Source organism: Triturus cristatus, chromosome 3_1 (assembly GCF_964204655.1).
Source record: "Triturus cristatus chromosome 3_1, aTriCri1.1, whole genome shotgun sequence".
In the NCBI taxonomy this organism is placed as follows: domain Eukaryota; kingdom Metazoa; phylum Chordata; class Amphibia; order Caudata; family Salamandridae; genus Triturus; species Triturus cristatus.
This window is the reverse complement of record NC_140583.1, coordinates 935,880,817-935,952,905: the sequence shown is the minus strand read 5'-3', so window position 1 is coordinate 935,952,905 and position 72,089 is coordinate 935,880,817.

Sequence of the window (72,089 nt, the reverse complement as noted above, 5' to 3'; positions counted from 1 at the left end):
AGGGCTGTTCGCCGGCGCAGCCAGAGCCGCGACCGCCTTCCTTGCGGAAGGCGGCGCCCCCAAGGGGTGCAGGCACGGGCCTTATTTGGGGAGGTGGAGTTGGCTGCACTAATTTTCTTTGTGCAGCGCCACCTCCCCTCAACCCTGGCAGCAGGTGGCAGGCCTGGGTCCGGGTACGGCCTCCGGGAGCGTCGGCAGTGGTGGGGGAAGGTGCGCCGGGCAGTGTCGCGCATCTCTGGGGTCCGGCGCACCCAGGCACAGCTGACGCACCGGTGGTCCGACATCCTGGACCGTGAGCAGGACCTGCTGGACCTGCTAGGAGTGGAGGTCCCGGGGCTTGGTGAGTACCTATTTAATTATTACAACTTTGTGTCTGTTCTTCTGCTCTATGTTATATATTGCGAATATCTTTTTTTCCTTCCAACCAGCTAGAATGTTGCTGCTTACAATACATTCCAGGTTAATAACGTTTAAAAGTCTTCTGTGATTATGACACAGGTGCTCTTCGGCGCTACTACTAATCTTACTTGTTTGCAGCTTTGCGTTTGCGCTTGCTTAGCGTGATTCTTTACAAGTTTATTTTAGAGAAATTAAGTTACGTAATGCTACAGTGACTCACGTCCACTCCTTACTTTGTCCTGTCACTAATAGATAGGGGCGGATTGATACTTAGGTTTAGGTACTTTGTATGAGCTTCTAATTGGTTAGTGGTATGCGTGATGCCCCCCCTCACTCAGTTACGTGACATGCTGCTAGTACGGCAGTCTTTAGAACCTTTTCTAGTTTGTTCAATGAGTGGAGGTAGGCTTAGCAGTTACTTAGCAGTAGCAGATCAGCATCAATCAAACCAAAATTTGGTGTATACAAAAAATGTAGTCATGTTCATGTGTCCTCCATGATTGGACCATACGCATTGTTGAGGAATACAGTGTAAATGCATACTTAATGTACAATTGGCATGCCTGGAAAAGGTGGGCTAGGTTGGGTGGTACGTTGTACTACTACTTAGGCTTAGTTGTAACTTAGTTTTCTGGAATCAGAATGGAAGACTGGATTACTGTTGATAAATAGTAACTTAAGTAGTCGAGCTGCGAATCCCCCGATATTACATGTTGACCAGATGAGATCGGTCAATGTAGTTATTGCAATTGTTGTTTACATAAGTGTTTTTTGACTGTTGTTGAAAAATATTGTATTTGTTTGACACCATCCATCAATGTTTGTCTCTTTCTTATATCTTTCCTGTTCATCAGCAATCAGCACCCAGGGGCAGACCGACAGGGACTGGGCAGTCGGCGGGACAGGAACACCACCAGGAGGACACCGCTGAGGGCTCCTCTGCTGGCCCCAGTAAGTCTTCTTGTTTTTAATAATATTTCTTATTCCATAACTTTTACTGCCCCATTTTTCCCGAACTATAGTGTGTTTCCAAATGCTATTTTTTTACCACCAATTATCCTTCGATCTGTACGGTTTCAAAAATCTTATCCCTGCCTCCGCTATGATGACTCTGAGTACTACTACTACTACTACATACTATCAGTCTGTCTGTACTGTAGTAGCTAGTCTTGCCCAGTTGGCCAGTGCCACTCTTTGTGAAAGGTTGTAATATAAAACTCATATTCACCAGTAGCTCGTACAATCCGTTGGGTCGTTGTCTTGTACTACTTTTACTCTTATTGATTTTGAGGCTTTGAAAATTCACAGCAACAACAGCCCTACCAGATTTCTTAATATTTTGATATGATACCCTATAGGACATACCACTGTTGTAGGGATCTTGCACATACATTTGCACCAGAAAATAGGATGTTGGTGATGGTAGGTTGGACCTTCCTTGCACACCTCAATCAGAAATTCCGCACCCACCACAATTCCACTGCTTGACTATAGTACTGTCTTGTCATACCTATTAGGTCTCGGAACCCTCCCCCCAAGATACCCAACAAGTACACAACCCAGAACATAACACACCCAACCTCTGTCGTGGAAGCTATTCACATGCACACCCTTACTTTAATTTGCTCACTCGTGTAAGTTAGTCCACACCAAATACCACCAAGTCTATGTAAGTTTATAATGTTTATTTCAATTTGAGAAGGTCTGTACACTGTTTTCTTAGCAGCACCAACCGGCAAATCAATAACATTAAAACAATATACATTGTTACACTTATACAGTTGGGAATTAAATCATGATAACTGAACGGTGGTGGAAGGCAGCACCACCATCCCATAGCAATTTAGTTTATATAAATTTATAAATGAAGATGTGAGTGAAGGGACCCCTCACCTCAGAAGAACCTAGTACTGGTAGTTGGTGCATCGTTCAGAAGCTCTGGTTCGTAGAAGGGAATCTTGCATCTGTAATGCGAAAAAAGAAATGGTGTGCGTTAGTATATTGCAACTTGCAAGCATTTCTCAGCCGTGCCAAAAAGTGTAGCATCTATGGATAAGCAATATGGACTAACAGTAACAGTAGTACACCAGTTCTTCCTAAAAAAGTGGCTTGTTAATGTTTGTTGACCGCTTGTACGCAGCGCGTAGACTAGACAGTAGCAGTGTGAGGCAGGTCATGTGGGCTCAAAGGTGTCTTAAGAAGCTGCAAGTTAAAGGTAACGTCACATGTGCATGGCTAGGGCTAATCAAGCAAAGGCTACAATGATCATATAACTATTAGTGTCTACTCTACTACTACCTGATTTGTACTAGTGATGTATGTTAGTATTAACTCATTTTTCAACCTTGCTACTGATCAATAGGGGGGAGGTGTATATGACGCCTAATAAATGTGTAATGTTTTCTAGGCGCACTACCGACCACCATTGCCGGGGCCAGCGAAGGCGACGCGGAGGGCGAGGATGCGGCAGTTGCAGATAGCAATGGAGCGGTAGGGGGAGTGGCAGCACCAGTGGCAGGCGGTGGTAAGTTAGATTCATAATCCTTAACTATTGTTGAACTTGACAGCACACTCACTGCAAGGGTGTAGTATGTATATGTATACTGTACAGTTGTGACTTAGGGCCCCATTAGGATGGTGGGCGTATTGCCCCCGCCGGGCCGGCTGGAATTCACTGCCGTCACCGCAGGGGCAAACCTCCCGCCATCCCTGTAGAAAATATTCAGACATGTCCAGGCGGAAAAGGGTTCAATATGGCGGTGGTGTCTCTCTCACCACACCGCCAGCCATATAATCTGCATTTTGGAATGCCTTTGCGTGGCGGCATTGCTGTCTGCCACGGAAAGGCATGCACACATTGCAGAGTATGCTTGGGGGCCCCCATGGAGGGTACCTACCTATGCTATGGTACCCCCCCCGACTTTCAAAGCAAAACGTGACAGGCTCCGTGCGGGGCCCGTCATGTTGAGGCAGTGCGAGGCGGGGCAGGCTCTGTATTTTAACACATCGTCGTTAAGCCGCTCCTGGCAGGTATGTTGTCCTACACACGGTCAGAGCTGCTGGCCATAGGGCAAATGTCCAAAGGAGGTGCGTGTAAGCCTGTGGACCCTTTAACTGGCCCATACAGCTGCGCTTGTAAAGGTTGGTCTCTTATGAGCCCTAAAAAAATACGCTCCTTGGACAATACCGCCCCAGTCACACGATTACATGCTGCATCGCGAGATCTTCGTATTTGGTGCCTTAATGTTAGATCACTTGTAAAGCATCATTTGTCTATCTACGACCTGATAGAGAAAGAGGATCCCGATGTTTTTTCAATGACAGAAACCTGGCTTCAGGACTCCGACTCTGCCATATTGAATCTTGCATTCCCCCAGAACTATACCATCTTCACTTCTAACAGGATCACAAGAGGTGGTGGTATTGCTATGGCAGTCAAATCCTGTTTTCCGGCGGAATGGAAGCCGTCAGAACTACCCGCATGTGAAAGCGCTATTTTTAAAGTCGCCTTTTCCCATCAATTTACTTTCAGTGGCCTACTTGTATACCGTCCCCCCGGCAATGATTCGGTTTTTAGGTCTGCGCTGGCCGATATGGTCAGTCCTATAGCACTCGGCTGTGCCAATTTTAATATTTTGGGTGACCTCAACATCCATTTCGATAATGGGTCTTCCACTATCGTGAGTTCCTTGTTGGCGGATTTGGAAGCTCTCCAACTGATTCAGCTCGTTACCCTTCCAACCCACTCGGGAGGCCATGTTCTTGACCCCTTCTTTTCCACACTAGAGGGGTTAAGGCTGTCAGAACCGAGGTTGATGGGGTGGACTGATCACTTGTTAGTAGAAGCTTTCTGTCCGGTCCTTGATAAGCCTTTTATCCCCATAGACAGGCCTATTCTTAAAAGGCCTTGGCATAAGCTTACGTTGGAAGAGTTCTACGGTATATTAGAGCGAAAACCTCTGAGTACCTTTATTAATGTGGATCAAGGATATCAACAGTTCTGCGCTTGGATTACACATGCCTTGGATTCTCTAATACCTCTGCGGTGGTCGAAAGGCCGGACAAAAACACCGAGCCCCTGGTATAATGAGTCTCTCGCAGAATTGAAGAAATCCTGCCGAAAAACAGAGAGGGAATGGAGACGTTCCTATGACCCTGTGCTGAAAACTCGGTATTTCACTGAGTTGAAGCTCTATCATAGAGCTATCTGCAGAGCAAGAGCTGCATTCTACGCTCATGAATTTGCTACCAGCCCCAATCCTTCTAAATTGATTTTCAAGGTACTGAAGCACCTTATGAAAAACAGATCCTCATCAGAGGTGATTTGCACAGATTCGCACTGTGATAAATTGGCCTCCTTTTTTGTGGAGAAAGTGGAAAAAATCTATCATGGGTTCGACACACTCCACCAGGATCGACTGACTCCTACCCCTGTCACGACAGATCTTGAGCCTTTGGCAATTCTACCTGAACTGTCTATTGAGGCCTTTAACAGGTTCAGCCTTAAGGTCAAGTCAGGCTCTCCTACGGACCCATTAAAGCCAGCCTTTATTAACACACTTTCCCCGCTGTGCCGTGACCCCATATTGAATCTCATCAATATGTCATTGTCTTGTGGAACGGTACCCGCGGCTTGGAAACAGGCAGTGGTCACTCCGATACTAAAAAAAACCAACTCTGACCCCCGATTGCCAGAAAACTATCGACCTATCTCCCTGTTGCCTTGGATCGCCAAAGTAACTGAAGCCCATGTCAACTCTGTTCTGTCCGAGCATCTGGTTCGTAACCAGATTCTGGATTCCAGTCAGAACGGCTTCCGGTCAGGACACAGTACCGAGACGGCATTACTTTACATCACGGAACATCTTCGCCAGGTACTTGACTCAGGTCATACTGCAGCGCTTATACTATTAGATCTAAGCGCTGCCTTCGATACTGTGTCCCACCGTATACTTATCCAACGCTTACAGGAGGCGGGAGTGACGGATGTCGCTCTCCAGTGGTTTCGGTCTTTTCTGGCAGACCGCTCCTTTAAAGTGGCTATACCACCTGGTCAATCTGCCACCTATCCTTTGGAGCTCGGGGTACCACAGGGATCTTCGTTGAGCCCGACAATGTTCAACCTCTATGTGAAACCGTTGGCTGGTGTCGTCAAACAGTGGGGTCTCACAATGGCCTCATATGCGGACGACACACAGCTAGCGGTGACACTTAGTGAAGACCCTGAGGTGGAGGCCCCCAGATTCCGTGCGGGTCTCTTGGCAGTAGCCGGTTGGCTTCGCACCAACTGCCTTCAGTTGAATGCCACCAAAACGGAGGTGTTGGTTTTAGGGAAGCACGCGGAGTTATGGGGAAATCAGTGGTGGCCATCGGAGCTTGGTGTCACTCCTATTCCAGCCGCTGGAGTGAGAAATTTAGGAGTATGGGTAGATTCTGCGCTGACCTTCAGAGATCACACCAAGAAGGTGGCTGCCACGTGCTACGGAATTTTGCGTGGTATTAGGCCGGTCTTAAAGTATTTTGATCCCCCTACCAGACAGCTTGTAGTCCAGGCCTCAATACTTTCTCGGCTGGACTACGGCAGCTCTTTGCTGTTAGGGGTGAATCAAGCGGAGGCCTCTAGGCTCCAAAGAGTACAAAACGCCGCGGCACGAGCCATTGTGGGCCTTCCCAGACATTGTTCAGTGTCTGATACCATCACGGCCTTGCACTGGCTTCCGGTCAGACAGCGAATTAAGTTCAAGGCGCTGTGCCTGGCCTTTAAAATTCTGAAATCTTTTTCGCCGCCGGCACTTGTCCCTCTTCTCACGCCCTATATGCCTTCGAGATCCTTGAGATCGGAGGGGCTTCATCTGGCCATCTGTCCACGCTTCAAGTTGAGCAAAATGGGTGGCCGCTCCTTTAGGGTGCTAGCGGCAGGCCTATGGAATTCGCTCCCTGTGCACATTCGAGCTCTTGAAGATCTGCTCACCTTCAGGCAGGCGATTAAAACCTTCCTGTTCCCGGTATCTAGTTAATTTCTTTTCTTTCACTGTGTGTTATGTTATAGCATCTGTCAAAGCGCCAGGACGCCCCTTTGCTGGGGCAGCTGTGCGCTATAAAAATACCAAATAACATAACATAACATAACATAACATAACATGTTGTGCTTGGAAAAGCAGCACAACATTTTAGCATTGCTTTCAGCAAAGCCAACCAGAATTTAAATTTTAAAAAGCAGGGTGCGCCCGCCACTGTGCCGGGCGCATCATCCTAATAATCGTCCCCACGGGACCCCCACCCTTTTTAGCAGTCGGATGGCGGGCGGACAAAGTCCGCCCGCTATCCGATGTCGTCAGTAAGTATGAGTTGTTGGGGACGTTTGAAGAGTGAACTAGAAGACTAGAATTCTCTTTAATTGGTATAGGACTAGGAGCCGGAGTATTGAGTAACCAATGGCCTCATCTATCTGATTTCAACTCCGCTTTGAAAGTTTTATGGAGAAGAGCAGCACCTGGTGCACTGTTCAACTAAAAAGTGTAAGACAGGTGGAAGGAAGAAGGACGGGCGACATTTAAAATGTTATGTACTACTGTGCTTTATTTTATAGTGCTACTCTACCATGCCACTATGTGTATAAATAATTACCTTGTCCTACTGTTTTATTAAGACTATATTTTACAATTGTCTTGTTTTTTTTTTTTGATACACAGCTACTCCGAAACTCAACCGGAAGGAGTTGGCCGCCAAGGCACGGTGCCGGAAGCTGGAGGCAATCCAGCAGGAATACCGGCGGCTGGTGGTCCTAGCCGAGGAGGAGGAGGAGACTGCAGCAGCAATTCAAGCCTCCTCCAGTGCCCCGGGCCCCAGCCACCGCCCTCCAGCGGTACGGCGCCACCGTCTGGCGGCTGCCCGCCACCACCGTGCCATCTCCGGTGCCCCCCCACTGTGGCTGCAACTGCCACGGCCTTAGACGCCGCGTCGCCCATTTAGAGGACGAGATGCGCCAGATGCGTGTCCTCCTCCAGTCCCGCCCCACCAGTTAGTCCCTGTCACTGCCCCTTTATTTAATTCCTGTTCTTGTTCTTTACTCGTTTGGCCGTTAAGACTTTTTTCTACTGTGGACAGTGGTTGGGGTTAGGGAGGGGGGTGGGTCAGCTTTTGTGGGTTTAGTTTATTTTTGTTAGGGTAAATTAAATATATTTTTCTATGTTACATGCAATGTTGTTAATGTTTTGTAGGTGGGGTAACTGTTTTACATCACACTGTTTCCTTGCTGGTGCATGGCCGCCCATAGCCTGTGTTTGATTTCAATAATTAGCAGACTGTATAAGACACAAACAGATAGATGCGACACACCTCACTCATTGACTGGTCCTTCTAGTACTTTCAGTCTGTCCTCTAGTCTATGCATTCTTTGGAGTGGTGTGTGAAAATGAAATCATTGACAACATGTCCATTATTAATTCTGCCTCCCCAAACTTCTCTCTTACCGGTGCTTGATGTTTATGTTCAACTGTGGCAAAGCACTGGCTGCATGGTGAAGATGGTTTCCTTTTTCATACATGCCATGATTGGGGTGGTGGTGGTGGTAGTATAGTAGTAGTAGTAGACACTGGCAGGGTGGCAGCATTTCCAAAAAAAGAAAAGGAGACAGTCAATTGCCTTTGAGAGACTGTTAGAGGAGTAGTTGAATGAAGTACATTACAGAACTTACCGAGCAACAATTATATGCTCAAATATTTGACAAAAAAACTGAATGGTGGTTATGAGGATAGCCTACTAGACAGAGTTACAAACTATAGTTGTGTCGACTCGAGTCACTTGACTATGCCTACAGTCTAACACTTAGTGCTGTATATGAGGAATGACAACAAACAAATCCAATCAATGCCAGCAATTCATGCTGAGGTATATGTTCCTTTGTTAAATAAAATAACCTCTGAAATATCCTACTCATGGGTGGGCAAGCAGAAGAAGATCATCGCTCTGCATTGAAATTGAAGTAGTGTTGCTTTCACCACATCCGCCCCAGCAAGTGTGTGATTAAGTATTGGTGTAAATTTAATTTAGTTACACCTCGACAATAAGTCACACAGCCCGGGGGAAGAGGGTTAGGGTTTGTTGAATGGATGGGAAGGGGGATTTTGGGAAAGGGTTGACATAGAAAAACAGTATGCATACATAGACAAACAAACGACAATCATTGAAGACTACCATATCCATATGTTAAGGGAGAAAAAGGCAATGCATGCATGATGATGAGAGACCCGGATTACATACACTTCTATTTCTTGTTCTGTTCCGGCCTTAATACTTTAACAGATAGCAAATAGAAATTTTAAATATTGGTAGTGAAGAATCGTAAACACAGAGCAAACCTAATGATGATTGATAATAACAACTCCAAGAAAACACTGTTGTAAAGATTGTATATAAGATATTAATCAAATTATTTAAAAGAAGTTAAAAGTGGATACTGTTACTGTCTTATCCTGGTCAAAAATGTGGACTGGATTTTTGCATCTCGGCATTCCTCTTGCTCCTCTCGTCCATCAATCTTGGGTGTGTCGCCTCGCCACTCGCCACTGCCCGGCTGGAAAAAAAGGTGATTGATTGGTAAGGTAATTAATTAATATGCATTGTAATGTTTTACAAAGTTTTGGCCAAGGCCCGGACTGTAATTTTAGATTGAAAACCAAAGGGGATATTGAGAAATCAAGTGAAAACAAATGCACAAGTGATGGTGTAGTGCAACAAGAACACTTTCCGTGGTGGCATGTATGCATATGCATCATCTCTACTCTAGTCTGTTTCCAGCATTGACCTTCAACAGTAACAGGAGAGATCAGGCCCACAGTGCTTACCATTAGCACATCCTACGTTAACACTTTAGAGTCCTTTTTTTTCTCTCAAAGAGTTGGACATACGCAAAGCACATTATCCATTCCAAACATAGCATTTTATAGTTTAAGTTAGTAAAATCAATGCACTGCAGTCATCCCACCGCTACACTCTATTCAACTTCTACACAGACATTTGGGTCTGCTGTGGTTGTTGTTGACGTGTTTACCTTTAGGCTTTTTCTTTTTATGCCACTCCTGAAACATCCTCCTCCTGACTTCATCATCATCTCTGATACTTTTACTGACTGAAGATCGGCCTGCAGTATAAGTATAATTTTTATGACACAACAAGAGTAGAAATATAAATATTACTGACTTGAATCCTTCTTTATTGTGTACAGAAAGATAGATTACTACTAGTACACTTTGACATCACTTTGTGCACAACAAACAAACAACGCAAACACAAAGACCAATAGCTCAGAGTCAGGTGTCCAATGCATGCCATTAATTGTCATCATTCATTACCCGTTCCTTCTCATCTTAAGTTAACGGGCCGTCTCTTTCGCCATCATCATGATGGACGGTGCTGTTAAGTCACAGTCATTTGCATTGCGCAGATTGAGTGAGTCCTCTTCCTGTATTGAATTAAAAGCAATGTATCACCAAGATGCAGGAGAAGTACACATTTCTTGTTTGCAAGAAGGGGAAAATTAGTGTGTTCTGTAGAAAGTTGATTAGTGGCAGTGCACAATTACATCAATTCATGTGCAACACACACAACAAAATCTACATCATTCAGTCTGCGATTCTGCGGCCAATGCATGGCATCAATCATTACCTGTTCCATCTCATCTTGTTAACGCTGATCATCATGATGGACGGTGCTGTTAAGTCACAGTCATTTGCATTGTGCAGATTGAGTGAGTCCCCTTCCTGTATTGAATTAAAAGCAATGTATCACCAAGATGCAGGAGAAGTACACATTTCTTGTTTTCAAGAAGGGGAAAATTAGTGTGTTCTGTAGAAAGTTGATTAGTGGCAGTGCACAATTACATCAATTCATGCGCAACACACACAACAAAATCTACATCATTCAGTCTGCGATTCTGCGGCCAATGCATGGCATCAATCATTACCTGTTCCATCTCATCTTGTTAACGCTGCAGGCCGTCTCTTTCGCCATCATCATGATGGACGGTGCTGTTAAGTCACAGTCATTTGCATTGCGCAGATTGAGTGAGTCCCCTTCCTGTATTGAATTAAAAGCAATGTATCACCAAGATGCAGGAGAAGTACACATTTCTTGTTTGCAAGAAGGGGAAAATTAGTGTGTTCTGTAGAAAGTTGATTAGTGGCAGTGCACAATTACATCAATTCATGCGCAACACACACCACAAAATCTACATCATTCAGTCTGCGATTCTGCGGCCAATGCATGGCATCAATCATTACCTGTTCCATCTCATCTTTTTAACGCTGCAGGCCGTCTCTTTCGCCATCATCATGATGGACGGTGCTGTTAAGTCACAGTCATGTGCATTGCGCAGATTGAGTGAGTCCCCTTCGTGTATTGAATTAAAAGCAATGTATCACCAAGATGCAGGAGAAGTACACATTTCTTGTTTGCAAGAAGGGGAAAATTAGTGTGTTCTGTAGAAAGTTGATTAGTGGCAGTGCACAATTACATCAATTCATGCGCAACACACACAACAAAATCTACATCATTCAGTCTGCGATTCTGCGGCCAATGCATGGCATCAATCATTACCTGTTCCATCTCATCTTGTTAACGCTGCAGGCCGTCTCTTTCGCCATCATCATGATGGACGGTGCTGTTAAGTCACAGTCATTTGCATTGCGCAGATTGAGTGAGTCCCCTTCCTGTATTGAATTAAAAGCAATGTATCACCAAGATGCAGGAGAAGTACACATTTCTTGTTTGCAAGAAGGGGAAAATTAGTGTGTTCTGTAGAAAGTTAATTAGTGGCAGTGCACAAGTACATCAATTCATGCGCAACACACACAACAAAATCTACATCATTCAGTCTGCGATTCTGCGGCCAATGCATGGCATCAATCATTACCTGTTGCATCTTATTTTCAGTTAATGGCCAGTCTCTCTCGGCTCTGAAAGGAGGATAGCTATAGTAGTCATCTGATTCATGGTCCACTTGTTTTGGAAGGACGAGGAAAGTTTGAATTTGTTGTTACCATCATCCAATCATCATTCATGAGGGAAATGAATTGAGCAGGAGATTCAGTATGATCAAGCGGAGGAGCTGGATTCTGAGGACTGTAGTGTCAAATGGCAGACACCTGAAACTTGTATCTTAAATTAGAAGAGTAGAAGACGGTGAGAATGGATTTGTTGCGATTCACAAGTTTATAACCGGAACAACAGACACATAAACAAAGGGGGAAAAAAGGGAGGAAGACAGTAAGGGCGAGCCTAATTGTCAGGGAAGTATAGCTCATCCTCAAACTCTGGGGGTTCTTCCAGTAGTAGGTAATCATCTGACTCAATACTTCCGTCACCTGAGCCGCTGTCCTCATCTTCCTCAGTTGATTCATGCATTGTGTAATTCGGTGGTATGAAGTGCTGATTCATTTTGATCATTGTTAACCTCTCCACATTTTTTGGAGATAGACTGGTCCTTCTCAAGGTTACAATGGAACCAGCAGCACTGAAAACACGTTCGGAAGAGACACTTGCGACAGGGCAAGCCAGGTAGCTTATCGCCAGCCTGCTGAGATAGGCCAGGACCATCCGCTCAATGTTCAGGGTTGCTGCCGGTAAGCTTTTGTGCTGTTTTTTCTGTGCATCAGCACTGTGCTTACAATAGCCCATCTTTACATACCAATCTGATAATGATTGTACTAGGCCTAATGATCCAGTTATTGTTTCTGTAGTCGATGGTGATGGTGAGTGTTGTGATTGTGAGCCAACCGCACTGCCCTCAGCCGACGAAGTTGCACTTGATTCTGCATGGCCTGCTTCAGAATCAGTACTTGTTGTGGGTTGATGTGGCGGGCTTTTAATTAGCAGCCCTTCCTTTTCAAACTTAATGGCTGCTTCAGCTCTACAACTTTTTTAGCGGGCAACATCATTGTCGGAAAAAGCAAGGAATGTCTTCACTAGTCCTAATTTTGCACGTGGATCCAGAATTGTGGCAAAAATGTAATGTTTTTGTGACAAAATTTTATTTTGTATCCTTACATTTTCAGTTAAGCACCTGGATAAGCTCTCAACCAAGTCATGGGCTTGCCTTCTGTCCTCTACACCTTTGTAGGATTCAGACACATTATTCAGCTCATGCTCTAGCATTTGCAACAATGGGATAGCTTGGCCCATTGTACAGTCCTCCTTGCTGACTTCACGTGTGAAGACCTCAAAAGGAGACAGCATCTCAGTCAGGCATTTAATTAGGGTCCATTGCTCCCTGTCAAGGGCCATGCCTTTAACACTAGCATCACTGCTTCTGTACCAGACATATTCATGGAGTGACCTGTGCTGTTCGTACAGACGATCAAGCATGTAATACGTTGAGTTCCAACGTGTTGCCACCTCCTGGATGAGTGCCTTGACTGGCATCCTACATTCACGTTGGATGATCCTCAGCTGCTTCCGAGCTTTAAAAGAATGGCTGAAATGAGTGCATATTCTTCGGCAGATGGCCAGTAAATTGCTGGCTTTTTTCAGAAAGTCTTGCACTATAATGTTTATGCAGTGTGCCAAACATGGAACCCTGAAATAGGAACCAAGTTCCATGGCCTTAAGTACATTACTGCCATTGTCTGTGGCAACAAAACCAATACCAAGCCCTCTGGGCCGCAGCCATTCCAAAACCTTGGTGCGAAACTCTTCTAAAATGTTTTCAGCCGTATGAGATTTCTCCATGGCGAACATGGCTACAGTTGCATGTTTCCGAGTACCTTCAAAAATCGCAGCTGTGTCAACAACACCTCGTGCAGATAGTTGATCTCTAACCCCCACAAAAGAGATCCAGTGTGCAGTGATGCACATGTAATCTGTGGCTTGGCAACTGCTCCACATGTCTGTTGTCAGGTGGCTATTGTGCACAGCACTCTGCTGCAAACCTTGACCAACCAATTTCAGCACATCATGATGTAGTGCCGGAACAGCAAATTCATGCAAAATAGGACCGGCTGGGAACCTTCCATTTAGGGCAGATGGCAGACACAAATTCAAGGAAACCCACCCCTTCCACAAATAAAAAAGGAAGAAGGTCCAGCGCTAATATTTTAGCCAGCTTCGCATTGTACAATCGTGCCGTTGGGTGGTTGCGTTGGAACTGCCCCTCCAACCTAAACATGCTCTCAATGGTAGGCTGGCTTACTTTCCTTAGTGGTGCTGTTTTCATTAACCCACTAAGGCTCAACGACACAGATTGTCTCATTGAGGTAGTCGCCGGTCGCCTTGGTGTCTCAGCCTGACTCTGAGTATGGCTCTTACTGCGGTGCCACTCTGATGTTACTGAGGAGGATGTGGGCGTTACCACTGCAGTACTGGGGACAGGGCTAGAAATGCCTCCCTCTTCTTCACCTTCCACCACAATAATATCGCTCCCTGATTCACCTTGACCAACTTCAATGGGTTGAGTTTTTCTACTTTCTTTTAACTTAAGTAGGTGAGCCTCCCACACGATATTGTGGTGTATTCTGAGATGACTTGCTTGTCCTCCGGTACCATAGTTTGTACCAAGCTTACCACGCCGAACACCTTGGCGACAAATTGAGCATATAGCAACGTTCTCCTCCTTGGCGCTAACAGAAAAGAAGTCCCAAACTGGGGAGGAGAACTTTCTGGCACTGCTGGATGTGCCACTTTCAACACCAAATGAACTTGAGGGGGTGCTTGAAAATATGTGACCTTGTCCACCTACACTGTGACTTTTACTACCACTACCTACTGAGATGGTTTTGCTGGATGTAGGTCCCTGCCGGGCCTTGGAAAATATGGCAGCTGGAAGTAGTGGTGGTGTAACCTGTGTTGGTGAGATCCGTGCTACATCCCGCTCAGTAGCAGCCTTTCTGGATAGGGTGAGAATGTCGGTCTCCAATCCCTTTGGGGCGGGAGTAATGTGCGTGATGACTGGCTCGTCTTCATCCACATCATCACCCCGTCTTCTACATCTACCTCCATAACTCTAAGTTTTTCTGGGACCTTCCTTTTCAGAAGCAATGTCTTGTGGCGTACATCACTCTCAGACCGAGCTGGTGGGACCCAAGTGTCATCACGATCATCAGAAGCGGGGCTTGATGAAGAAGAAGATGATGGACTAAGCCTCCTTTTCCTTGCTGGTGGTCTGGAAGACAATTGATCTTCTGAAACAGTGGTTTGACTTTGCTCCACTTTGTCTGCAGGAAGCTCGATTTCCTGAAATGCCCCTACGTCAGTAGCAACAACTACTATGGTGGGCTGTTGTGGCGGCTGCTGCTGTTCTGGTTGCGGCGGCTGCTGCTGTTCTGGTTGCGGCGGCTGCTGCTGTTCTGGTTGCAGCGGCTTGACACTGATCTGCTGAGTTTGCGCCTGCGTTGAACTTGATTGTGTACTAGTTTGCGGTAATGATATTTCTTGAACATCGCTGCTCGTTAGTAGACTGGCTACCTTTGCGACACTAAAGCCCTTGGGCCTAGGTTGGTGGGTTTGGACCGCTGTGCTGCTCCCAGCTTGGTACCCGGACAATGCTTTGGTGCCAAAAAAAACATTGGCCGGCACACCACCAGTCATGGTTAATGGCACTTCCTTTTTCTGTTCCTTCTTCTCACCGGCAACTTTCTTGGTACTAGACCTGGTACCTTTCTTTGGGGCCATCTTCTTCAGATGTCAGCCAGGAGGCAGATGCACAACAAGTTCTGGTCACACGTGGGCGTGATGCGCAGCAGGACTTCTGTCTGGCTGGCAGTACAACGGGTAGCCAGGTGATGCCGATGACACCTCCTACTCTGTCTTTTGTGCACCTAAAAGCAAAGAAGACAGGAGAAGAACATCAGTGAAATGTTGCATTTGTTTTTGTGGTTCAGTTACTTAGTACTGTACTAGTGCAAACAAAAGATAGTCTAGCCATTTATGACTATTTTTTTTAACTAGAGCTATGTTATACTACTAGTACTGTGTACAGCCACACACTACACTCTCAGGAAGGATAGGAAAGTTAATAATAAACAACAAAATAAAAATCTAATGGAAGTGGGGTGGACCGTTGCATTATTTGAGCATCTCAGCATCCATGGAGCTGCTGCTGGCAAAGGGGGTGGATGGATGGAAGCAGTAAGCCAAAGAGCCAATAGGATAACCATGCAGGCCTATGGCAAAAGCAGGACACTAATACTCACAGTCCAAACACCCAAGAAGGCCACCACCCACATGGACACACACAAATCAAAAAGAAGCCGGGGGCCTGGGAAACACCAGGAGCTGACAAAAGGCCTATAAAAGCCAGGTAAAGGATGCCTGCTAAAGCACACTGCTCTGACATTTTAATGCAACAAAATGTAGGAACATTCACAGGCCCCAAAAAGCTCTGCAGGGTGCATGCATTGCACACCAACACACCAGTGACCAGACACATAAAAAAAGCATGGATTGTCTTTAAGACAACCAACATCAGCAAGGCCACCCCCCAAAAAGCACACTTCCCCAACTCAATCCAATGCCATCCATGCCCTAAATGAAGTCTAAATTCAACAGATCGCATAGAAAACACTTGATCAATAAAGCTGTGGCTACCTGCTCTGATCCTAGTGGATGAAAAAGCAGGCCTGTTGGCAGACAAGGCCAGGCAAGCTTGCAGGCCTAGGCCTCAAAATGGCCACCAGCCACATGGCCAGGTCCAACAACATCAGCAAGGCCACCCCCAAAAACACACTTCCCCAACTCAATCCAATGCCATCCATGCCCTAAATGATGTCTAAATTCAACAGATCGCATAGAAAACACTTCATCAATAAATCTGTGGCTACCTGCTCTGATCCTAGTGGATGAAAAAGCAGGCCTGTTGGCAGACAAGGCCAGGCAAGCTTGCAGGCCTAGGCCTCAAAATGGCCACCAGCCACATGGCCAGGCCCAACAACATCAGCAAGGCCACCCCCAAAAACACACTTCCCCAACTCAATCCAATGCCATCCATGCCCTAAATGATGTCTAAATTCAACAGATCGCATAGAAAACACTTGATCAATAAAGCTGTGGCTACCTGCTCTGATCCTAGTGGATGAAAAAGCAGGCCTGTTGGCAGACAAGGCCAGGCAAGCTTGCAGGCCTAGGCCTCAAAATGGCCACCAGCCACATGGCCAGGCCCAACAACATCAGCAAGGCCACCCCCAAAAACACACTTCCCCAACTCAATTCAATGCCATCCATGCCCTAAATGATGTCTAAATTCAACAGATCACATAGAAAACAGTAGATTAATTAAGCTGTGGCTACCTGCTCTGGTCCTAGTGGATGAAAGCAGGCCTGTTGGCAGACAAGGCCAGGCAAGCTTGCAGGCCTAGGCCTCAAAATGGCCACCAGCCACATGGCCAGGCCCAACAACATCAGCAAGGCCACCCCCAAAAACACACTTCCCCAACTCAATCCAATGCCATCCATGCCCTAAATGATATCTAAATTCAACAGATCACATAGAAAACACTTAATCAATAAAGCTGTGGCTACCTGCTCTGATCCTAGTGGATGAAAAAGCAGACCCGTTGGCAGACAAGGCCAGGCAAGCTTGCAGGCCTAGGCCTCAAAATGGCCACCAGCCACATGGCCAGGCCCAACAACATCAGCAAGGCCACCCCCAAAAACACACTTCCCCAACTCAATTCAATGCCATCCATGCCCTAAATGATGTCTAAATTCAACAGATCACATAGAAAACAGTAGATTAATTAAGCTGTGGCTACCTGCTCTGGTCCTAGTGGATGAAAGCAGGCCTGTTGGCAGACAAGGCCAGGCAAGCTTGCAGGCCTAGGCCTCAAAATGGCCACCAGCCACATGGCCAGGCCCAACAACATCAGCAAGGCCACCCCCAAAAACACACTTCCCCAACTCAATCCAATGCCATCCATGCCCTAAATGATGTCTAAATTCAACAGATCACATAGAAAACACTTGATCAATAAAGCTGTGGCTACCTGCTCTGATCCTAGTGGATGAAAAAGCAGGCCTGTTGGCAGACAAGGCCAGGCAAGCTTGCAGGCCTAGGCCTCAAAATGGCCACCAGCCACATGGCCAGGCCCAACAACATCAGCAAGGCCACCCCCAAAAACACACTTCCCCAACTCAATCCAATGCCATCCATGCCCTAAATAATGTCTAAATTCAACAGATCACATAGAAAACACTTGATCAATAAAGCTGTGGCTACCTGCTCTGATCCTAGTGGATGAAAAAGCAGGCCTGTTGGCAGACAAGGCCAGGCAAGCTTGCAGGCCTAGGCCTCAAAATGGCCACCAGCCACATGGCCAGGCCCAACAACATCAGCAAGGCCACCCCCAAAAACCACACTTCCCCAACTCAATCCAATGCCATCCAAGCCCTAAATGAAGTCGAAATTCAACAAAGCACACAGAAAACAGTAGATTAATAAAGCTGTGGCTACCTGCTCTGGTCCTAGTGGATGAAAGCAGGCCTGTTGGCAGACAAGGCCAGGCAAGCTTGCAGGCCTAGGCCTCAAAATGGCCACCAGCCACATGGCCAGGCCCAACAACATCACAAAGGCCACCCCAAAAAGCACACTTCCCCAACTCAATCCTATGCCATCCATGCCCTAAATGTGCTTGAAAATGAAAAACATTCAAAAAACAAAAGGAACAGTTGCTTCATCATGCACACACACCCATGAGGCCATGCCCATGGCTAGCTCGGGCCTACTACTACAACCCACAAAATTAAAAAAAAAAAAAAAGGAATGATGATAATTAATTAATTATCAAAAATAAATTGTAGTTACAACAACTGCAATGCCCACAATCAAACACAACAACCACTTACTTGTAAAATATCCTATTCCAAAAATCCTGAAATCCAATTGCAATGATGCAGCAGACAAAAAGAGTGATCTTTCCAGCTCCAAATCCAAAGGCAGAATGAGCAGGAGATGGACAAAGCACTGGGAGGAGCCTGCTGGACAGGAACAGGAAGTTGGAGATTCTGTGTCACTTCCACCCTCTCTCCACCTTTTAAAAAAATGACTGCTTGCACAAAAAAGGAAAGCCAAATGTCAATGTAAGGAGTTCTTTTCATCCAAAATCAGCATTTGCAGATGGTTTCATGCTGCTAGAGCCGATATTCCTCTCCAAATTGTAAATTTTCCGTTGTTGAGTTCTCGAGCTTCACATTCCTTCCGCCGGCGTGTCGAAAACGATATGCTCGCGTTCTCTTCTTTGTCCCTGTCGCGTTGGATATGACGTGTTCGCGGTCTCTTTCTCCTGTTCGCGTTCGATTACACGTGCCCGCGTCCTCATCCTCTGGCTCGCGATGTAGAATGACATGTTCGAGATGTCAATCTTCTCATACTCGCGGGTGCATGATCGCGAGAAGAAAGACGTGATCGCGCGACAAATGACGTGATCGCGTGACAAATGACGTTAATGCGGCTGCGAACTCTCGCGAGACAGCGCAAAATGGCTACCAAAATCCAACATCTCGTGGAGAACACGACCGGGTCAAGAAAACTTGTCGGAGAACGCAGGGATTCAGGTAAGGCGATCGCGCGCGCGCGAGAATGTATTATTTTACTGCACGAGCAAGAAACAAATTATCGCTAAGCTGCGGAATGCGGAATTTTTTTTACATTTTCGTGCTTTCCGCGGAACGCGAAAATGCCAAAATATCGCAATTTCCGCGAACGGAACGGAATTTTGGCCCAGGCCTAGTTTTTTTAAACAATCTTTTTGATTGTTTGATTGTTTTTTTATTGCCCGCTGTTAAGTGATGAGTACGATTGAAATCACTATTTCTAGTGAAATTCAATATATTCTGAGAACAGCAAAAAAGGAAAACAAATTACTTTGTTGAAATTATGCTGTGTTGTAAAAAATATATTATTACATGTTATAACTATTTTTTCTTTTCTTTACAGATCCTAATTCTAAAATAAGCAGTTTACATCAATTTACATTGCAAAAAAAATCTGAAAAAAAATGTATACCATTTTTAATTTCTATTACTGTGAGAGGTAAGTTTAACTAAGTATTAATATGCTGAATGGGCAGATCTACAAGAACCTACAAAGATTGAACAAGTTTTTAAAAACACTCTGTTTATACCGATGTAGTTTTGAAACCTCTCAGTTACCGGATATTATGTGACCTCCAATAAAACAGATTTGAGTGGTTCATAATATTTCCCATTGTACCTATTGAAGGACCGCAATCATTTCAATCATTCTTGTTTGAGCATCTTTGCAGAAAAAACTCTGTGCTTACCTTCTATCATTCAGAAGCAATTGTAAAACAGAAATATGTCACTTTTTGTAACATAGTTATTGCACAAGACACTCTTTCATATTTACAAAGAGAGGAAAAGGCGCTCTGTGTACTATTTCCACTCCATGAAAATACAACCTCATCATACACACCACTTTGCGTTGAAAGGTTGTTCTATAAGTGCTGTTGTGCATGATGCACTGAATACTCATAGAACAAGACACATCTCCAGATTCATCATAAATCATAAATCTCAATATGTGTGTGAATGCTGCACCATTCTCTAATTGGTGTACGAAAGCACAACAAGGAGAATTGTTTTCTTTTCTCCTCATTTTTAAATCTTCAATGCATTCTAAAATGTTCAGCATACATTGAAGGAGAAAAATGAGTTTACTGATTGTTTTTGTGCAGGAAGGTGTGTCTTTCTGCACAAAATCCTTCCACTGTGGTGCAAGGGTTCCTGTGTCACCACATGGCTGCAATTTAAGCAGCCGTGCAGAGAGACACATAGATGTGCAACATATTTATGTACATATGTTGCATCCCTGTGCTTCGGAAGTACTACAGCACACTGCAGTTAAAGAGGTTACTGTGTGATGCTGCAGCACTTCCTCATAGTTCTGCACTTATACATTCACCATACGCTATTAATGCATTCATTCAGTCAATTACGTTCTACACATACATTCATCTAAACTTTCACACACCAACAAACAAATATATAGCTCTTTTTTTAAACCAGGAAAGTCAGTTCTTAGAAGAACTTTTTTTTTCTTCTTTTTTCTTTTATATTTTTTTTTGTTTTTTTGAATAATTTTTAAATTTTGGGGGATTTTCTTGAAAAAAAAGGAAAAAACAGAACTGGAGGAACAAAACAATGAACTTAAGGGAAAAAACTAAAAAAACTAGCAATGGTGACTCTCTTGCTTGCGGCAGATCAGAACAATAGATTGCTCCCCGTAGCATAAAGTAGCATTGCATTTTATGCAGTGCACTTTCAAAAATTGGAACTGCGGACGGATGTCCAAATTTTGTGCAGAAGGATGCACTCTTGAAGTGCATGGTTGTGATGAATCTGAAGGAGCAGGAATGACTCTCATCCTTCAGAATTCCTCCCGAGCAAGGTGTACAGGATGAAGGGTCCTTAGATGTTTCATCATGCTCGCAGTTCCGCATGAATATTTTTTGTTTGGATCCCCACGGGACAGCAGTCTCTGGCAGATCTTGCAGGTCACCAAGGTGGCATTGGTCTTTGTTTGCCCCTCAGGATATGTGAAACATTTCCACACCACAGATGAAAAACTATAGGTTTCAGAGGTGTTATAGTTATCTGGACATTTCCCTCGTACAAAACCCTAGAAATTCCCCTGTTATAGTTAGTTCAGCTAACTATAAATCGTGCGCCCCCGCCATGCACTGCTGATGATGTCACATATGACGTCACATATTATATCACTCATGACATGGTCAGTGACATCACTGATGACATCACTGATGACATCTCAAATGACATCACTGATGAGGTCATCCATGTAATAAATTAGTGCATCTTCTCACACCCTAATCTAACCTTTGATACACCGACTCAAAATTTCAGACGGTCATTCTCAAAACCATAGATACTCCAATACCAATAACTACATACCCACTCTTTGACACTTACGTCTACACACACCTCCACTCACTCACCTGTAGAGTCCCTCATACTTACAGTCACTAAGTACAGGACTATCATAAGCATTTATATACCTATATAGACACTCAGACACCACCAATCATCCATAGACATACTCACACACCTAGTCAATCATGCAAATAATTAATCACACTCCAATTTACTCACCTATACAGTTATACACACACAAGTTCACTTACTCATAAAAATACTACCACATTCTTACGCTCTTATACAATTACTGATACAAGCACACACTCATCCATACAATCACTCTCACAATTACACACTCTCACATATACTCAGTTAAATACTCTTACACACATATACCCTGCCTTTCACATATGTAGTTACTCACACATGTACCACTGAGATATACATTCAGTCACTAACACACCCATACATACCCTCAATCCAACCATACAGTCCATCACGGATGCACTCTAAAACCATGCACCCATAGAATCACCCACTCACACATCTATGCACAGAGTCACACACACCCTACCCACACAAACACTCAGGCACCCATACAGATACTCAGACAATCAATCAATAACCCATATAGACACTCATACAGCTATTCACAAAACCATGCAGCCACTTATACACCAACAGACAGACAGATACAGACATTCACACAGTTAGTCACTAGTCTGCAGTAAGACACATTTAATGACTCACTTATAGAGTCAGGCACGCACCTAGAAAATCATCCATTCACACACTTATACACCCACTCATTCTTCCATAGGCCTTTCCCTATATACATTAAACATATTAAAACTTTACAGAAACACAGACTCACTGGAGGATGTCATTAGTGATGTCATCAGTGATGTCACTGACCATGTCATGAGTGATGTAATATGTGACATCATCAATAGTGCATTGCGGGGGCGTGCTAGTTATAGTTAGCTGAACTAACTATAACAGGGGAATTTCTAGGGTTTTGTACGAGGGAAATGTCCAGCTAACTATAACACCCCTGAAACCTATGGTTTTTTCAGTGAATATATATATATATATATATATATATATATATATATATATATATATATATATATATATATATATATATATATATATGTATATGCAGCAACTCGTCTTCTCTTTCTTTTACGATGAAACAAACGAGCGCAGACCCAGTAATTCTTGTGCTATATTTTATTTAGCCAATTCCGCCATTACGCGTTTCGGGCGATCCTGTCCCTTGATCACATGACAACTCATTAGCTAATAACCACACTATTTAAAGTGCAAGTGCAAGTGGCTCAATTAATGGACAAAGACAAAACATTGCAATGTAGCGAAGAGGTACTGTAGACGGTACAATAATTACATAAATGTAAACATTACAATTTGCCCTTCTTTTCATTTTTTCATAAATGCTGACATAATTATACATATGCACCCCAACATTGCCTCAAGGATACTATTTTCCTAGATATCCTGAGGTACTGATATTGGCATAAATGCTTATATTCATTCCATGTTTCATTGTGTCCAAAATTAACATTTGACTGAAGTGCTTGCCAGAATAAAATTAAAATAAAGTGCAAATAACCCTACACCAATATAATAAACATTACAAAATTTCAGGTTGTCAAACGGTGACCAATCCAGATCTTAATGCCTTACCAATCCCACATATAGCATCATATCAGCTCTATTGTGGGTCGGAAGGATGTGCAAACAGCAAAAGTATTTTTAAAGTGCAAATAGACTCAGGATGACAATAAATAAATATTTAAATATATTAGGTAAACCCTGCCAGAAATCGTTCAAAAAGGGTGGAAGCATAAAATATACTTTCCTTTACCAATTTCTAAAATCAATCCTAAAACATTATAAATATATAAATATATAAATATCATCCTAAAATTTGCCTTAAAATATCTTTTTTTGTATCTTTTTTTGTAATGAAAATTAATAGTGTACACCTTTTTAGGAAGAACCAATAATAAAGAACAATATTATCCTAATTTTGTCCTATGTATTATGTTTTGATTCCCCATAGAGTAATATTTGTCCTTCGCCCTACTGTTATAGAAATGTATATAAATCTTCACTGTTATTCAGACCCCTGGGGTATTTGGAATCAAACTGCAGGATATACGTTGTTTCCCGCCTTCTCAGTTTTGATTCCCTATCCCCTCCTCTTCTTTGTGGGGTAACAGTGTCAATAACATAATATTTCAAATATTTTGCGTCACTGTTATAGTTAATCTTAAAATGTCTTGCAACCGGATAATTCTCATCATTTTTGCATATTGCTCGTATGTGCTGAAGGATTCTTTTATGTAAAGGCAGCTTTGTGCTGTCTACATATCTTAAATTGCAGCTGCAAGTGAGCACATAAACTGCATATTCTGACTTGCATGTAAGGTAATGCTCAATGTCATATAATTTGGACCCAAATGCTGTAATATAGGTTGTGTGTTGACTGCATATTTGCATGCCTTGCATGATGCACATTTAAAGAATCCCTTTCTCATCGTCAGCAATGAGCTTTTACTGCCCATCTCCAGGTTGCTTTTGACTAGTGCCATACCCATATATATATATATATATTTAGATAGATAGATAGATAGATAGATAGATAGATAGATAGATAGATAGATAGATAGATAGATAGATAGATAGATAGATAGATAGATAGATAGATAGATAGATAGATAGATAGATAGATAGATAGATAGATAGATAGATAGATAGATAGATAGATAGATAGATAGATAGATAGATAGATAGATAGATAGATAGATAGATAGATAGATAGATAGATAGATAGATATTTCTCTCTCCTTTCTCCAACTGATTCCCTGCTCTCCTTGGAATCAAAAAGGCATGAACTCCACTTTGTGAGTGCAATTTTCTATTTATTTTAGTGCATAGCCGCCATGATGCGTTTCGAACCTCCTGGGTCCTTGATCTCATGACATACCATTGTTTTCTCCCGGTTTTTAAAGTGACAAGTGCTCATTTTTACAAGATGAAGATGGAAAACAGACTTCCCGACTATTTTCCATACTTGCACATTCAAAGAATCACATCTGTTCATACAAAACCATTCTGCATAATTAATTTTAAAAAACATAATGTGCGAGTTTACAATTTCTCAACTCATATATGCGCAATTGTGTACTTTTATATCTGTATAAATACTTATATATGCTCATTGTTTGATCTATACACGCTGGTGTTTTAGGCACAGTTCATACTATATGCATAATACTTAAAATCATGATTGAAAAAAGCCAAACATCACTAACCATGTGCAAAATATGCATTTGGTTCTAAAACTGTATAAATACATTGTTTTTATAATGATTGCTTAAAATAATAAATCATGATTTCGTATGAGTTCTGTGCAAATTGGGCAGTTATTTGTAAACATCACTAGATTTGTTTTGCAGCTGGCTGGTTTGTTCTGCGGATAACCTATATGTGCAAATAATGCGTTAAAAGTGCTAGTGCCTGCTGATGACCACCCATATAAAGTGCTACTAGTGCAAAAGAAGTTTTGTGCTGTTATATGAGCCCATGTATTACAAGTAAAAATAGAAGAAAAATATTTTAATTTTGGGGGAGGATTCAGCTTCATTAAAATCATAATGATTAAAATTGTAATCATGGTGTTTCTTATTGTGTCTCAGCTGATACTTAAAACTACTGCTACAAACTAATGTTGCTGCGTTCAAAGCCAGGTAGGTAAATCATCTGTCGTGTTCAGTTCATGTGGTCTCTTGCTATCTAATTCAAGGATATATTTTGTTTCCAGACGCCTTAAAATAGCCTTCTTATTTCCTCCTCTCCTTGGTGGAGAGACGCTATCTATTACATAATACTACTAGCTACTAGCATGGACCTCTCCAAAGTGGCCGCCCACCGGATAATTCATATCTTTGTTAGTGATGGCCCGCATGTGCTGGAGTATTCTCTTGTGGACCTGCAGTTTAGTGCAACCCACATACGGCAGTCCACAAGAGCACTCCAGCACATACACGGCGAACTCTGACTTACAAGTCAAACATTTATTTATGACTGTTGGTTGGTCCTTGAATGCTGTTAAAAATGATGTTTTGCTTTCTCCACATTTGCATGCCCTGCATACTGAACAACAAACAAAACCCTTGTGGTTAGACAGCCAGTTAGTGCTTCTTGTTATTTCAGGACTACTGCTGACTATGTAGTCACCTGCGCTTGGCGCCTTCCTGTATGTAATTAAGGGGGCAGCCGGCATTTTATCTCCTATTACTGGATAGTTTTGCACTAGATGGCAATTATTTTTGCCAATTTTTCTCAAACTATCTTTCTGTTTGTTATATGTGAGAATTAGGCGTGGGTTGCTTTCTGTGCTATGCTGTTTACTTTTTTAGTTCTACTAGCAGATGGTTTAAAGAGTAGATCTTCCCGGGATTTAACTTGAGTTCTACGTATTGCATCACTTCTCGTTTTTTCTTTATACCCTCTTGCTAGGAAGCGAGATTTGCAATTCATTCTGAGCTGTTATTAAATCTGACTCATTACTGCATATTCTCTGAATTCTTAGCATTTCCCCATAGGGTGTGCTAAGAATGGTGTGTTTCGGAAGAAAACTACTTGAGTGCAGAATGGTGTTTCCGGATGTTGGTTTGCAATGCAAGCGTGTTTCTAAAATATTGTTTAAAACATACACTTCCACATCCAGGAAACACATTGTGCTCTCACTGATGGAATATGTGAGTTGGATGTTAACATTATTTGTGTTCAAATCATTAATGAATTCTTCTGCACTTAATTTATCCCCCTGCCAAATCATAAAAAGATCATTAATAAACCAAACCCATTTGATTACTCTCTTGGACCATATTTCTGCATATTTGTTTTTCACTCTCACCTCCCCCCACCATCCCATATAGAGGCAGGTGTAGCAAGGCGAAAAGCTTGTGCCCATGGCTACAACACTCACTTGATGGTAGACCTGCTGTTGGAATAAAAAGTAATTGTTATACAAACAAAACTTAGTTAGGTCAATTAGCATTTTGTTATGGGTGTGGAATTCAATTTGTCTCTTTCCTAAAAAATGTTCCAGTGCTCTCATCCCATCTTGATGGTGTATTGATGTATATAAATTGCAAACATCCATGAAGATCAATAGATAATCTTCTTGCCACTGAAATCCATGTAATTGCCTCAGAAAATCTGTGGTGTCCTATATGTATGATGGTAGTATTTTTACTTGTTCTTATAAAAATGAGTCTATGTACACTGAAACATTTTCTGTTAAACTTTTTATAGCAGAAATTATTGGTCGACCCGGGGGGTTGGTACTGTTCTTATGTATTTTGGGGATAAAATATAATACTGGCAATATTGGGTTGTCATTTTTCAAAAATCTTAATTCATAATGGTTGATTAATCCACTGCTTTTCCATGCCAGTAATTTTGAATGCAGTTCATATTGTGCTGTTTTCACGGTCAGTTTGTTGCCTATTTTATAACAGCTGCGATCTCCTAGTTGTTTTAAAGCTTCGTCCATATATTGGTTTTTTGGCCAGATAACCACGTTATTGCCCTTGTCCGAGTTGCGCACTACCACTGTTTCATTGTCACACAGTTTTTTTAATTTATTGCTGATATTTCAATTGATACACATTCTGTTTTCTTCTTGTTGCTTGGGTCTTATAGTGTAAGGTCCTTACTTCTTTTGATAAGATTTAATTAAATGTATCAATGGAATCTCTCATTAAGACTGGGATGAATTTAGATTTTGGTTTGAATTTTGTACACGGCGCTGTGTTGATATTGACCCCTTGTTGTAGCATTACGTGTTGTGTTGAATCCGTTTGAGTTGGTTCATCATTTTCCCTCTTTCTTGGAGATCACATATCAAGCTGACATCTGAGGCCGTTAGTGAGCTCATCATTTTGTGCGATGGTTCTAACGATGTACCCGCTCTGTTCTTATCTTGCCTGAGACAATGATATTTTTGTAACTTTAGTTTTCTAATAAATTTATATATATCCACACGAGTTTGGGGATAATCAAAGTTACTCTCCAAGCAATATGTGAGCCCTAACACCAGCAGCTGTTGCTCTGCTGTGTCCAAGTTGATGGTGAATAAGTTGATGACTGTGTTAGCTTTTTCCGATGTTGGGATTACTGGCGGCGCCAACCCCTGTTGTTCTTCTTTTTGTTTGTGTTTATTTTGGCGTCTCCTTCTCCTTCTCTCTCATTGTTTTGTGTTTTTCCTTTGTCTACTTTGGATCTTTCTTGCCTGGGGCGTAGGGTTTGTCTTCTTGCCTCTCTTAAAAAATCCAATTCTTCCCCTATTGAGATTTTTCTCATTTGTTGTCCTGCCCCTTGTATGGATCCCATGTTATGCTCTGTTTTTGACTCTGTCTCCGCGGAGGAGCTTAAGTCTGATACTGAAGGCGTAGTTGGTAATTCCATACTTGAACCTTCTACGGGTGCATGGGCATTTCTCCTTGTATCTCCTTTTTGTGCTGCCTTCACTGCATCATACTTTGGTGAGAAGGTAAATATCTGACCTAGATCGTAGTCATTTTTATCCCTTTTGAATTTAAAGGTTTTTCTTTTTTTGATTGTTTCCTCCTCTTTTTTTAACTTTGCCAACATGTCATCTCTCATCCTTGATGTCATTTCATTTGTTTCCACTTGACTTATTTGCTGATTCAATTCATCAATTTGCCCCAATAGAATTTTTCTGTCTATATCAGTGTACTTTACCAGAATCTCCACCAGCCTTCGTGAGGACTCTAAATTGCACTCACCCCACTCTGTAGCATACTGGGGTTAGGTTTATCATAGCTCGGGGCTAACATAATGCACAAACTGCGGGGGATCCTGCCTCCTTCCAGATACCTGGAAAGAGACCTATGCTAACACCATTTCACGCGCATTAGTTTCTCCAATTTTGTATACATTTCTTTTAAACTGGTGTTGCCTCCGCTACCCATAATACCACTCCTGCTTGTTAAAGATTGCAGTGGTGCATTTGCCGTATCGGAAATATTTCTTCTGCTGCCTCCTCCCTTCCACATAATATGTCGGCAGCCATTATTTTTCGCACTTTGTCAATATTAGTATGATACGCCCGCCGTAACTTTGGCAGAAGATCGTTTTTGCACACCTCTCACCGGTTTATCTTTGGTTGTTCCTCCCACGGAGCTTCCGCTCATGTTCCCAGCGTCGTCTGACACCAGTCCACCGCTCAGCCTCGATCGGTAGGTTGCGTCCCTCTGTCCGGGGGCTTGCTCGGCCTTCTCCTCCAGGATATTTTTTCTTCCGGTTTACACCAGACTTGGCTTCCTGCCGTGCTGCCCTGAGTGGGAGGGGTTTGTGTGTTCCAATGAAGCTGTTTTGGACCAAATCTTTCTCTCTCCTTTCTCCAACCGATTCCCTGCTCTCCTTGGAATCACAAAGCACAAACTCCACTTTGTGAGTGCAATTTCCTATTTATTTTAGTGCATAGCCGCCATGACTCATTTCGAACCTCCTGGGTCCTTGATCACATGACATACCATTGTTTTCCCCCAGTTTTTAAAGTGACAAGTGCTCATTTTTACAAGATTAAGCTGGAAAACAGACTACCCGACTATTTTCCATACTTGCACATTCAAAGAATCACATCTGTTTATACAACACCATTCTGCATAATTAATTTAAAAAAACCATAATGTGCGAGTTTACAGTTTCTCAACTCATATATGCACAATTGTTTACTTTTATATATATATATATATATATATATATATATATATATATATATATATATATATATATATATATTACCTACTGGCGGTCGCCAGTAGGTAGTTATAGTTAGGACCACGTTTCCATAGGAAATCCGCAACATTCTATTTTGAATAACTTTGGCGCCGGTCGACGAGTCCTCGCGAATTTTTCAAAATAGGTGGGGTGCTACGCTCCGCTCCTACCCTGAAAGTTTCGGGGGGATTCGTCAAGCGGGGGCTGAGATAAAAGGGGGGTCCTAAAACGCGTTTTTCCCATGCATTTTTCCATAGGACCTTTAGACAGGGCTACAGCCCGAACGGCTGAACAGAATTACTAGAAATTTGGCAGAGAGGTAGTCCTCAGGTCAAGGAAGTGCCTTTTGTAGGTTTGGTGTAAATCTGTTCAGTAGATTCTGAGAAAATAGCCTTTAAATCAATATATATATCTGAGCCAGCTTACGGTGCGCTTACGGTACGCTTACCGTACGCGTACGGTGGCGTGCGCGAGCGCGATTCTGATTGGCTCTTAGATCTAAGTAAACATTCAAATCGGCCGAAACCAGGAAGCGGCGGCCGCCATTTTCTCTCTCGCACTGAGAGTGATTTTTAAAATATAAAGCCCAAAAACATGTAAAGGGGCTGTTTAGACAGCTCCCACACACATAGCCATGTTGAGGGAGTCCCCAAAGATCCCCCAAGGCCAAAAACGGAATTTTTATTTTTTCGGTAATTTCGCCGATTACGCTTACCGTACGCGTACGGTAAAAAATTTAAAAAAAAAAAAATTATCCACACTCTCTCCACCCCGTGTGCAATTGGTGCCCGAAGGGCACCAATTGTGCATGACTTATTACACATGAGATAAACTAAAATATTAAAAAAAAAATAATAAAAAAAAAAATTATCCACACTCTCTCCACCCCGTGTGCAAATGGTGCCCGAAGAGCACCATTTGTGCATGGCTTATAAAATATACGAAAAATTACAATATTACCTTTCAAAACGAAGTGCATCATATGTCCTCCATGTGCGCACGGTGCGCGAAGCGCATCGTGCGTACATGGCCCATCTAGCGTAACGTGGGCACGCGGTGCGCGTAGCGCACCGCGTGCCCACCGTGCGTGCACGGCACTAACTGCGTAAAGTGGGCGCGCGGTGCGCGAAGCGCACCGCGTGCTCACTGTGCGCGCACGGTGCGCGAAGCGCACCGTGCGCGCACGGAACGAACTGCGTTAAGTGGGCGCGCACGCCACGAATGGCGTAAAGTTACTTAGCATTTAAAAAACCGTACAAATTCACTGAAAAAACCATAGGTTTCACACACGTTATAATTAGGAATTAGCATTTAAAAAACCTTGCAAATTCACTGAAAAAACCATAGGTTTCACACATGTTATAGTTAGCGGAAATTTTACTGATAAAAAACCAATGAAATTCCCCCGTTATAGTTAGTGCAGGCAACTATAACTCACGCGACCGCACTCTTCTGCTGATGACATATGTATCTTTATGAAAAAATAATATTTGTAATATATGTATAGCTAAAAATGTATGGAAGAAGACATGGGCAAATAAGTGTCTAAATACAGTATTAGCATCAGCAGAGGATTGCGGTCGCGTGAGTTATAGTTGCCTGCACTAACTATAACGGGGGAATTTCATTGGTTTTTTATGAGTAAAATTTCCGCTAACTATAACATGTGTGAAACCTATGGTTTTTTCAGTGAATTTATATATATATATATATATTACCTACTGGCGGTCGCCAGTAGGTAGTTATAGTTAGGACCCTGTTTCCATAGGAAAACCGCAACATTCTATTTTGAATAACTTTGGCGCCGGTCGACGAATCCTAGCGAAATTTTCAAAATAGGTGGGGCGCTGCGCTCCACTCCTACCCTGAAAGTCTCGGGGGGATTCGTCAAGCAGGGGCTGAGATAAAAGGGGGGTGCCAAAACGCGTTTTTCCCATGCATTTTTCCATAGGACCTTTAGACACAGCTACAGCCCGAACGGCTGAACAGAGTTCCTTGAAATTTGGCAGAGAGGTAGTCTACAGGTCAAGGAAGTGCCTTTTGTAGGTTTGGTGTAAATCTGTTCAGTAGATTCTGAGAAAATAGCCTTTAAATCAATATATATATCTGAGCCAGCTTACGGTGCGCTTACGGTGCGCTTACCGTACGCGTACGGTGACGTGCGCGAGCGCGATTCTGATTGGCTGTTCGATCAAAGTAAACATTCGAATCGGTCGAAACCAGGAAGCGGCGGCCGCCATTTTCTCTCTCGCACTCTGAGGGGGGCAGCATAAACAAAGTCAAAAAACATCTAAAGGGGTAGTATATTTAGTTCTTAACCACCCAGCATCGATATAGGTGTCCCCCAAAAACCCCCAAGGCCAAAAAAACAATTTTAATTTTTTTTGAAAAATCGCCGATTACGCTTACCGTACGCGTACGGTTAAAATTATTAAAAAAAAAAAAATTATCCACACTTTCCCCACCCCGTGTGCAAATGGTGCCCGAAGGGCACCATTTGTGCATGGCATAAAATATTCAAGGAAACTAAAAATGAATACCTTTTACAACGAAGCACATAATATGTCCCCCATGTGCGCAGGGTGCGTGAAGCGCAACATGCGTACATGGCCCATCCCGCGTAACGCGGGCACGCGGTGCATGAAGCGCACCGCATGACCACCGTGCGTGCACGGCACTAACTGCGTAAAATCGCCGATTACGCTTACCGTACGCGTACGGTTAAAATTATTTTAAAAAAAAAAATTATCCACACTTTCCCCACCCCGGATTTGTGCATGGCATATATATAACAAGGAAACTAAAAATGAATACCTTTCACAACGAAGCACATAATATGTCCCCCATGTGCGCACGGTGCGCGAAGCGCATCGTGCGTACATGGCCCATCCCGCGTAACGTGGGCACACGGTGCACGCAGCGCACCGCGTGACCACCGTGCGTGCACGGCACTAACTGCGTAAAGTGGGCGCGCGGTGCGCGAAGCGCACCGTGTGCGCACGGAACGAACTGCGTTAACTGGGCGCGCACGCCACGAATGGCGTAAAGTAACTTAGCATTTAAAAAAAACGTACAAATTCACTGAAAAAACCATAGGTTTCACACACGTTATAGTTAGGAATTAGCATTTAAAAAACCTTGCAAATTCACTGAAAAAACCATAGGTTTCACACAAGTTATAGTTAGCTGTACATTTCACTCATAAAAAACCAATGAAATTCCCCCGTTATAGTTAGTGCAGGCAACTATAACTCACGCGACCGCAATCCTCTGCTGATGACATATGTGTCTTTATGAAAAAAAAATATTTGTAATATATGTATAGCTAAAATTTAATGGAAGAAGACATGGGCAAATAAGTGTCTAAATACAGTATTAGCATCAGCAGAGGATTGCGGTCGCGTGAGTTATAGTTGCCTGCACTAACTATAACGGGGGAATTTCATTGGTTTTTTATGAGTGAAATGTACAGCTAACTATAACTTGTGTGAAACCTATGGTTTTTTCAGTGAATTTGCAAGGTTTTTTAAATGCTAATTCCTAACTATAACGTGTGTGAAACCTATGGTTTTTGCAGTGAATATATATATGCACAAATACCTCTCACCTCGTTCCTCCACTACGGATGCAGATTTACCGTTAATCCAATTTATTTGGGCACAAAAACAGACGAGTTTCGACTCCTCTCGGGGTCTTGGTCACATGACCATTGGTAGGGTTTACATAATTAAATAAACATAGCGTCCTACGCGATGCGTGGTAAACAATAATGAAAATAAACAAAAGACTGCCAACATGACATTGTTATAGCAGTTGCCCATATTCATAGTATCTTCTTCAGAATCTGACAGTGAGGAATACACTAGAGAAATAGAACCCACATCTCCACTACTCATTGAAGACATAGACACACTTAGACTCCTACATGATCTCCAAGATCATCCCCACGAGGTCCTAGCTCAAACCTTAACAGATCCTTTCGACCCAACACACATCGACACTGTGGCAGAATCATTCTCCCTTGATCCCGGCATATCTAGTGAAACCAAGATTAGAGCCAACTCTAAGTTTACACCACAAATAGCCAAAGACAACATTGATGTCTTCCATGAGGCAGTAAACTAAGACATTTTAAAACTGACAAAGAATGCACCCAAGAGAAAGAATGTAGCTAGGAGCCAGTGGGATGCAATCACAGCACTACAGAAAGATGATAGTGTTATCATCAAACCCTCAGACATGGGTGGAACCATCGTCCTTATGGCAAGAGACAAATATACACAGGAAGCATTGAGACAGTTAGGTGACACTGTATGCTATGAGAGAGTAGGCAAGTCATACACAAGCAACCTACAAGGCAGTTTTTTAAAACATATTTAAAGGCTGGTTTCAGACCAAATTATTAAATTGGGATGAATACCACTTTCTCAGAAATGAGAACCCAACCATACCGACACTCTACTTACTTCCGAAAGTACATAAAAAGATAGTGAATCCCCCTGGACGCACCATAGTATCCTCCTAGGGAAGTTTATTTGAAAACACCTCTATCTATGTGGATTATTTTTTATGCACCTTTGCAAAAGACCTTAGCTCATATGTAAGAGATACAAAGGATTTCTTACAAAAAATACAAAACATACACGGGGCAGGAGCATTGGCTAGTTTGTCTGGATGTGGAGAGTCTCTATACAAATATAAAAAATGCGATGGTTTGACAGCCTATAAATATTTCCTGAAGTCAAGGAGTATACACTTATTAGAGCACACACACATGCTGTTACAAATGATTGAATTGTATCTAACAGAAAATGTCTTCCTGTTCAAAAATGTACTGTACAAACAAATGCAGGGCACATCGATGGGCACCTGCTTCGCTCCAAGTTACACCAATCTTTTGGTGGGATGGTGGGAGGAGCAGGTGCTTTAGGGTGGCACCCTTGCCAAATGGACAGCTAAAGTCAACCTATGGCTATGTTATATAGACGATATTTTCTTCATATGGGAAGGCAATGAGATTGATCTGATTAATTTTGTTAGAGAATTGAATTGCAATAATGTAAAATTGAAATTTTCAATGCAACACAGTCCAAAAACAGTGGACTTTCTTGATCTGAGAATAAGTGTAGATGAAGGAGCACTTTCAACCAATCTGTTCCGAAAAGCAACAGTAGGGAACTCAGTTCCACATGCAGCCAGTTGCCATCCATCCAGCTGTAGATGGAGCATCCCATTCAGTGAATTCTTGCGAGCAAAGAGAAACTGTAGCTCTAGTAAAGATTATGAGAGAAACAAGAATAAAATGATACAAAGATTTCAGGCAAGAGGGGATACACACAAGACATTGTAAAAGGGGGCTATCAGAGCAGATGCCATTGTGAAAAATGAAGCACTTTTCCACCACCAAAACCTAAAAAATATTGTCAGGATCAGGAGGGGTCCATAAGATTCATAACAAACTTTGGCCCCCAGTCAAATGACCTTAGAAGGATCATACAGAATCGATGGGACATTTCAACTCAAGACCCCATCTTAAGCACAAAATTAGGTCAGGCACCTAACAGAAAATCTGCATCCTTGAAAGACAAACTTGTCAACAGCCATTTGACACCACAAAAAATAAATTGGTTGGGCCGGGGCGGAGGCTTCCACAAATGTGGCCAGTGCAAGGCGTGGTGCCACAGTGAGAATGTGAAGGAGGCTAAACTCATGAGAACCAACAGCCAGTGGAAGATCTCCAAAAACATAAACTGCATAACTGAATTTGTAGTTTATGTCATCATTTGCCCTTGTGACAAGTAGTATATTGGATCGACAATTTTTCCAGTGAAAAAACGTATCTTAGAACATTGGAGGGAAATTACCAACAAAGACTTCACCTACAGCACTGCCAAACACTTTTACGAGGCACATGATGGGGACTGGACCAAGGCCAAGTTTTTTGGCCTAGATTCCGTCCCCAAGAATCCCAGGGGCGGAAACCGCACTCAAGCTCAACGTAGCTTAGAGTCGAGATTTATCGTGCAAGCCGGTAGCATTTTTACCAATTGCATGAATAACGATGAGGAATTACATGTACACTTATAGCACGCTGAGAAATCCCATAGAACCTTACTCCCTGAAAGGAGTTTCCGGAATTTTGTTTGTAATAGAACTTAATTTAAAATTTTCTGTATCCCTGGTGTCAGTTGCTTTTTTGTAAATAGTTTTATTCCTTAACTTAGATAACCCTTATTGACACTGTTACTAATGCCTTGATATTTGCCTTCTCTTTGGAACTGGTACTCAGATGCCGAGACTATATACAATGCTAACTTTTTGGTTAACTCTCTTACAGAATGGTACCCAGAGAGCAACCATCTACAAAGAGTAGTCACCATACAGGAAGTTAAGAGCACGGAGATCCAGCCTTGTTTCCACAACAGCCGTCTCTTCTTTACAGTCTGTATACATCAGTAACTTTGATGGTATACAGTGTTCTCTGCTGGGGGTAAAACTAGTAGAACCAAGTGTGTTATATTTAAATGTTCAGGTACCACACTGTTCTATTTTTGCACTGGAGGGTTGAAGAATCGGTTACTTGTAGAATGTGCGGCAACAATGTCAAGATATTACATGTTTCATGATTGTTGTTGTTAAATCAATGGTACTATACCCATAAATGTAGCCCATCGATTATAGATACTCACCTCCATCTCCTTGGCTAGAGGCAAGTACACATTGAACCAAGCAAGTTATTTTTGAATGTCTCGGCACTACACTGATCCAATTATGTACTAACAGGTTGAAGAACCAGCTGCGCGCATTTAAATATTTACCACAATTGAGTTTAGATACTATATCCTAAAGCAAGACAATGTGTTTATCTTAGTTTTGGTTGTTGAATCAAGGGTACTATGCCCATAATGACGTGCACTAAAACCAACATTTTAAACGTTGCTTCTACTGAGGCATTTGACCTAATTTAGTAGACATTCAAGATGGAATAGGCATCACGCTAGAGGACAATATGTTAATTAATGAACTGCATGGTTTACAGTCTCTTAATTCACTGTATGTTAATCACGTTTAAATATGAGCTTTATCAGGTTTACAAACATTATTATACTATGAATATGGGCAACTGCTATAACGATGTCATGTTGGCAGTCTTTTGTTTATTTTCATTCTTGTTTAGCATGCGTCGCGTAGGACGCTACGTTTATTTAATGACAGGAACTCTACCAATGGTCATGTGACCAAGACCCCGAGAGGAGTCGAAACACGTCTGCTTTTGTGTCAAATAAATATGATTAAAGGTAAATCTGCAACCGGAGTGGCATGTTTTTCACGAGGAACGTGGTGAGAGGTGTTTCTGCATTTACAGGTGCGGTGGTGTCTGAACATTCGAGCACCTACCCTCTTGGAAGGGTGTTCCTTTGGCACCATTCCCCATCACAATATATTTCTCTACATACACACACACACATATATATGTTTTTATAGTTTCACAGTAATACATTTTAAATAATAAAACATTAATGTAGTGTCAAATAAATAATTGTATTAATTATGTTACACAATGCACAATCTCAAAACATCTCAGGACCGTGAAAGTAAGGAATATGATTTGATAATATGCTGTTCAATAATATGAATAGGAAATATACACCCGTTGCCAGGTAGGTCGCTCCCCCCGCTGCAGCTCCACCTGCGTTCCTACTGTCACCGCCAAAGTCGAGGCCCTCCTCCACCCCCAGGCTACCACCTGTGCCTCATCCCTGGTGGCCAGTGGTGGCCTTAGGTTTGTTGTTTCTCTGAGTGCCCTTGTTGCCCCATTGCTGTTTTATTCTGCTCTGTGTGCCCTTTTGTTCCTTCTGTGCCCCGCTGCCCATTATTGCCTTCTGTTCCCCGTGCTCTTGTGTGCCTTTTTGCTCCTTCTGTGCCCCGCTGCCCATTTTTGCCTTCTGTACCCTGTTGTACCTGCTCACCCCACTCGCCGCTCCCGTTCCTGCCACTGAATCCCCTGCGGCCCCGCCACCCTCCGTCCCCATTCGCTGCCCCCTGCCAAATGCCTCTCGCCTGCTCCTCCCTCCCACCTCAACTCAAATGGTGGCCGCCGCACAGCCACGCAGCGGACGCGCGCAACGGGCGCGCCACTGGTGTCTGCGCTTGTCCGTGCCTAGACCGTGCCCAGTGCCAGAACCCCTGGCATCTGCACCAGCCATGAAGACCGCCTCCGATACGATGCCAGCACCCTCAATGCTCTCAACTCAGGACGGACCCTCACCTGCTGCAGGGCTGCCCCAAAGCGTACCCACAGTCCGTTTGCCTGCCGGAACTGCAGCTTCCCCTGCATCGAAGATGCCGAGACACCCGCCACGACAGAACACAACCAGCTCCGATGCATCCTGATCAACACCCGCTCCGCACGCAAACATACCGTCAAGCTCTGGGACCTACTCGACACCGCATCACCAGACGTCGCCTTCCTGACCGAGACCTGGATGAACGAAGCCTCCTCTCCAGACATCGCCATAGCCATCCCCGACGGATACAAGATCGTCTGCAGAGACCGCACCAACGGAGTCGGAGGAGGAATCGCCATCGTCCACAAGAAGACCATCAGGGTCTCAACAAACACCGACGACACTCTCAGCACCACCGAAAGCATGCACTTCCAGATCCCCACGGACCCCAAGACCACCCTAAGAGGCACCCTCGTCTACAGACCACCCGGACCCCGACCACAATTCTGCGACGCCATCGCCGACTTCATCAGCACGCACGCACTGACCTCCACCGACTACATCCTCCTCAGAGACCTGAACTTCCATCTGGAGAACAACAACGACAGCAACTCCTCCACCCTGATAGACAACCTCGCCAACCTCGGACTGGAACAGCTCGTCACGACGCCGACCCACATCGTCGGACACATGCTCGACGCCATCTTCTCCTCAAGCCCCACGTCTCCTTCAGCCATGTCTCCGAACCCACCTGGACCGACCACCACTGCATCCACTTCAGCTTCCGGAAACCCGTCGAACATCACCGCACCTTACAGATCCCCCGTCACTGCTGGGGCAAAATCACCGATGTACAACTGCAGACAAACCTCGCGCTCAACCCACCGACCGACCCCTCCAACCTCAACGATGGTGCGCGCACCCTCAGACGATGGATGGACGACTGCGCCAACACCTTAGCCCCGCTGAAAAAACAAACCCTCAAAGACACCTGCAAGAGAGCCAACTGGTTCAACCCAGAACTCCTAGCGTCAAAGCGCACCTGCCGGAAGTTGGAGAACATATGGCAGAGCGAGAAGTTACCGGGCAGCTGCGCAGCCCACAAAGACGCCATCCACAACCACCACCACCTCATCAGGACCGCCAAGAGGACCTCCTTCAAAGACCGCCTCGACAACAACGCACACAACAGCAAGGAGCTCTTCAACATCGTGAAGGAACTCTCCAACCCCAGCTCCAATGCCAACGACATCCCACCGCCGCAAGCCCTGTGTGACTCCCTCACCACCTTCTTCCACAGCAAGATCGCCGACATCCACGACAGCTTCAACCCCCGGATGACCCTAACAGGCCCCAACATGCCAGACCCACCACACCCCACGACCACGACCCCCTGACAACCTGGGCCAACGTGAGCATTGAAGACACAATCAAGACCATGATCACAATCCACTCAGGCTGGCCATCTGACCCTTTTCCTCACCGCATCTTCAACAAAGTCAGCAGCTCCATCGCACCCCACCTGTGCAACATCATCAACCTCTCCTTCGAGACTGCAACCTTCCCTGAGAGCTGGAAACACGCCAAGATCAACGCCCTACTGAAGAAACCCAAGGTGGACCCAAGCGAACTCAAAAACTTCCGGCCCATCTCCCTGCTTCCGTTCCCAGCTAAGGTCATCGAGAAGATAGTCAACATCCAGCTCACCCGCTACCTCAAAGACAACAGCATCCTGGACCCCTCCCAGTCAGGATTCCGCAGCAACCACAGCACAGAGACCGCCCTTATCGCCGCCACAGACGACATCAGGATCCTACTGGACAACGGCGAGATGGTGGCCCTCATCCTTCTGGACCTCACTGCCGCCTTCGACACTGTCTGCCACCGCACAATATGCACACGACTCCACGACGCAGGGATCCGAGACAAGGCCCTGGACTGGACCTCCTCCTTCCTCTCCAGCAGAACCCATAGAGTCCGCCTCCCCCGTTCCGATCCGAAGCCTCCGAGAACATCTGCGGCGTCCCGCAGGGATCCTCCCTCAGCCTGACGCTGTTCAACGTCTACATGGCGCCTCTCGCATGCATCGCCCGACATCACGACCTCAACATAATCTCCTACGCCGACGACACAAAACTGATCCTCTCCCTCACCAAGGACTCCGCTCCGCAGACCTCTCCCTGGCTACCAACCCATGCATCCGTAGAACCACAGCCGGAGGCAGATCCTTCACTCCCACTGCGCCGCCAAGACCTGGACCACCCTCCCCCTCAACCTACGACTAACTGAAGACCTTCTAACCTTCAGGACCCAACTCAAGACCTGCCTATTCGACCAGTAGCAACAGCAACCCCCCACTCACCACCCTCAGTGCCTTGAAACCCTTGCGGGTAAGTAGTGCACTTTACAAATTATTTGATTGATTGATTGATTGATTGATTGATTGATTGATTGATTGACCCATTCCTCCTTCTTGAATCTTCTTTTCCAGAAATGTATTGTGAGAAGGTGGTAGATTTTGGCTTTAGACCTTTTTGGGACTCATGTGGGATGACGTTCATGTTATATCATCCTAAAACTTATCATAGAAAACATCTCCAACTGCTGATAAAGCAGAGGGAAGCTGTAGGTCCATCTACATCAGTGACATCAGCAACAATTCCTAGCCAATAATTATCTTCCAAGGTACAGACTACTACAACAGATATGGCTCCTGAGTTTTCAGGAATGGGCACACATTGTATGGACTGTAGTGTTGCTATCACAGCTGATGAGCAGTTTGTTACAGCTATTCACAATGCTGCTAAAAATCATTCATGGTATTAATTCCCCTTTTATATTTTTTCACATTTCATAAGAGTAGAACAGTCAGTCAGTCAAAATCTTTATTCGGCTGTGTACCAGCCATAAAAGAGTGCATCATAAAAACATTTCAGAGAGAATAGTACAATAAAATGAATAAAGTACAAACAATGATGATGATTCCATGACAGTAACATTTACAGATATCCAAGTATCAGTCTCTTAAAGCAATTTGGCCACAGGCAGGAAGCCATAGTGCCTAGGTGCAAAAATTAATAGATGGATAAAGGGAGGAACATTTATATACAGATTCCCTATAGATAATTATCACTTTCGATTGTCAGGATTAATCATTATAATGTAGTAAGTCAAGCTAAGAAAGTCTTGAGGCCTAAGCACATAATCACAATAATCATTTTCCAACAATATTCCAGAGCCAAACAGCGGAAGAAATATACTTATAGACCATAAGGCAAATTAATTCATCTTTTAAAAGCAAAGGATAATGTAACGCAGCTCGACACTTTCTAATATTTAATACTCTTAAGAGTGGTTTTAAAAAAACACATCTTGGGTTAATATAAAGTTTACCAAAAAACATAAAATGCAAGGTGCTCTGAACTGACTCTGGATCACATGGGCACAAATCCAATTTGGCATCACAGTACACATCACAAAGATATGAAACCAGTAAGTGGGAAATGCCCATCCTGAACCTTATAAGATAAAACATTTTGACATGGGTAAAATAAAAGGAAAGATAGGGCTCAGTGACTGGAGAGCAAACTAGCAATGAATGGTCAACAACCCTTTTCTGTACCAACTCTTGATTGTCTCTACTCAAATAGGAGTGTGTTAAAAATTCTCTTTTCAGCTTCGCTCTTGATATTTTAGCTATGTTTCTGGGGCTGTCAAGACAATCCAACAGCCCCAGTTTCTCCAGCTGATCATTTATATAGGGAATCCATTGGATTTTTTTTGCACAGTCCAATTTTAAACAATCTAGAATGACAGCGCGATTCGGAACTGCTTCTTCTTTTGCCCAAATGTTGTGCCATAGTAATAAAGGTGCAAATTGTATATGAAAAGACAGCGGGATAACACCGAGTTCACTATGACAAATGGTGGTAGCAGTGCTTTAAGGGACTGTCAGCACTCGTTTCATAAACGTGTTCTCAGCTCTCTGTAAGCCTATGATGTTGCACGAGCCCCAGACTCCAGCACCATATAAAGTGACAGCACACGTGCGGGTTTTATAAATATCTGTAATGGCTTTTATGTGCCGGGAGCCTAATTTTTTAGTGAATCTGAAGATAGCCTCCACCTTTTGATTAACTCCCCTGGTCCTTGCCCCTACTAAATGGGACCAAGAACTATTTTGGTCAAAGAGAATTCCTAAATAAGAAAAGGTGGGCACATAGGACAGTTTTTCATTATTTACAAAACATGTCTTTAAAATCTTGGGGGATTTACCCACCACCATAATGTGAGATTTCGCTACATTAGTTTTTTAGCCAAGATCGTTCATAAAATGATTAAAACTGGTTAAAAGCCTCTGCAACCTCACCCACCCCTGTTCTGGACATTAAACACAATCATCAGCATATAATAATGCTGGTAGGGGCCTGCGATCTAACAGTAGAGCATCCACATTCCTGTTTTTACTGTGACTATCTAAACCATTTTATATAAACAAAATAAGAAAGGGGCAAAAACGTAGCCCTGTCGGACCCCACGATCCATCTTTATTGGAGCAGTGAGATCACCGCCTGCGCCATATTGGACTCTCCCTGCCACTCCCTGATGCATTGCTGCTAAAAAATGCGCTGTAGGTCAACATCTTCTCCCAGAGTCTTCCTCTCTGCACCCAGTCAAAAGCGGACATCAAGTCCATGAACCCGAGCGAGAGGGATCCAGACTTGGCTAAAGTGTACTTGCCTATGACCAGGTGCAGATTAATGCACTGTTCTACCGTGCCCAGGCCTCTCATGAAGCAATATTGGATATCAGAAAATTTCCCATTTTCTGCCACCCAGGTCTCCAACCTCTCTAATATCACACGGCCCATAACCTTACATGTATAATCAATTAAAGATATGGGCCGGTAGCATTTTGGATCCACCCTGTCTTCCTTTTTGAATATAGGGACTATTGTAACCATTCTCCAAGAATCAGGGGGACCCTGGACCACATAGCATCGCAAAATGTTAGTTAGTAGCGGGAGACACAGGGGAATATTAGCTAAAAACAAGTCCGCGGGTATACCGTCAGGGCCAGAGGCCTTGTTCTTCACAGTCTGGGACAAGGCCCTGTCCAGATCATCTAATTTCGGGGTGTTAAAGTTGATGCTCCATATTGAAAATTTATCTTAACATGAGGATCACCAACACTTTTGTAAAGACCAGTGAAATGATCTACCCAAATCTCTGGCATAATGGTTACATCGATGTTACCATTATTAGTGCCATTAAAATACTCCGGATTGACAATTTGCCAAAAGAGCCTAGAGTCTTTGCTCTGACATGCAGCATGGAGTTGTTCCCAGGCTTCTTGCCTTATTTGTAGTTTGCGCTTCTGTAGAGCCGGTTTGTATTCAAGGCGTGACTGCTTTACCTCCAGTATATTTCGGAGTTTAACTTTTAATGTCTTAATTAATGTATTATGGAGGTGAGTACATTGACAATTAAACCACCTTTTAGTACTCTGTGGTCTGGCATTTTGCTTCTTCATTAATAGCAACTTTATTGTCTCAGTTATTGCCTCAAAAGATGTTATCATAATTTGAGAGTTTATATTATCGTCCAGGCAGGCCAGAACTTGGCTTAAATTAGTTTTTATGATTTGATATAAAGCAAAATCAGAATTTAAAGTATACCACTTCCGTAATGGCCCCTTATTTTTAACTTAAGTTAAGGGGGTTGATCTTGGGGGTGCAGTTAGATCATCAGGTTGACTCTTCAACTCCAAAGACAGGGGCTAATGATCATTAAAACACATTTTATGTATAGTAAAAATTACAGAATGTGAATTAAAATAATCAGACAAAGCAGTAAAATCAATTAGAGTGCCTTGGCCTCTCCCAACATATGTTACTAAGTCATAACCTTCTATTTCAGTAAAATCAACAGTTAAGAAAAGAGAACATTTTGACAACAGTGAATTAAAAATATTCCCGCGAGGATTATGATAAAAATGACAACCACCGTCCATGTTCCCAGCTAATAAATGACATACAGACTGTTTTGAGAGGGGGCATAGTCTGCCATTAAAACCACCTCCCCAAAGCACTATGAAACCCATATTTAGCTGGATTTTTCCTATTCTACCATTTAGTGTGGTTGAAACCAGAGTTAATAATCCTCATAAGAGTATTACATAGTGAGGAGCAAGAAGGCAACGCAAAGCTGAAGGACCCTCAACTTCAATAGCAGCACAATAATGCCAAAGCAGAAAGTCCATGCAAAAGTCCAATCTCAACTTCAAGATTTGGCTCCACAGGTTTCCCCTGATGGCATCATACTACATGGATTATGGAGTTGCAGTAAGTTCTGGAGAGCATTCCATAACAGCCCTTAGCAATGCTGGTAAAAATAAGAAATATTGATGTTTTTTATTTTTGGCTCTTCAAATTTTTGCTACATTAGCAGGCATTTTATTATCTTACAAAATGGATGTCTAATATCTATGTGTTGTTCATTTTATTATCTTTCAATTTATTGTAACACTACTAGGATGCTTGTTTCCAGTCCAGGGAGGACCTCGCTTGGCAGTTCTGGCTGGACTGTTCCCATGAGGCACAGAGTCAAGACTGATTTGCATATGGCTGGGTTCAAACTGGAATGGCATGGTGAGCAAAAAAGCGATGGATTTAGGCCCAGATCTCTGTACTGGGGTGAATGTATGACATTGTTCTGTATTCTGTCCATCAATTGTTATTTTTGTATAGAGAAGTCAAACTATCCCTCAACAAATAAATACACAGTCATTTTTGCCATTTATTATAATTTACTTTTTCACGTTTTAAATACAATTAAAGTCTGCTTGCAGGTCAGGCCGCTCCCCTCGCTGCACAGCACCTTCGCTGTGTCCGTGCCTCTCCCCCGGTGCTGCCATAAGTTCGCCGCTTCTCCAGTGTATCCTGTGCCTGTTGTCTCTGTAAATTTGTAATTTGTTGCCCACTTTTTCCTCTGTTCCCCTTTGCCATTGTTGCCCACTTTTTCTTCTGTGCCCCTTTGCCATTGTTGCCCACTTTTTCTTCTGTGCCCCTTCTAGTGCTTTTACTTGCTCTGTGTTGTTGCTGACCCCCCCCTTTTTTCCCGGCAGTATCCCGCTCTTCCCTCCGTTGCCGCCGCTGCTTCCCTGAGGCCCCGCCCCCTCGCTCACCCACTCGCCACCCCACTCCCACCTCCCAGCTGCTCCTCCCTCCCAACCCCCTCATATGGAGGCCGCGCAAGCCCGTCTGTGCCCATCCGCCCCTGGACCGCGCGCAGCACCAGGACCCCTGGCCCCCGTGCCTGCCACGACACCCGCCTCTGCTACGACCCCGGTCTGTTTGTAGAGTGAGCGATGGAGCACAGAAGTCATTGAAGAGTTTTTTTTTAAAGTAATGGTGCAGACTAATGGTGCTGTCTTCGTTATTCAGTGCTTTATTGACAGAAGGACGCTGTAATTGAGAACAGGTCCTAAATATCTAACGTCCTTACGAATTCATGGTGCAACATATGTCCTGAGGATGGTCTTGGGGATTTGATTTTCCAAGTTTGAGAACGAAACGTCAACGAAACTACACTTCTTTTGTATATACAATTATCAGTGGATGTTCTTTTGAATCATATTTGTATGAACTAATTGATTTTAATATTTGGCTGATTGTCCACATTGTCCATATGTTTGTATGCAAAAATGTGTCATACACTACTGTATATATGATACGTAAGGAGACAGTAGTTATCTAGTTGCCATACATGATATGATTTATGGACCAATATTCAATGTTCTATCAAAGGAATTTATTGAACATGTCAAATGATTAATTCTAATATAAAAAAATTATTTTGATAAAAAACCTATTTGAGTTCTGTGGAATTGTGTTCACTACGGTGACTATTTAAATAATGAATGAAAGGTGAATGAATCCTCAAGGATTATTTATGCTTTGTTATCTGCTACGACCCCAGCATCCTCCACACGCTCAACACCAGACAATCACGCACCTGCTGCCTGGTTACCCCGAAGCGCACCCAAGGACCCTTCTCCTGCCGGAACTGCAGCTTCACCAGCATCCAGCCTGCCAACCCTCCCACCGAAGAACCCAACTTCCTCAGATGCATCCTGCTCAACACCCGCTCCGCCCGCAAGCACACCGCCGAACTCTGGGACCTACTCGACACCAAAGCTCCAGACGTCGCCTTCCTGACAGAAACCCGGCTGAACCCCTCCTCGAAACCCGACATCGCCATAGCCATCCCGGAAGGCTACAAGATCACTCGCAAGCACCGCACCAACGGAGTAGGAGGAGGAATTGCCATTGTCCACAGAAACACTCTCAAAATCTCGACAGACACCGACGACACCCTCAGCACCGCCAAACACCTGCACTTCCAGATCCACACCGACCCGAACACAACCCTCAGAGGCACCCTCATCTACAGACCTCCCAGACCCCGACCGCAGTTCAGCGACTCCATCGCCGATTTCATCAGCACACACGCCCTCACCTCCATGGACTACATACTCTTCGGGGACCTGAACTTCCCCCTCGAGAACAACAACAACTCCAACTCTTCCACCCTGACCGACAACCTCGCCAACCTCAGACTCAGACAACTCATCACAACACCCACCCACTCCGCCGGCCACACGCTTGACCCCATCTTCTCAGCAAGCTCCCACGTCTTCTTCAACCGCACCCCCGAACACCACTGGACCGAACACCGCTGCATCCACTTCACCTTCTGGAAACCCACCACACACCACCGCACCCTGCAGATGCCTCGCCACCACTGGAGCAAGATCACCAAGACCAGATAACCACCGCCCTCGTCCAGAGCCCACCCGCAGACCCGACCGACCCCGACGCCGCAGCACGCAGCCTCAGACAATGGATCGACGACAGCACCAGCACCCTAGCCCCACTCATGAAGCCCCCCAACACCCACACCAGCAAGAGAGCCAGCTGGTTCACTGAAGACCTCCAGGCCTCCAAGCAAACCTGACGAAAACTTGAAAAAAACTGAGTCCGTGAACGAACACCAGAAAGCTACACAGCCCACAAGAACGTCACACGCAGACACCACCACCTCATCAGATCCGCCAAAAGGACCTCCTTCAAAAACCGCCTGGACAACAACACACACAACAGCACAGAGCTCTTCAACATCGTGAAGGAACTCTCCAACCCCAGCTCCAACACCAACGACATCCCACCGTCACAAGACTTATGCGACTCGCTGGCCACACTCTTCCATAGCAAGATCGCAGACATCCATGACAGCTTCGACGCCGTCACCATCCCGGCAACCGCTGAGACCCCCACCCCCACGACCACCACCGCACGCACCGCCTGCTCGCCTGGACCAACATCAACGACGACGACACCATCAAGATCATGAACGCCATCCACTCTGGATCCCCGGAAGACCCCTACCCACACGACATCTTCAACAAAGCCAGCAGCACCATCGTGCCCCATCTCCGGAAAACTATCAACATCTCCTTCGAGACAGCAACCTTCTCGGAGAGCTGGAAGCACACAGAGATCAATGCCCTGCTCAAGAAACCCAAGGCGGACCCCAAGGACCTCAAGAACTTCCGACCCATCTCCCTGCTCCTGTTCCCGGTGAAGGTCATCGAAAAGGCTGTCAACAAACAACTGACCAGCTTCCTCGAGGAGAACAGCATCCTGGACCCGTCCCAGTCCGCATTCCGCATCAACCACAGCACCGAAACTGCCCTCATCGCTGCCACCGATGACATCAGGACCCTGCTTGACAACAGAGAAACCACGGCCCTCATCCTCCTGAACCTGTCAGCCACCTTCGACGCGGTTTGACACCACATCCATAATGCTGGAATCCAGGAAAAGGCCCTGGACTGGACCACCTCCTTCCTCTCTGGCAGATCACAGAGCGTCCGCCTCCCCCTTCTGCTCCGAAGCCACCAAGATCATCTGAGGCATACCCCAAGGCTCATCCCTCAGCCAAACGTTGTTCAACATGGCACCGCTCGCCCACGTCACACGGCAGCACGACCTCAACATCATCTCCTATGCTGATGACACCCAGCTGATCCTCTCCCTCATCAAAGACCCCCACACCGCCAAAACCAACCTCCACGAAGGGATGAAGGCCATCGCCGACTGGATGAGAAACAGTCGACTGAAGCTGAACTCAGACAAGACGGAGGTCCTCATCCTCGGATCCACCCCATCGGCCTGGGACGACTCCTGGTGGCCGATCACACTAGAAGCACCCCTACACCCACCAACCACGCACGCAACCTAGGGGTCATCCTCGACTACACCCTCACCATGACGAAGCAGGTCAACGCCGTCTCCTCCTCCTGCTTCAACACCCTCCGCATGCTCTGCAGGATCTTCAAGTGGATCCCCACCGAAACCAGAAGGACGGTCACCCAGGCCCTCGTCAGCAGTAGACTGGACTACGGCAACGCACTCTACACAGGAGCCCCGGCCAAACTCCTCAAAGGGCTCCAACGCATCCAGAACGCCTCTGCACGCCTGATCCTCAACATCCCTCGCCGCAGCCACCTGAGAGACCTGCACTGGCTCCCCATCAATAAGAGGGAAACCTTCATACTCCTCACCCACGCACACAAGGCACTCCACAACACCGGACCAGCATACCTCAACAGCCGACTCAGCCTCGACACCCCCACCCGCCAGCTCCGCTCCGTAGACAGCACCCTCGCCATCGTCCCCCGCTTCCGAAGAGTGACCGCCGGCGGCTGATCATACTCCCACCTCGCTGCCAAGACATGGAACACCCTCCCCATCCGCCTGCGGCAGACCGAAGACCTCCTAACCTTCAGGAGACTCCTCAAGACCTGGCTCTTCGAACAGTAGCAGCCTCCCCCCTAGCGCCTTGAGACCCTCACGGGTATGTAGTGCTCTTTATAAATGCTATGATTGATTGATTGTGTTTAAATCTTCTAGCAAGTGCATCAACAACATATACTATTATACTCTGTTTTTTTACAGAACACTGTGTTAAATTTTGTAATCTCTTTTTTAAAACTGTCAACTGTAATATATGTGTGTTGTTCCGCAACTCCTCCTCTTAACAACTCTTAATTTTCCCTACAATTCTTTTCAGGACCAAAGAAATGAAACTGCACACCACAAATATTTACTACGTCTGCCACAACCATGCAAATGTGCTCTATTTATTTCTAGGAAACAAAAAGCAGGAGTTTTCACATAATACAGCCTCCTACCTAAAGTTTGCATTGTTGAGTGGTATAACTTATTTTGTGTTTTAAACTTCATTATGGAAACATACATAGGAATTTTCTTAATTTAACACTGGATTGCTGTCAAATACTAAAAACACTACTACAATTCCATTTGTATACAGTACCCTGACTACGCCTTCCTTGTTCCTCTTCTGCAATAACTTCTTCTACATTTCTAAGTACCATCACTTCTTTTTCTATAAGAGTACCATTCTTGATTTCGTAACATTGTCCTTATTAAATCAATAGCATGAACTAATTTGTTATTCTGGCGATAGCTTTCTTCATTAAAGAAAGCCTCTGATCAAGAAGTATGTATCTATTGTCCACCAAAAACTGTACAACTGTCACTTCTGTTCACTAATCTTTCCTTCTAGTTTTGTCTCCTCATGCACAACACTATTTTGTCAAGAGTCTTCATTCTATTTACAATCAAAATGAAAAGCTTCCTCTTCAAAGCAAAGGCCTTATCAACTACTCTCTCAACTCGTTCTTTATGTTTCAAAGCATCTCTCCTTCTTCTACACTTTTTTTAAATTTAACACTAAATTTACAAGGCTGTAACTGCGCCTCATTGAAATATTGAGGCAAACACACGCACTAATGAAACACTAAGGCTCTACTCATGCACACATGTAATTATCTAGAGAATACCATTATAGTAAACCTGTCACCCATATTGTCCAAAGACTAATCCTCAGTAAAACCTATAAATACACAAGTTTGATGTTGCATACATAAATACTCCCTGGATGATCGAATGAGTACATAGGTAGTGCCTATGTGATTACCTGAGGATACAAGTAGTGCCTTAATGATTTTATGACTGTCATAACTCCATGAGTAATTCCATATCTGCATACTTACTGTGTGCTTGTTTGCACGAGTATGCCATTTATGAATCTGTGTGTTTGGATGAGTGCATGAGTAGAACCTGAATGATTCAACAAGTGTGTGACTAATGGTTCAATAATTCAATACATGCATAGATGCTAGTAGAATGATGAAATATGTGCAAATCTAGTACCTGGAAAATTGCAAGATTCTTAATAGATGTACACCTTGAAGCCATCTTTCCCAAAATATATACCTCTCTGCATCTTTAAGAAGACTCAAAACTCAAAAGTCCTACTGTATATATAACTATGGGCACACACAAAAACCATATCTCACCAAATAATCATATGCAAAGTGGTCATATAAGTTAAAAACCACATTGAAAAACACTTTCCAATACGTACCTAACAAGTATTACTTCTTTTAAATTCATATACAGGCAGACAACATGTTTTCATCTCTTATTTATGACTACACTATTCATGTTTAAAAATATTATTAAAAGTTCCACAATCCCAGAACGCAAATGACAGATGTATCCATTCTGCACATGATGTGAAGACATTTAAAACATTCTTAGTTCCTCATTGCAACAGTCCAAAAGACTATACTGTTATTTTTCAATGAAATACACAATGTAGCAAACTGGCACCACATTTTGTCTTATTCCCAAACATTCACCACTAACCTCTTAACCCCTTCCATGCTGCGCAGATTCCGCCGCTGTGCTGACGGAATCTTGCGCGGGCGTGGTCATGACGGAACGGTTCCGTCATGAGCACAGCTCAACCGTGGCTCATGACGGAACCGTTCCGTCATGAGCACCGAAGGGGTTAAACACATAACCTCTAATACATACAGTTGAATTGATATATTTTTTCTCATCACAGTGATGCTCCTTTTAATCAAACTCCCATGTACATCTTAATTTCTAATGTAGATTTTAAAAATAAATACAAAGTTATATAAATACCACTGAAATCAGTTTGTAGATTATATTATCATGTTCGCTCTTTCTGCATAGTTTTGACACTGTTAAATATGTAAAAGGCTGCGGTGGGAACGAATCCACACCGATGTGGCACGACTGTTGCGGCATAAAATGGCCAAGAACATACCCGGAACCCTACTAAGGGCATAAAGTGTAGTATTGCCAAGAAGTCGACAGAGCCCACTTAGGGTATAAACTACATGCGCCAGCATGCTCCAGGGCACCAGCCACACCCACTAAGGGTGGGACACTAATAAAAGCATGCTGGTCTTTCCAAGATGACTTCAATGCAACTGCCCATGAAGAAGAGAATACAATTCTCGAAACGCGTCGGCACAGAGAGTATAATGCCAGGATGAATCTGCTGGCCGCCTTGATTTAAATATATCAGCAACAGCAGCTGAGTGCTTCCAGGAATGCTTCGGGCCATTGGATATTGATCTATTACGCGGCAGCCCTGCCGCGCAGGAATGCACCGTCTTCAAAATATGTGAGAGGCTGCGGTGGGAACGAATCCACACCGATGTGGCACTACTGTTGTGGCATGAAATGGCCAAGAACATACCTAGAGCCCTACTAAGGGCATAAAGTGTAATATTGCCAAGAAGTCGGACGAGCCCACTTAGGGTATAAACTACATGCTCCAGCATGCTCCTGGGCATCAGCCACACCCACTAAGGGCGGGACACTAATAAAAGCATGCTGGTCTTTCCAAGATGACTTCAATGCAACTGCCCATGAAGAAGAGAATACAATTCTCGAAACGCGTCGGCACAGAGAGTATAATGCCGGGATGAATCTGCTGGCCTCCTTGATTTAATTATATTAGCAACAGCAGCTGAGTGCTTCCAGGAATGCTTCGGGCCATTGGATATATATATATAAAAATCCATTCGACATCGAGAAAGGCATCTCTGCTGAAAAGCGTCTGTGGCTGGTCATCTGGTCATTGAATAAATCTTGTTGATAACGCCCCCGGGAGTGCGATACTTTCCTTTTTGGATTAAAAGGAGTGGAGCACAATATAGTTGCGGAGTCCACAGCCGCAAAAATCGCACCCGCCTGCGAGTGCCCCGCTTTTCGTGTGGAAGAAGGAGCGTGTATATATATATATATATATTAAACAAATCAATGTTTGCTGCTTTTTCTTTAGAAAACTACCTCATTCAGCTCCCGCCGTCTCCTGACTGCTCTTTCAAAAGCTTAGAGCATGAATTGTGGGCCAATACTATATCTATTGGGCTAAAGAGGCTGCAAAAAAGAGAGGTATTGACAGGGACTTAGGTTTGCCAAATGTGCAGATTACTTGGTTTGGACTGAGAGGGTTAAAGTTTCAGCAGTTGATGGCTTTGGTTAAATCCATTGTGGTTGCTGGCTTTGGTTAGAGCCATTTTAGATTCCCAATTTCCTCACCTCATTAGTGTGCACTGTGGTGGCAACAACCTAGGCACATTGACTGGGGTAGGGCAGGAAATCCTAATGAAAGAAACCTTTGCAAAACTGATGACACTTTTCATTGACAAAGCCAGGGACCATGTTTCTGCACTCATCAGAGACTATGGCATGGGCCGTATCTATAACAACAATCTGCGTTTTGACATGGATGGAATTTATTGAAATGATGGGGTGCACTTTACAGGGTGTTTTTAGGTAACCTGAAACTCTGCATCCAGTCTTACGTGTCTCAGCCATATACACACAACTAACACAATGGCTCTTGTCAGGGCCACCTCACTAATATTGTGAAGTTCTTTTCTGAAGGTTTATGTTTTTTAGTTTTTGGGAATCTTCGTGACTATGTCTCGATCCCTGCAGACATGTTGCGAAAACAGAAAACAAAAGTTGTCATTCAATGGCCACCAACACATCCAAATATAATATGTAAATAAATCCATTCTGAACATTGCCCTACACACCTTACTATGTACATTCTTTTTTTTGAAGCATGTTTAACCCCTTCTATGCCCATGACGAGATAGTCTCGTGATGGAGCGCGGTTGCGCTGTGCCCATGACGAGACTATCTCGTCATGGACCCCGCCCGGTAATGAAAGGCCCGGCACAGGAGGGGGAAAGGGCGGGGCACTCAAGGGGTTAAACTCATATTTTTGTACTAGGTTTCTTTAAAACCATCTTTTAGACCTATTTCCTGTTGTCGCGGTTATTCAGGGAGTCGTGGTGACGCTGTTAACCGCAACAATTGCGCCTTTCCCAAAAAGTGAAAACACATATATTCACACACATTACAGTATTCTTCACACTAGAGGTTTCCTACTGTACACTTCAATCTCATGTTTTTCTACTGAATTTCTAGAACTACCAACTCTAAAACCTATTTCCCCTTTGGTGGTAAGGCCGGAGATTGCGATGTCGGTCATCGCAATCCCCGCGGGTACATCACGAAAGCAGAAAGCAAAAGTAGGAATTTAATAGACACCACCACATAAAAAAATCATAGCTATATAATTCTAACCATCACAGTAGATAACTGACTAAATAAATAACTCTATAAAAACATTTATCAATGTCTCTACAAGAATGCAGACTAATGATTCATTGATACATTTAAAAAACATTTTCACCAATATACGTGACAACATTCATCATCGCGATATCCCCGCGATGGTACATGGGAGGCCGTGTTGGCAGTCATGGCATTGTCGCTAATATAGCGCAATTAAAAAAAAACTATTTTGGACTTATAACTTCTGGCACTAACACCTCCATTTCTCAACCATGGGGTCAGAGTATCTCCACCCTGACCCCTTATGTGGGCTTTCACACAGATTTTCAGCTCTGGGAACCATTCCCCATAGATAAAATGGTGGCTGCAACTTTCTTTTCAGGTTGCGTCCAGCCAATCAGAGCATTCCAGTTGGCACGTGCATACACGATTCATTGCGAAACCTTCGTGAAACATCCGTGGTCAGAGATATCACTGTCATTTTAAACTTAAATTTCTTAAAAACTCTCGAACCTATTCACACCAAAAGGCACTTCCTTGAACCGACATCTACCTCCTTGCCAAATTTGGTGTAAGTCCGTTTAGCGGTTCATGCTGTAGAGGTGGCTAAAGGTTCCTATGGGAATTAACATTACAAATGCAACGTTATTTCACACCCCAAATTCTCAGTCCCCACTGCACGGATCACCCCCAAAGTTCCCCAATCAACAGTACCCATCGTGAAACTTTTTGGGCAAAATTTCATGCAGATTGGTCAAATGACACCAAAGTTACTGCCAAGTCAAAAAATGCTTTTCCTATTGAATCTAGGTCTTAACTATAACTACCTACGACCGCCAGTAGTTAATATATGTGTATGTGTGTATATATATATGTATATATATGTTTGTGTGTGTGTATATAATTATATATTTATATATCATATTAAATATTAGTGGAATTTATTTAATTTACACTATATTAAATGTATATAATAAAATATTCCACATTTGCTACTTTCAAATCTATTTATATAAAAAATCGATATTTTTGTATTTTTTCACAATATGAGTGCCAAAGATATATTTGTACGTTATTTTCGTACTTACCAATATAGGAACCCAATATTTTAGTAAACAATATTTTTGACACTATAGTTTTCTCAAATGATATTGTTTACCTTGATAATGTGTCAGTGATCCCACTAAAGTAGTTTCCCCTTCTGTGCAGAGTGATCTCTCTCGGGGTACTATTCTGAGAATTGTGAGAGTCTGCATCTAGGGACGTAGCTAAGTCACTGAGGCTCAGAGGGGGGTGTAAATCTCAAATTTCCATACTAAAAAAAACAATGGGCTCCAGGGTGGAGTGGTGAGATGACAAAAGCCCAGGATGGAGTTTTCATGAGGAACAGAGTCAGTACTGATTTACATTAGGTGGGCCTCGGTCTAGAGTGGTATAGTGGCTGAAAAAGACAGCTTTGAATTCTACCCTGAGCGATTGCCACTGGTTAGACTATTTGCAAATATTTTCAAATATTCAGCCCATCACCTTTTGGATGTTTGATTGCCTGGAAACATGAGGAAGGTGCACCTTTCCAAGCCTACTAGTGCTACTGTTTTCGATTTCCAAAAAGTAGTAACTTTGAACCCATTCAAAAAATATTTCAAAGGGTGCAGATTTACTACCCTTTTTGTAAACTGGTCATTATATATAATCAAAAACCTGATCCATAAAAATGAACACATTTCAATCTCTTAGTGCATCCTCAATAAAAAAAAGCACCTGCAATGGATGTATAGTAATGAGATTAAGACTGGATGAAAGAAGTCTTGGGACATATGTAGAATGTGTTCCCTAAACAGAAGTTGCCAAAAGAAAGTCATTTTCAGGTTCACAAATGTGGAACGTCGCCCAGGATGAGTGAAGATAATGCAGCCAGCAGCATTCTGTACCTCTTGAAAGTGATACAGCAAGCATTATGATATGTCATAACAAAGTGAATTGCCACACTCCAACCAAGAGGTAACAAGCTCGTGAATCACAGTTTTCCAGGAGGTATCAGGAGTTCTCAAGTGCAGAAAACATGTAGATACCACTTGGTTCACGTGGGTTGATACTGTCACGTTATAATTAAATCAGATGCTCAGGATTGTACTGAGAAAGCAGGAATGGGAATCTGACCTGATTCTGGAGGCCACCAGCCAGTGGACTACACGAAAGAGAGTTTGCCAAATGTCGGAACCAAAACCTCAGTCTTCTCACTATTAAGTTTAAGGCAGTTGGCCTTCATCCAGTCCGCCACTCCGAACATACAGGTGTGAAATCTTTCTTGGGTGAAGTGGAGTTTATCATAGATTTGGAGACTGATCAGTGTATCATCTCCAAATGACATCATTTGGAATTCAAAAAAGTAGACTAACATAGCGAGGGGAGTAATACCGACATTAAATAAGGTGGGAGTGAGAAAAGATCCCTCTGAGACACCAAAGTGAATGTAGACTAGAGAAAGTGAAGAGTGGGAGAGTAGCTGCCTGGAATCTGTCAGTAAGAAAGGAATGGAACCATGTCTGAGCATGTCTGCAGATGCCTATGCTATGGAGGCGTGATATAAGGGTATTGTGAGAGACCATATCAATTAATGCGGCAGAAAGACCTAAAGGAATCAGAGTAGCAGATCTGCCTTGATCCAAGCCGCCCCTAAGATTTTCAGCAACTGCAAGAAGAACAGATTGCATGCAGTTTTGTGGCTATAAGTAAGCTGTGTACAGTCAGGAAGCTGGCTGATTTCAGGATGTGTGGGAATTGTATGTTGACTTGTTTATCCAGAATGCTTGGTGGTAATGGCTGGAGAGGTCTGAAATGAAGGTTATTGAAAGTAGGGTGTGACACTGGTTGGCTTAGCAGGAGCCCTACTAAAGCATGCTTCCAGGGGTCAGGGCCAAGAGCCAGTGTTCGATCCTTCAACCCGCAGCACTAAAAGCTTTCTGCATTCTCCGTATCAAGAATAGATAGATTATATGATATCTGACACATGAGGCATTTTTTTTAAACACCTGCCTGTCAAGCTGTCTTTAATAATTCAGTCATAGATGAACTAAAACCGCTTCTCAGCCTGTTCAAAATGCTTGCCTTGCAGAAAAAGAAGCATTCATTTTTTGGGGGGAAACTACTTTCCTTCCATGCCTAATTGTTTAAAAACCAACTAGCTTTGGTGACGTGGAAAATGTTACTTGTCCTAGAAAATACTTCCTGTGGCCTAAATATCTTGCTGCTTACTTCGTATCATTGCTTATTCTTTGATGTTCGTTGAGCACTGAAATCCCATGTTCTCAGTAGCCTCTCTGGCATTGATTTGTATTTTGTCTTTGTCCCACCTAGCCCCAAGAAATTTGGTGGTGCAATAGCACTCTATTACATAACATAACATACCATAACAGAACGTAACATGACATAAAATTATGTGGTTGTCACCTCGCTGTTCTGCCTCCTCTATTTACCTAATTTTGAAAATAAATGCACATATTCAGCACACTTCATTGAAAAATGTGAGAGCACGAATTGTTTATACAGAACAGTAAAATTATTCCTGTACAAAATATTATTATGTTAGTGCAAATCATACTATTTTAAATGTAATGTCTAAATTATGTTTAACTTTAATACTTTGAATCATGTAATCTGCTCGATTTTGAACATCATTACACGTTGGCTAGAGCACATATTTAAACTTGTGGTAGAATTGTGCCGCATTAGCTAGTTTGTTGGCGAATTCCAAATATAAATTATTCCTGAATTAATTGCATTTAAGTGTTAAAATGGCATCATTAGTTTTGTCTTCTATTTTATGAGATGAAACATTCTGTACGCTTCACAACAAATAAGAAATCTCCATTTGCAAACAAAAGAGGGCTTACTGGGTTTTCAAGCATGCAACCAAAATCTGAGATATCTTTAAATTCCTTCATAAGTAAGTGCTCATGTGAAAAAAACAGAGCCCGGAGTGCTGCACCTCAGCGCATCTCTTGAGCATGGTTCAGAGCCCCCCAACATGCTGTCCTGGTTTTATAAATTAGAAATCTTGTCATCTCATCATAGAGACCAAGCAAACGGCGCCAAACTTCATCTGCTAAGTGAACCCTAATAACCCCAACTTTAACATCAAGAAAATTACACTCAAACATTTCACAGTCTCGCAGGTTGCAGAAGATATAAAAAGGATTGTCTTTTTTTTCCAAGAACAGTTATTAACCCTCGCTACAGATTCCCTGAGACCCTTGCAATTGTAGTCTACTTTGCTTTCTATATTCTAATTGTAGTAACTGTGATTTTCAGATCCTTTGAAAGATATGTGATAGTGTTTCAGGGGTTGCACTGCTAGCTGAAAGAACATGGACCATCAGATATCCTCTCTACTTACATTCACAAAATATGTTTTTTACCAAACACATTTCACAGGCAACACTTTGACTTGTTTTATGAACAGAGAAGTAATAGCACGTATTTGTAAAGATGTGTTAAACTAAATCTAACCATAAATGTACTAGTTTCCTTTTTAATTCTAAATATCGTAGGCATTTATTTAATGTAGATTATATTATGTTCTCACACTCTGCGACTCTACTCCATATGAGGTATCTTTGTGTTACTAGCACCACAATCCTATTCCTATTGTTTTTAGATTAGGATTTAGAAATAATCACATTTCTTCACAGATCAAACGAATACGTTTCGTGTGCCACACACGATCAGATATATTATTTGAGGTATCTGGCCTGTATTTTAAAATAACAAGATAAAAAAGTAAAAAGCTCAACATGGTTTTAATAATTATTTGGTTTAACCTCTTGCGTGATAAGTATCCTTGTTCTGCTCTTAGCAATTACTGATAAACGCCTGAAGAAAGATCTCGTTTTTGGATGATGAAATTATTTGGAAGCTTTGTTCGTTATTGGGTAGAGATTCCTGTTTGTTTGTACATTCAATAAAAAACTCAAAAATCGAACGTAACTGGAAGAATAGCTTGACACCTCACAAGATCATAGAGTATGAGACTCAGGGGCTCATTTATGAGAGACTTGCATCACTTTTGCATCATATATAGAGCCTCATTTACAAAACAATTATGCAGCGCAACGCCACAAGCATATTGCTGCGCTGAGCTGCGTCATTTTAAAAGCACAGGGATGCATATTATTAACAACAATATGACGCATCCGTGTGCTTTCCCCTGTGCTGGCACACAATTGGCTGCCATTGGCCAGTGTGGATACCCTTGCATCATGTTGCACTGGTACCTGTGTTGCGGGGATGATTGTTTTTGTTCAGGACGGGACACCTTCCTGCACATAAACAATCATTCATGACATTTTCCTCTTTCTATGTATGCTGCAGAATGCAACACACACAGATAGAGGTACAAACGAGGGAAATAAAAGTATTTCTCCTCATTGTGATACTCCTTAGGATTCTGACGTATAGCAAGCTTTACAAAACTTTGTGAATATATGGTAATGTGTTAGGTTCCATGGATGTTGCATAGGAATGCCCACAGCAACACTCTTGGAACGCCCCTTTCACGCAGAGTAATGCGTGAAAGGAGCCCATATTTACAAGGCCACGAAAAGTCACGCGGGGTGACTTTGCGTGGCTTTGTAAATATGGGCAGGCAAACTGCACCACTGGTGCATCAAAAAAGTGATACACATCTGACGCAATGCCTTGTAAATGAGGCCAACAGTACGCAGAGCTCGCATAAAGATTTATGGAACAAATAAAATAATCCTGCATGACTTTCAGTGGCCTCATAATTCATGATTAAGGGCCCCGGGAGGTGTTTTATTGGCATTGAGTGGCTTCTCTCATGCAACACCCATGAAATTTGACTCTGCCACATATTTACAAAGCAATATAAACCTGGGGAAATGCCAAATCCATATGCCTCCCAAGGTGAGCCGAAACAAGGAGAAATATGTTCATATCTCCTAGTTCTTTCCTCTTTCTATGTGTGTTGCATTCCTGCAGCACTCTTAGAAAGAGGAACACGTTTCTTTGGATTGTTTTTGTGATGGAGGTGCCCCTTCCAGCACAAAAATAATACTGCCTGCAATGGAGTCACCTTTGCACCATGGTGCAAGGGTGCACATATTGGCACTAGGCTGCTGAAATAGTGCCATCACAGGCAGAAAAGACAGGAATGCACCGTATTGCTTAATTACAGTGTATTTCTGCCCCTTCACTTTGGTTTAGGGCAGCACAGAACGGTGCCTTGCTGCGTTGCACTACAACAAAATGCCATAAATGAGGCTCTAAGTTCAAAGTTTATGCGACTAGGGGGAAAATTGGTTCAGCTATGGTAATGCCATAAATTTGGGAACAGTGTCCATGTTTAGAGGCCACACTAGAGGACGTTTCAGTTACAAATGACTACCGAAGGCGTTGCGGTGGATGCAATTTTAGACACTGTATCATACGGCTGTGAGAAGCTAATGTGTGATTTTTCAGGCAAAAGTAACAGGTAAAAGCAAAGAAGATAATGTCCAAATATTTTAAATAAAAAAATAACACCTGCAACGCTTGTTCAAGAATTAAAGCCACACACTTTACCTTTTCAGTAAAACACCTACTGCTCCAGCACAATGACACCTCAAACGCACCACCATAAACACACATTCAATCAAAAATAGCCCCTTCTCTCGCAAACAAATGTATCCATCTTCATACATCACACCATACATCACAGAGAGGACTAAATAAACCGAAGGAGAAACCACAATGCATAGTGTGCATTTTTCTTTCTGGGGTAAACGTTTTCTTATTTGTATTTTATTTGCCTATTATGTGTGGGTGGCCACAGAATAGCAACCGTGTCCCCAAGGTAACAAAACCTAAATTAAAGAATATAATCCAAGACAATGAACAAGGTGGCTAAGGCAGCTGAGACATTTCACAATCCATGTTGCAGAGTTGTCTTTTACAAAGCCAGAATGCTTTGTTTTTTGTCTGTGTTCAGGGGTGTTACAGCTAGTTACTCTTCCACTGCTGATGTTGTGTTAACTGGATGAGACTCTGAGTTAGGAATGAGTGAGAGGGTGTTTGGCGAGAATCATTTTAAAGGTATCTTCAGGGGGAGATACAACTGCATTGAAAAAGCAAGGGAGGGCGTTAGAATCAATGTATTTAAATGAAATGGCAACTATGGAGGAATGTGCTGGCAGGGAACAAGTTAATAGTGTGCCACTAGGTGAGCTCACGTGAGAGTTGACTTGTGTAACTATTTAGGTGTCAGAATACAAGGTTTAAGGGAGGTAGTGTAGAGGAAGCCCCGAATAGATTTGGACATCAAGGAAATTTACCCAATTTAAGATCAAGATCGCTACTTGTATTCTTTGTTCATCTTTTCGCTTAAAGCATACTTGCAGCTGTGACACTTACAAGAGAAATGTGGAATATCTGAGTTTGGTCCATACTTCACTGAGCATTTCCCAACTATATGAAAAGCCTTCCTTCAGAACATTAATGGTCAGTTGTGAGTTGAATGGAAAGGCTCTTTGAGGAGGGTCATGGTCAATTGCTGGCAACTAAGGAAATACATGGTTGTTTTATGTACTTGTGACACGTGGTGGTGTAGCTACGGCAATGTCTTGGCTCAGAATGGGAAAGGGTTTCTTGCTGTAGGTGACCTGCAAGGGTGTTGACAGTGGATTCATGATTTGATGTATACTCCTTTCTCAAAGTCTGCTAATATTAGCTGATTCAGAAGGTTTCCGCTTCTGTATGTTTAGCTGCAGGCCATTCATGTAGGACATTTCTTCGAGAGGAGATTGTTCATGTCTTTTCAAAAGGGCTAGCCGTATCATGCCCATCACAGATCAGGGGAAAGAGAGGTCAGTATTCTAGGGCTATTATATGAAAAGGCTTTTGATACAGTCTGTGTTTCAAGAGAGTACTTTAAGGTATACACCCTTTCCTGTGCATATCATGGGACCATCCATTTTGGAGTTTTTATCCCCTATATACCAGGGGTAGTGTGGTCGATCGGAGATGCTTACCGTTTGAGTAGCCATTGACTGTTCATAAGGCAATGTTATACCAATTTGGATTTTTTTTCATTTGTATATTTCTGGACCCTTCCAGGTTTTTTCAGTGTACTTACTGGTGTGACATAGTACAAGTATCTTCTGATAAGTATCAGACACCTTCATTTATCACTAGTTTCTGAACAGAAGCAGAATGCCATGAGTACCTATTACATTACACACACATGGTCACATTAGTTTGTAGTCACCGGAGATTAAGGGATTTGCCAGAATAACACGATGTTTAAACCTACATTTATTTTTTATTTCATTGTGTGTTGGTTACTTCTTTGCCTTCGTAGCTGCATATGAAATAACAAAGTCCTTACAGAATAGTTTGTTCTTCTCAGCCACCTCTTTGACCCTGCCACCACTCTCAATGACCCCAGCCCCCATAGCACGATTTGGATATTTTACACTTCAAGTCTGTAAATGAAAACCGCCTGGAATTGTGCCAATAAAGAAGGCCACACTTCCAGGCCGTCTTCATTTACACTTCTTTGCTAAGGCATTTGCAACCCCCCTGAGAATGCAATCACATTCCCCCAGGGGGGCGCGCCCCACTGCATGAAGACCTCTGTGTTTGATAATCAGAATGATAATGGCCGATAGCAATCTGTGCCGTGAGGGGCTGCTGCAGGCATTTCAGTTCACAATAGTGAGAGCTGGCCCCCTGCAGGGGGACAGCTTGCACCAACGCCCAAAATTACGGACAAAAGGCGTCCGTGAAAGATTTCCTGGTGGACAATGGACAAGAGGCCCAAATAACGGGCTGTCCATGAAATTTACGGACGGTTGGTCACCCTAGTCCAGGTGTTTTCCCTTCTCACGCTCTGTAAGATGGTGTTTCTGTAGCTTCATCTTTAGAGTATTGGGGCATAGAGGACAGTTGGGTATACGCTGCTCTGGGGCATTTTCCGATGCTCTACAGGGTGCACAGTTTGTTATGAGCCCTTTATGAGCCCTTGTTTAATCTGCATGACATGGTGCCATTTGTTGCCAAGAATCTGTCCTAGTAGTTTGTCACCAGCAGAGAACAATTTCAGGCAAGTCTGGATAAGGGTTTGAATAGAAGAGAAATCTAGGAATTCTGTTTCTGTGGGATGTTATGTGCATCAAGCATCCCATTAGATAGGGCATATCCTGCTCACTAGTCACCATAAAATACAGTTGATATTCATCTCTTTAGTTGCGCATGATGGTTCTCATCTTTCAATTAAGGGCCACAACAATATTGGTATCAGTTGTTCTTGTCAATCTGGCTTATTTGCTTTCAAGAAATTATTTTGCTTTCCACTAGCTTCTGTCCTTGCTTGTACACTATGTACATTGAATTTAGTTATTAAGGGCTCATTTATTCACTTCTTAATTTGTGATTCCAGCATTCTCTTAATGTTAGTATGATTCAGTTGTTTTTGATGGTTGGTACAGTGTTCCATTTACTTTATTACACTGGGCACCTATTGGGGTCGGTGTTGTAATGCAAACCTGGTGGTAATCACTTTTCCTTGCCTCCCATTGGGGTTGGGGATTATTGTATAGTCATATCTCTTTTTATATTTTCAAAATGTGATTTTCGCGTACTAACAGATAATTTGACCATTTTCCTCTTGTTCACTTTATAACCTCATAGTGTTTGCTATTCTGTTTCACCATAGTACAAAAGCTGTGGAAATTATCAGTAGCTTTGATGGAAATTACACTTGCTTAATGTTAGCGTTTGAAAAGCTCTCAAAGGCTAAAGTTTGCTGAACTAAATGCACTCAAATGACTGAAATAATATTGATAACATTGGGTTTTCCTAACAAAACCGCAGACGTACCCCAAATGTTTCATGAAGTTGCACTTGCATTATTCAAATTATGGGCTGTCTCACATGTGCCCTTTTGAGTTTGGGGTTTGTGTAGTGTCTGTACTGATGGGAGAAGACATCACCTCCACCATCTTGACAGTTCTCTTCCTGACACTTATGGAGATCGCTATCGGCCCAGTGGTCATTTCTGTACATTGAAGGGGTCCACTGTCACGGTGGTTCCTTTCAATGTACTGGAGGTTTGGTGGATAGCTGCTGTTGGTTTTAACAACAGTCCACTTAACGTTTGGCTTTTTTTGTTTTTTAGAAACGAATTCCCAAAGTGTGATTTTGTTCCTGAAAAACAAAACTAATGACCCCCACACCCTGGAAGATTTCTCCCATGCTGTTTGGGTAATTATGAATTTTTTCTGACTTTCACTGCCAGGTTTATCCTGGCTATGACTGACAGGATAACAAAGCAGTACACCATTCATCCTAAATAGGGCGGACAGTATGATGACATTTTATGACTGCTCCTACTCCATTGGATCATCTGAGGAATTATTCCATTGATGAAGCCAACCGGGGGCTCTTTCAGGGGAATACTTTAGGTCTGTCTTTCTCTAAATGAGGTGGGCCGACTAAGGGTTCGGCGGACAGTGGTCACTATCGTGTTTGCAACATACTACCCTGTCCACCAAACTCTAAATTAGAGCATAGATATTGAGTTACTATTCCCACCTAGTATGTTATTAGGTGTTTTAGAGTGGTAACTACTATATTAATTCTATTGTATGTTATGTTGTGTTATTCTGTGACAATTTATACACCTCACAATATGCCATGGGTATGGGCATGTTGCAATATCAGCAGTGCATTGATGTCCTAACTGAATGTAAGTCTACCATCAAATGCCAGTATCTAATTCAGTTTGTGATGATGTTGTTTAGGTATTGAGTTTGGATCAAATTCATGGTTAGGTGGCAAGCCTTGCCATAGGTCTATGGCCATGAGATAACAAGTATTAAAACTGATAGGCTTTACCATTTGTTATGGCTATGGCCCAGCCAAAGAAGATGTGTCTGAAGCTTTTCTTGGCATGACTGCTCTACTGTAGTATGTATATCATCTGTATCATCTGTATGGGATCCATGCGTCTTCCTAGAGGTATCTTTGAAATAGAGTCTAATGTGTTCTGTTTGGTGTAAGGTTCCACCTTATCATGGGGTATGTGCTGTTATGAGCACACTGACCACCAGCAATATGGCATACCGGTGCTTGTAGGTGAAATATATTGTATAATGTGTTGTTCTCTTTTGGGGGCATATTATCAAGAAACAGCGTTAAAATTATCAACGCTTTAGTGGCAGAAAACTGCAGCTAAAGCGGCGATAATGGGCTTGATAATATGCCCTTGGGAATTCCAATAGAAGCCCATGTTCTGGTGTGAACATGGGCTTCTATTGGAATTCTCAAGGGCATATTATCAAGCCCATGATCGCCACTTTTGCGGCAATTTTCTGCCGCTAAAGCGGCGATAATATTAACACCGTACTTGATAATATGCCCCTTAGTTCTTTGAGACATTCTGTTGAACATCTGTTCTGCTATTGTTGGGCTGTTTTGAGCCAAAGGAGAGACAGTTATATGGCATAGCTTTGCAGGTTTGAATGTTTGTGATATGTTATATCATGGATGCAGTGTGGGGTATTGTAATAACTTCTGGGTGCAATATATTAAGGTTTTAGCCCAGCAAACCCAAAATATGACACATCACCGTATACTGTGTAGTGCACTTGGATTTCTCATGACATTTGGAATGTATTATGCCTATTTGATGTCTTATGTAATAACATATCTCATTTTAATGTGTTTACTTAAGGAAGGATTTCCATTGTATCAGTGTTATGTTTAATAATCCCTTCTTTTAACACATATGCAGTTCATTAACACTGGCATAGTCTGAAAAAAAATCAAATGAGTTGCTAAAAGGAAAGTGATGAAAGAAGGTGTATAAGTTAGTCCTATGCATGTATTTCTTTTTCTTTTTTAAGCATATATTTATTGATTTCAGAATGTGCAAAAACATTAAATATGAGCCATATTTCAATTCTACAGTCACCAAATAGCTAAATCAGTAAATTCATCAATTGCATTTCTATTTCACAGTCTTCCTTCTAAAATACTAGTGCATTCCAGCTGATATTTTTCACTGTTTGAAGCTAATCTTGACCAGCAGTGATACCAGGTACAGCTTTCAGATATTCTCCCATTTCGCACTAAATTCTTTCATATTTGTCCAGCATTTCGATTTGCCTGGCGTAGCTATGTTCTAGGATATCCCTGTTCTCAACATTGTCTGCAACCACTGAGAGAAAAAAGGTGGGGGCTTTTCATTGAAGTTTTGGGTGATTAAAAAGCATGTGATCAGCAGCACCCCTTATAAAGATTATTTTTGATTCCTTAAATCATTTTCCAAGGGCAAATACCCATACGTGGTTATTCCTGCGTTGTGCTTAAGATTACGTTCTACCTCTGTCGAAATTTGGTCCTAGATTGAAGACTAATAATGCTAAGTTCAGGGCAAGACCAAGTCATATGTGGCTAGTTCCCTGTATTTTCATTACAGGACATTTATCCGATATTGAAGTTTTGAATACATGCAATTTTTAGGAGTTAATTATAGGAGCCAATTTTAAAAGAATTGCGTTGTCTGAAATCGGTCCAGATGAAAGAAGAGAAAGTGGATTCCCATATTTTCGACCGGACTGAAGTTAGAGGTGTTATGCCACAGTTCAAAATCCATGTGTCAGCTAAGTTCTTCCAACCAAAGGTTAATTGGTCATAATTAGGGTCACTGGAATTATGCGGCAGCGGAGGGCTAAAGTATGCATAATGGTTGACTAAATTATACCGCACAATAAGGCAAATTATGTGGCATAATGAGCCACATTTTGAGATAATATTATGTCAGTGTTTTGCAATTTTTAGGTCTCGCATACGCAGCGCCCATGCACTGCATAGACAAAAAGACCTTTAGCAATCGCTTTGGCTTTTCAGCCAAAAACGTGCATGCGTTCTATTGCCTTCAATGGCAACGTGTGCACGTGTGGCGATTCACTTGCTGGAGCGTGCGGTGCCATATGGTAGCAGTTATCGCTCTTAGCCCTGCTCGCTCTCGCAAGTGAAATGCTTTCACTTTTGCCAACACTTTTTTATCCTGCACTTGCCCCCTCCTCCCGCCCCTCCCCCTGCAGCCTCCTTTTAGCACGAGATACGCGCTTGTTTAAATGTACGTTCCTTCGTGCACAATTTAGTTTTTTGTCTACCTCGGGCTTGTGTATCAGCACGGTGCCCGCTTCACAGACACTGCACTTATTTTACATTGACACTGAGCACTTCCAGGGCGGCACACCACAATGCTGTGTTTTAGCTTTAAGTATGTTTAATTGATATGTTTAGTTATTTAAATTATTTACTTTTTGGTATCACCACAGCATTCTTTCAAGTCCTGTAACTATGAATATGGCATTGATGCCCACGTCAATGGATTGCTTGCAAGTCATTCCTCTAATGGGAACTTCTACACAGTATGTTTGTGTAGCGCTAGGCACCGACTCCGACAGAGATTGTAAACATCCTACCACGGGTGAGCGAGTAGCTAAGGACCTCCTTCCGGGTGTTTTGAGGTGAGGAGAACATAAATTGGCAGAGGAGAGAATGGTGCAGGTCCTGTTCTTTGAGCACTCCTTCCGGATCTCGGTCCCCCACCTGCATTCAGTTTAATCTTGCTCCCTCCCACTACTTTAATGTTTTTTTAATTTTTTTAATAGGTGACCAGTCCAACCACACATTAGGAATGCTATTGTTTTAATGAGGGGTGAACGTCCAGTCTATAATTTTTTGTTTGTTTATTGCATGCCACTGCCTGGCTCCAGTTTGCCCCGTTCATTGGTAATGCCTAAACACTTCTCACTGCTTCTGTTTTTTTGGGAAGCTTTCTATATCCCACTGTTTTTGCTGTCAGATACCACCACCCTTCTTCCCTCGTCATTTCCCCCCCTGCCCCATTGGTTTATGGGCCAGAAGCATGCCTCCAGGACAAGAGACGAAGCGGATCTTGGATTTTGGCAGCACATTAATCATGTGATCAGATGGCTTAGTGCGATGAGCTGAAAAAACAGGTACTTGTGTGCTTGTGTAAGGTCTGGTCATTGTTAATATTTCATTTCCGTTATGGGAGGTTTGTTGGAGTTGTCAATTATTACCAGCCACATTATGATTTCTCCTCTGCATCTGTTATCTAGAAATTGTTACCCACCAATTAAACTGTTTCCTGACTTGTTAATGACAGAGATTCTTAACAAAATGGAGCTTCTTTTATCCATCTCGGAAAGATGGTAGATTGACTGGACCCTAACCTAAATGGGGAACAACCTTTACAACGCAACTTTTACAACGCACTACCATTACAACGCATTTTTTACAACGCATAATCCATTACAACGCATGATATTACAACGCAGGACACTACAACGCATTTTTAAAAACTACCTTTACAACGCATTCCATTACAATGCATACTACCATTACAACGCATACCATTACAACGCATAATATTACACTATACTATCCAACACTTACCCTACTGATGCACCCCCTGGAGTTAGAATAGTAATTTTTACCCCTACACTATCCAACACTTACACTACTGATGCACCCCCTGGAGTTAGAATAGTAATTTTTACCCCTATACTATCCAACACTTACCCTACTGATGCACCCCCTGGAGTTAGAATAGTAATTTTTACCCCTATACTATCCAACACTTACCCTACTGATGCACCCCCTGGAGTTAGAATAGTAATTTTTACCCCTATACTATCCAACACTTACCCTACTGATGCACCCCCTGGAGTTAGAATAGTAATTTTTACCCCTATACTATCCAACACTTACCCTACTGATGCACCCCCTGGAGTTAGAATAGTAATTTTTACCCCTATACTATCCAACACTTACCCTACTGATGCACCCCCTGGAGTTAGAATAGTAATTTTTACCCCTATACTATCCAACACTTACCCTACTGATGCACCCCCTGGAGTTAGAATAGTAATTTTTACCCCTACACTATCCAACACTTACCCTACTGATGCACCCCCTGGAGTTAGAATAGTAATTTTTACCCCTACACTATCCAACACTTACCCTACTGATGCACCCCCTGGAGTTAGAATAGTAATTTTTACCCCTATACTATCCAACACTTTCCCTACTGTTGCACCCCCTGGAGTTAGAATAGTAATTTTTACCCCTACACTATCCAACACTTACCCTACTGTTGCACCCCCTGGAGTTAGAATAGTAATTTTTACCCCTACACTATCCAACACTTACCCTACTGTTGCACCCCCTGGAGTTAGAATAGTAATTTTTACCCCTACACTATCCAACACTTACCCTACTGTTGCACCCCCTGGAGTTAGAATAGTAATTTTTACCCCTATACTATCTAATACTTACCTTAAATGTAATTTAATATTATGCGTTGTAATGGTATGCGTTGTAAAGGTAGTATGCGTTGTAATGGTAGTGCGTTGTAAAGGTATTTTTTAAAAATGCGTTGTAGTGTCATACGTTGTAATGTCATGCGTTGTAATGGATTATGCGTTGTAAAAAATGCGTTGTAAGTGCATGCGTTGTAATAGTGTGCGTTGTAACGTCATACATCCAACCTAAATGTGACCTCTTGGTTACTTACATACGTGGATCTCTGCAGGTCCTGTTTATCCCCTGCTTACCTGATCTTTCCATCTCTTTGAGACATGAGCAGTAAGATAGCATTATATCAAATGTGACTTAATCCAGCACTGTTTTTAAAGGGCTAGTGCTGTCCCGTTTAAGGCATTACAACTGATCTAAAAAAGTGCCAGACTCCACATTAAAAGTATAGTATCACCCGCTAAAGGGCTTGTGCCATGGAAGAATAGCGAGCAAGTTTAGAACTGATGCATTGTCAAATTAAAGGTACCGAGCTCCAGCTTCCCGCCCCCCCAGGGGGTCACTGGGGCAGGGCTGGCTTTAAGGGAGTGTGTGCACTGATTTTGGTGTGGATGCTGCCTTCAAAAATAACTTATGGATTTAGAAATACTAAAGTTGCTTGTGGATCCAGCAGTTTTCAGGCAACAATAAAAATATTTCAAAAAACCAAAGTAAAAAAACATTGTCATATTTAACACCAGGAGCTCTAACTTTCACAAATGCGAGACCGATTGCATAGCAAATGCTTGTAACACTTACTAGTACTGTCTGAGAATAGGTTGTACCTCACTAGTAGCAGTTGAACACTGGAATTTAGTAGAAAGCAGAAAAGTGACCTGTTAATCTTTGGAAAGGGCCTTCAACTGTGCGGCCACCAGTGGTGCTTCCATTTTCAGTAACGTTTAAACTGGTTGAACTAGAAACAATTTTCTTTGTTAAAATCTGCAGATTATGTAGTAGATGATGGATTATGTGGCTGTCTATAATCATAGGGGCCAATTATGATCTCGGTCAGAAAGTCTCTGACCTTAGGTCATAGGCTTTCTGACCGAGATAGTCGATTTCACTACCAACCTCTTAATTACAAATTAGAAGGCCGGAAGTGAAACCAGCCGGTCATTCTGGCTGGATTCCGATGGGCTCAAAGCGCCCGTCGGTCAGTCAGGGACTAGCTCGTAATCCATATGGATGGCGTTTTACGCTGTCCGGATCATGATGATCAGTCTCAAGCAGACTTTCTCTGCTGGGCTTTCCGAAATGGAAAGTCTATTGGAAAGTGAGTTCGAGAGCCTCTAGCAGGGCCCCCTTCTGTTTGCGGCCTCCTGTTGGGGGCCGAGGGGCACTTATTGATTCCTGCACCACGTGGCAGGCACACTGAGGTGTCTGACATGTGGCGCAGGGATGAACACAACCTCCCATTTACCTATGGGAGCTTGTGCTGTGTTGGCTTGAGCTGGTTTACAGTCGTAGCACATGCTCACATGGGGAAATGTGAGTATGCGACTGCAGCATGTGAGGTCGCATCATCATTAGGGAGTCAGGACTACTGACCAGAAGTCCGTCAGATCCGGATCTGCGACAGTGCCCGACATCGTAATAAGCCCCATAGTGTAATTTCTGTAAGTAATGCAAGCATGTTTTAACTAATACAAACATTTTTTCTGTACTTCTTCTACTGGCTTGTACCTTACTAACTTTGAACTGTATTTGTTTCAGAATTAATGAGGGCTCGATTTGTTCTTCGGCTATCATTATTGCAATATTGTTATCAAGCTATTCTTGAAATGTTGCTGATTGGCAGTAAAGAGAATTACTAAAATATATTGTAATGTTGCTGCTTAAAAATATTCACTTATAAATCTTAGAGAATAACCTCTTTCCTTTACCCTGTTTTAAGATTTAACCACATTTACCATGGGTTTTTTGTGCACCAAATAGTTCTATTAAAAGCATATTGGAGCTTTGAAAAACATCACGCCTGTAGATGACTAGGTATTGTAGAAAAGGCAAATACTATAGTGGCAGTATGGGCTTTTTCACCAAGGTAATTCGACCCATGATGGAACCTGGGCGCTACTAAGAAATACTACACAAAAGGGTATCCTCACTGCTATCTTCTGTTAGGCCTAATAGACTAGTCACCCTCTGCTTTCGAAATACAAGTACCCAACCCACTCTAGTAGTGACATGCTTCATCAGAGGGTCTCATCCTGGTCCCTAAAAATCAGGATGGCCTCAACTGTATTCCAGGAAGCACTTTGAATATTATTTAGCAGCCGGGGTCTACAAAGAATAAAAATACCTTGAGCAACCCAGGTATCCCCTTTATCTGTGGTTGCTCAGGTATAGTTATTATGCTATTTGGTGGATTAATTTTTCATTTGGAGAAATGACAAATGAATAGTAGATAGGCACCTGGACACCTAACCATGCCATTTGCAGTGGCCTTCAGTTCCTACTTGTTCAGACTTATGCAGTGAAACCGTTGCTACCTGAGTTATCCCACATGGGGTTTCTGGCTTGGGTTTTAACAATCACCGTTTTCCCAGCCAACAGGAGACCTTTCCACCCCAGGACCTACTTAATACAGGGTGCAGCACAACTGCAGCATGTCCGCACTGCTGGGGCACTATAGAAGCACCAAAGGCAAGCCTATCTGTGCCCATACATGCCTGGACCGCACCCAGCACCATGGCCACTCACCCTCCCGCCCCCAAAGATACAATATCACCAATCTCTACACCCTTGAACCCGGATGTTACAACAAATACTGCCATTGTGCTGACCTACACTCCATGGTTTCACTTTTTGTTGCACCCACTGTCACTTCACTTGCCACAGCGCACACACAAGCCCAACAACCAGCCCCACTCTGAACACACTACAGACACCACCTTAACAAAAACACCAATTTCTCAACACATGCTCACCATGCAAGCATTCCACCAAATTATGAGACCTCATTGCCACTCTGCCACCCGACATTGTCTTTCACTCTGATATCTGGCTCAACTCCACATTCACCCCAGACAATGCCACAGCAGTCCCTGGTGTATATCCAGTCATTGACCAGGACCGCACCAACAAGCTGGGAGAAGTAACAGCCATCATCCACAAAGAGAACATACAGTGAACCACCACCAACACCACCACCCTAATGGAACATCTCAACTTCAAACTCTACACAGATGACAAGACAACCATCAGAGGACACCTCGCACACCTACCCACAGGCCTAAGTTCAAGCTTCTGCAACACCATTTCAGATTTCATTGCGCCCATAGCCTTAGACTTCTAGGACTATATCTTCCTCAGTGATCTAAATTAACAATCCCAATGACAACAACAATGCACACCTCTTTGACAGTATGAACAGCCTCGGATTGACCCAGATGGTCCATGATCCTACACACCATAGGACACAAGCTGGATCCAATTTTCCCGTCCAGCAATTGCATCAAATACAGCCACAACATAGAGCTCACATGGACTGATCACTCCATCATCCACTTTAACATTGTCCCCATTAAGAGCAACATCCAGAGAAAATCCTCCAAAAAGGGCAGCTTGCACACCCAAGAACTCAGATCAGCAAAACGAGACAGCAAACAGCGGGAGAGGAAATGGCTCACCAGTAAGGACATCTTTGACAGGACCCCCTTCAAGAACTCCCTCAGCTTCTACCACTGTTGGCTGCTGAGAATAACAAAGAAGACAGATTTAGCCGCACGCATTGATACCAGTGCCAACAACACCAAGGAACCTTTCAACATTGTTCAGGA